We start from the raw sequence: 53,233 nt of genomic DNA on the forward strand, positions 1-53,233 counted from the left end.
ATAATATACAACATTTATATAGCGCCCTATATAATTTGTAAAATTACTCTAAAGCGCTTTACAACATATGGATAATAGTAATGGTTATCATTGTGAAAACAAAACACAAAGGCTTACAATCACTTTTATATATTTAAGCAAGCAATGTGCACATAATTGAACAAATAAAAGGGTGGTATTTACATGACGGCTTTGCAAGGATTCTAAAACGCAGACGTGAAAAAGTGAGTTTTGATGTTCCTCTTGAACGTGGCCATGGTATTTGACTTTCTAATAGCAGATGGTAAGCTATTCCACAACGTAGCCGAAACCCTCCCAAAGCTTCTGTTTCCGAAGGTCACAGTACGAGATTTTGGGACTCGCAACAAAGATTCTAACTCCGACCGCAGTGATCGTGACGGTTGATACAGGGTAACAAGCTCCTGTAGGTACTGAGGAAATGTTCCATTCAGTGCCTTGTATGTGTACACCAGAAATTTGTACTGCGACCTGTATCGTACAGGTAACCAGTGCAACGTGTGATGTGCTCTCTTTTTCGAGTACGAGTAACTAGCCGTGCTGCAGTGTTCTGGACCCTCTGCAGACGGCTAGTTAGTTTGTCAGATATACCACAGAGCAGGGCGTTACAATAATCTAACCGAGAGGTAACAAGTGAATGAACCAAAATCTTGCATGCATCTGCAGTTATAAACTGCCGAATACAGCCGATGTTCCTGATCTGGTAGTAACAGGATTTGGCAATAGCGTTCACTTGTTTCTCCATGTTCAGTGAACTATCTAAGTATACCCCCTATGTTTTTAACAGCTGGAACAGTCTCAATAGTTCTGGCACCGACCTTGAGCTGGAGAGCTATTGTTTGCTGACACTTTGGGGAAAAGACAATTAGTTCCGTCTTTTCCTGATTAAGCTTAAGCATGTTGGTGTTCATCCAGATACTGATATATGTCAGACAAGCTTCCAGACTTTCTGAGGCTGTATTCCAACTGCCCTGTGGTTTGATGACCATGTAAATCTGTGTGCCATCGGCATATCAATCGATGTCGAATAGGTACTGTGCTGTGTTAGTAAATATGTCAAACAACAGCCTCACTTTGAAAGGACAATGTCACACACAACAGTGTGAACTTCTGAACAAAACTTTCCATAAGGTTCATTAACCGTTTACATAGAACTGAACATTTCATTCTTGCTTAGAACCAATAAAAATGATGCGATTTCGGCTCGATTTTTCGATTTGGTCACCATTTCGTACATTAAAGTATAGCTGGCTCGATTTGTCTATTTGACTGTGATCATGCACTTATTTAACACATGATATGCTTTACTGGTTATCGTATTAGTCATCGAAACGTCACACAATCAATTTTACTGGTTGAGCTATATTGACCCGTATACAAACTATACTTACCAACCTGAAGAAAATGTTTCGAAATGTCTATGTTAATGTGGGGTTTTTTTCTTTTCAGAAATTTCAACAAATGTAAGGACGATCGGAAGCATCTGAATTGTCGCTCTTAAGAATAAAAGAAGACATAACTACTAAATGCATTGATTTATACTTAGTGTTGTAGGGTTCTTTGGTGTGACGTAACACTAGCAGTTGAGACTATCCACTGCGTCACCCAACTACCCTGAGGTTGTGTTAAGTTTAAACCTTATTTTATTCATGTCAATTAACATGTACAATTACAAAGACATTTCATTATGATGATTGGGAAACAAGTACTATTGTACTTATACATAGTCCTTCTCATCGTTCACAACAATCTTAGCTGATAATACATGTACAGTATATAACTTTGCAGTGATAGCCTAAATATGTACATAAGAAACTGTTTAGAAGGAAAGAAAGAACATGATACATATATTAGGGATAAAGAAAATAGTTAATTTTAAATGATATCTCAATGTAGTTAAATTCTAATTGCTTGTAAATCTTCTTGTTGATTTGATAAAATTTTGAGTAGCAGTACCTTTTTATACACAAAATAATACATAAGGGATTGTCAACAAGATTTCTGTCAAAAAGATGACGTTTTAAAGAACTGCATCCGAGACGTAGTCTAGTATGATATATTTGACATTGTCTCGATCCTACATAATAATATTCAGGGGGACGTTTCTTAGAGTTTTGGTCGAGATAGGAAAACGAATCTCATACGGAATATTATTCTCAGAAGAGAATCTGATACCTGCAAAATCGTTACCATGCCTAGTGCTGTAGTTATGCATTTTAGGCATGCTAGGAGGTACAAGCTTGGAAAGATAATCAGGAGTGAGACGATGAAGCATTTCAAAAATGTGTGTCAATTTATGTTTTTATTTTATTTATTTCACATAAATGTTCCCTTCTGGTTTCTATATACAACTTATATAGGTTTGTAAGTTTTTTAGCACCACATAATATTCTCGCTGCCTCCTGGTTAATTTTCTCAAGCTTATTTACATATCCAATAGTTATATTGTCCCAGACGACGTCAGCACATTCCAAAATAGATCTTATAAATGTAAAGTCTTATATTTGTAAACTTTTTCTATCAAGGGTAAAACATGTTTTCCGAGAAAGGTTTATTTTCATCGTCACCTTGTTGATAATGTCATCAACATGCATAGACCAACTACAATCTTCAAACAGTGTAACACCTAAATGTTTGTGGCAGCTCACATTTTCTATTGGGGCATTGTTAAGATATAGTAAAGGATGATTGGGAGAGTCATTAATTAGTCGTTCAGCTGCCAAGAAGGGCGTATCAACTATAATATAAATCGAGGTGTCGTTAGCGAAAAGCTTAATTACAGAGCCAATATCAATAACAATATCATTTATATAAATTAAAAACATAAGAGGCCCTAATATCGAACCTTGAGGAACACCAGCCTTGATATCTGCCAATTATGATTCCACTCCATTAATTATAACGTTTAGTTTTCTGTTTGTTAAATAGTTTTTGAACCATTGAATCTCTTTACCGCCTAATCCAATATTAATAAGTTTGTATATAAGGCTTTTGTGCCACACATGGTCAAATGCCTTGCTTATATCACAAAACAAAGTTCTTACTTCTTTTCCCGAGTCAACTGCCCTTCTCAAATAATTTGTAATATCCAATAATTGATTTACTGTGGAATCGCCGGGGCGAAATCCAGACTGGCATTTTGTAACTTAATTATACTCATGAAAAAAAAATTGTGAACATACACCCCTCCAATAATACTTAAAAGAGAAATAGGGCGATAAGTGTTCACGTCATTCTTTTCGTTCTTTTTATGTACATGAATAACATAAGCTATTTTCCAAGAGTCTGGAAATATGCCAGTTTGTATAGGTTGTGTGTACACACAGAAAACAGAAAACAAAATAGGTATAATTAACAGGGTGGAATCATACTTGGCAGATAGCAAGGCTGGTCTTCCTCAAGGTTTGATATTAGGGCCTCTTATGTTTTAAATTTATATAAATGATATTGTGTTGTACAAATATATATGTTGTTTAACAGACTAAGTATGAAATCAGCCTCACCAGACTAAATTTTCAACAAAGACAAACCGATAACAAAACTGAGAATAAGTAATCATACCCGAAAGATCCAAACGGGCAGAGCTAAAGAATACTCGACAACCCCGTCTTGTAAGAACTGTAACAACACACTAGAATACGAAGTACATTTCGTTTTTGTTGTATGTACTACTCCGACACTAGGAAATTATTTTTGAAATAAATATGACAATTACATCATTAACTGACATGCACAATTTACAAAGGATATCATCTAATGAGCCAATATCTTTGCAATGTTTGGGTCTCTTCATTAAAAAGTCTTTTGAACTGAGGACAATGGATTTACAAAGCATGTGCTTAGTATCAAAATTATGCTTATATATAGGTACAATATGTTTGTATTCGGCTTATTTGCAGTTATATCCATATCATGTAATCTTGTTTGGATGCGAATTGCAGTAAAAGTTTAACTGAAATAAATATAAATTTAAATATGTTCGTATTGTGAAGTAGCTAAAATATGTCATTATATTTATTTTTCATATATTATGTATTTTTTCAAAGTTGGAGGAAATAAGGAGAATAACAACCTGCAGTAGTTGGGCTTTAATTGATTCACCGAACAATACGATGTATAGCTTACCTGTATTGACTATATACCTGTACGCTTACCTGTGACCACTTATACATGTACGTTTACCTGTATCTGTATGTATACACGCGTCTGTAACAGGGGACGTAAATCCTATATACAAAACCTGATAGGAGTTTAGGGCTCAACGGCGCTGTTGCTATGCTGTTTGTTGTCAAAACGCTCCGACTCAATAACCTATAAATATACCTATATATTCTCTACTGAAGAGTGCTAGCCGTGTACTCGGATTTTTTTTCTTCGTAATTCTTCAGCGAGGAGGACCATGACAGAGGAAGGTGGGTCTGAATAACACCATTGTACTATTAACTCTTACAAACAATAATCCATTTTTACCTTTAATGTAAAATTCATGAGTAAACAATGACTTGATTGTACCGTGGCCGCTATCTGCCCGGAACATCTAACCCGTAATGGCCCGGGATCTCGTGAAATCGATATATGCTTACACTGTAGTGCTAACACTCCCAACAGAGTGTCTTGGAATGTGAACACTCCAAGATTTTCCCAGCTACAAATTTGATTTGAGAAGGGTTTGTTTAATCTGTTTCTTATATTAAATCTCCCCGATCAGGGTGACATGAGTGTTGGTGTTTATGTTGTATGGCTCAATACACATTTGACGTAATTTCCTGTACCACGAACACACGGCTGTCTGTCCGCCGGTGTTTACCGATCTCGGAATGGTTTATTTGTCCATCAATCACACATAAAGAGAAGTTTCGACAGCACAGTCGGGCGAAAGTAAAAGGATCAATGTAAACTCGTTTTTTTTTAATTGTGCAATATTTCGGCACACCGCTACGTATGTTTTTGCCTAGGGTACCAATCAACTCAGCCATAGGATTTAAAATATGAAATTATTCAATTGGCCTGCTTCAAATGTATTAATACACTGGGAGAACTAGAGCAGAATATCGGTATTCGATTGCTTTGTAGGAACATCACACTGTGGGATGCCAACACTCCATTGTCAACTTCTTGCATCACAAATCAATCTGACTTTAAGTTTGTACATACAGATTAGATAGTACTAAGAAACTGTTTCGAGACCTCTTAACAAATATATAGAAAGCAATATTTGAACAACGGTTCAAAGTATGAAGACTCAATGTGTTGGATGGTACATGTACTATCATTAGTGGCTACAAAGGCCTATCTCCGCCCTATCCTTTTTAAAATGCCGTGGAATCGTCAAACTTGAACAGTAAACCTACATTTTGCCATTTCCCCTTTCGTATTCCTTGCAATGCCGAGGATATATACGTACATTGACGAAACCAACCCATATATGCACAGGGACACATGTCAAATATAAACCGGAGTCACAGCATATATACTACTTTATTATTACTGTGACGCCCATTTATGTTATAGCATGTAGCGCGCCCCTGTGTATACAAGTCTCTACACGGGACATCGTATTTGGTGTCATCGACGAATCAGAAGACGCTTGTCCTTCTGGAACGCAAGGTCTTATTCTATTTGTACTTTTTCAGTGATCTCCATGTAAATATTTTGCCATGATTTAATCGATTTTGATTCCAAATACAACTGTGTTGACAATTTGGTATTCTCTTGGTTTTTTTCCTCAAAAGTTTGGTTTCATATTGAACTCCCTATCTTGTGTTGTCTTCCCTCCCGTTTTGGCGTTCTGTTGCTGACTTTGTTTTCCTTCAAGGAATATTTTCTTCGTGTTAAAATGATGAGCTCGTGTTATAGAACAATGAACCTTCTTCCCAAGGGTATTTGGTATTGTGGAAGAAAAGTTGCTCTTGATGAAGAACGATTAAGTCGAAATTATTAAATCAGCAAAACTGGGGTCTGAAACGTCCACTTATACCCACGGTATATGTCAATGGAATCATCAGGTACAGCCTGGCGAAACAGATGGTTTTGGCATACCCCGTGTACGACTCTATTTCTAATACCCCGTGTACGACTCTATTTCTAATACTTAAAACCAGATTACGTTTACTGAGTTATATGGAATGTGAACAAATTAATTAAATCTCTCATTTCAACTATAAATATTGATTTTATGTTAGTTATTGTTCATGCTTTTAAAGATCAATAAATCAACTTCGGGATATTGGTTTCGCTTCAACCTATAGAAGTTATGGATTATGAGCTTTCTAACTAAATAATGCAATTAGTCGATTTCAAAACTCATGTCTTTGAAGCTTTTCGTGAATTCACATGTAGTAATCTTTAAATCCACCAGGCCCGTTTGTCCACAACAGTTAATGGATTGTATGCCTCCTACAACATCGCTGGCCGCGATGATGGAGATTACATAGATTATTACAGTGTCACAGAATGTCCCGTACATTTACTGTTTCACTCAAAGCTCGCCGATACGATTGTATAAAATCAATAAATGTCTGATAAACTGGTTTCCTATGTTATTTACGTAAAAATATGTACATTTTAATTAATACTGAAGACGAGTATTGACACGAGACCAATCACCACGTCGATTACAAACACAGAGCGGCTGTACACCCCTTGACAGAGCAGGTCTGTCTCGCTGTCGCCAAGGCGCCTCTTGTTAGTATTGATAGGCGCTCCATCAACAGTTGTCTGCTCACTGAGGACCACGTATATGTCTTAAGCCACTTCCACGACGGATTTACGTAACTATTTTGAAGACAACGGATTCTTTTTGTAAAGTGAACGTGTTTTCTGGATCTAAATAAGTGATTTATTGTGTGAATTTTGATCTGAGTGGACAAAATCTCCATTCACGGTATTCTGACCAGAGAATCTTTGTGGAAGTCATTCTCTCCATAGTCGATAAGTGTATGACGAATAGGTTGGATTTTAATGAATTATTTTTGTGACGTGAATATATATTAGCCCATATCGTCTATTTCTCGTCCATTTCTCGTTGTTGGATTGTACACTCCAAAGGTACCCACGGACAATATTCTTTAAAATATAAAAAATATGCCGGGCCCCCGAGATCCAAAGAAAAAGAAAAGTAAGTCGTTGTCGTTGACTTTCAATCGTAAACACGTAACTTCGGCTTATAAAGTTAAAAGAGGCCCTATGGGCCTTAATCGTTCACCACGTATGTTATGCTGTGGGCAAATGAATCTGCATGAACGTTTAAAGTAGGTCAAGGTCAAAGCATTTCAATAAAGTTGATATAAAACAAACGAATACTAACGGATTCATTTGCTCTTTATAAAGTTAAAAGAGGCCCTATGGGCCTTTATCGTTCGCCACGTATGTTGAACGTTCAAAGTAGGTCAAGGTCAAAGCATTTCAATAAAGTTGATATAAAACAAACGAATACTAACGGATTCATTTGCTCTTTTGTAACCTTGACATTGGGTAAAGTACACTCATCCAAGCGTGCTCGTGGCCGAATGTCTTTACATTAGGCCTCATGGTTAATAGAAGAAGTTTTTAATGTATAATGTTGGAGAGGACGGAGGGACGGTCGGACGAAAGGCGCCGCACCATCCAATAAGCTCACATGTGTTTCGTGCCAGATGCTATCAAATTTATTTTTCGGAAGATGCTGGTTCAGAGTGAAGTTGAAATTTAACAATACTGAACTTGAACGGAAATATCTAATGAGAGGCTATAGATTTAACTATTGATGGCAACCCTTTGTTTTAACTTCTCCTCGGGTTCTGTTTGTTTGCTTTAGTGTCAAATGGATCTGCTATTCTGTCCTGGTGTGTTTAAACCGCAGTATTATTCATATTTATTTCATTACAAAAGCCCCGGCGGTGATTTGTACAGCCATGACAAGTTGTAAATTTATTCGGAGTAAGGTAATCCGATAGTTGATTTATTCACCTTAAAATAATAGTACATTTCTAGATTATTTGTAAACCTTTTAAAAACCCACCCCAACGTGAATGGGTGTCTGGTAGTTATAGAACAAACCCAACCCCGTCACAGTTGGTATTTAGTTCTAGAATACACCTATCAAACCGAACTCTCGCGTAATACATATTGCTATAGATTTAACAATAGGTACCATTTTACAACACTGGGTATTTACTAGTCCTACAACACTGGGTATCTACTAGTCGTACAACACTAGGTATTTACTAGTCCCACAACACTGGGTATTTACTAGACCTACAACCCTGGGCATCTACTAGTCCTACAACACTGGGTATTTACTAGTCCCACAACACTGGGTATCTACTAGTCCTACAACACTGGGTATTTACTAGTCCTACAACCCTGGGTATCTACTAGTCCTACAACACTGGGTATCTACTAGTCGTACAACACTAGGTATTTACTAGTCCCACAACACTGGGTATTTACTAGTCCTACAACCCTGGGCATCTACTAGTCCTACAACACTGGGTATTTACTAGTCCTACAACACTGGGTATTTACTAGTCCCACAACACTGGGTATTTACTAGTCCTACAACACTGGGAATTTACTAGTCCCACAAAACTGGGTATTTACTAGTCTAACAACACTGGGTATCTACTAGTCCTACAACACTGGGTATTTACTAGTCCTTAAACACTGGGTATTTACTAGTCCCACAACACTGGGTATCTACTAGCCCTACAACACTGGGTATTTACTAGTCCAACAACACTGGGTATCTACTAGTCATACAACACTGGGTATTTACTATTCCCACAACACTGGGTATCTACTAGTCATACAACACTGGGTATTTACTAGCCCTACAACACTGGGTATCTACTAGTCCGACAACACTAGGTATCTCCTAGTCCGAACAACACTGGGTATTTACAAGTCCTACAACACTGGGTATCTACTAGTCCTACAACACTGGGTATCTACTAGTCCTACAACACTGACTATCTACTAGTCCTACAACACTGGGTATCTATTAGTCCTGCAACACTGGGTATTTACTAGTCCTACAACACTGGGTATCTACTAGTCCTACAACACTGGGTATCTACTAGTCCTACAACACTGGGTATCTACTAGTCCCACAATACTGTGTATTTACTAGTCCCACAACACTGGGTATTTACCAGTCCTACAACACTGGGTATCTACTAGTCCTATAACACTGGGTATTTACTAGTCCTACAACACTGGGTATCTATTAGTCCTACAACACTGGGTATTTACTAGTCCCACAACACTGGGTATTTACCAGTCCTACAACACTGGGTATCTATTAGTCCTACAACACTGGGTATTTACTAGTCCTACAACACTGGGTATCTACTAGTCCGAAAAACACTTGGTATTTACTAGTCCGAAAAACACTGGGTATTTACTAGTTCTACAACACTGGGTATTTACTAGTCCCACAACACTGGGTATTTACTTGTCCCACAACACTGGGTATTTACTAGTCCCACAACACTGGGTATTTACTTGTCCCACAACACTGGGCATTTACTAGTTCTACAACACTGTGTATCTACTAGTTCTACAACACTGGGTATTTAGTTGTCCCACAACACTGGGCATTTACTAGTTCTACAACACTGGGTATCTATTAGTCCTACAACACTGGTTTTTTACTAGTCCCACAACGCTGGGTATTTACTAGTCGTACAACACTGGGTATTTCCTAGTCCTACAACACTAGGTATCTACTAGGCCGAACAACACTGGGTATTTACTTGTCCCACAACACTGGGCATTTACTAGTCCCACAACAGTGGGTATTTACTAGTCCCACAACACTGGGTATTTACTAGTCCTACAACACTGGGTATTTACTAGTCCGAAAAACACTGGGTATCTACTAGTCCGAAAAACACTGGGTATTTACTAGTCCGAAAAACACTGGGTATTTACTAGTTCTACAACACTGGGTATCTACTAGTTCTACAACACTGGGTATTTACTAGTCCTTCAACACTGGGTATCTACTAGTCCTACAACACTAGGTATCTACTAGTCCTACAACACTAGGTATTTACAAGTCCTACAACACTGGGTATTTACTAGTCCTACAACACTGGGTATCAACTAGTCCGAAAAACACTGGGTATTTACTAGTCCTACAACACTGGGTATTTACTAGTCCTACAACACTGGGTATCTACTAGTTCGAAAAACACTGGGTATTTACTAGTCCTACAACACTGGGTATCTACTAGTCCTACAACACTAGGTATCTACTAGTCCGAAAAACACTGGGTATTTACTAGTCCTACAACACTCGCGTGTTTCTTTTATATCAAAGAATGTCAGGATCTTTTGTGTCTGAACCCTGTTTTCTTGGTGGGATCCTCTTGAGTTTATCACGAGTTTACATACTAAATCTAATTCATGTGTTATATTTGCCGTTTTCAGTGGCGACAGCAACGAAGACGAAGGAGTCTGCAGTGCTGAAGGACAGCAGCCTCGCCATTCTGGCCAAGGAGATCGGCCAGGAAGACCTAAATGGACTTGTGTTGACCATGTACCTTAACGTCCCAAACACAGACATTGTCAATATCGCCAACGGTGCGTCTGAATGTGGACTCGTAGACGCTAACGAATCACTGCGATCAGAAACAACGCGCAAATGTCTGATACACTGGAAGAACATGCGCGCTGGAGTAAAGGAGCGGGAAAAGGTGAAAGAATTGGACAGAGCACTGAAGGAACTTGGGAAAGCAGAAATCGCCGACGTTGTGTCAGAGCGACACTCAAATAACGCCGATTTGACGCCTGATGCTTTCTCTAACCTTGGTTAAAGGAGGCTTTAAAACAGACTTTAACACATTACATCGACCGCCACATTTCGTTTCTACTTTTATATCGACACTATTTTAATCCAGTGAATGGTAAGGTTATGTGCTTCTAGCGTAATTAAGGATGTATGTTATCTAAATGAATCTCCTTTCCTAAAGCGTTAGATTTTTTGAAGTGTAATTTGGACTATTTTAATTAACTGACACACATTAGCAGGTATCCAACAAATGAACTGCTTTAAAAACAGCTGAGGATAGTTTAAGACAACTAGGGGAGATAACCCCGCCACAAATAATATCACATGTATACATGTTTCGACACCAATGATCTAGGTATTACTGTTTGTGATGTAGATCTGTTATTAATAATTTGTGTGTAAGGTAGCCTGTGATTTGAATATGTACATGTGTATAACAACAAACACTTCATTTATAAACGTTGAACTAGCTGATCCGTGCTAGCTGGAAAGCAACTAACTTTGATCACAAATTACCAGAAGAATGTATGCAACTTTAACTGCCAAAATATCTTGTTCTTGGAAAATGTTTAAACAAAAAACTACTGGATCAATATACCGATACTCAAAACATACGAGTTAATTTGTATTGTATTCATAATTGTAATATTTTCATAATTAAATATTGAAAAGATATTGTATTTAGTTACGTTTTAAATATATTGACTTACGGGATGAATCTATACCAATTAATCGCTCACCGGGCTTAGTGGAACAATAATTTAATTATTTCCAATTTGTACATGTCTTCATGTCCGATAAATTACCTCTGACCTACTGGGAATGAATCCTTAGGATTCGATACACAATGAAGCAGTCCTATCCGATTAACACTTTCTGGATGACTCCTATATTGTATAACACCAATCCTAGATTGAAACATCATGAGTACGCAAGACCGAGCCAACAGAGGAAATCATGCTAGCCAGTGAGTCAGAGGGGCGAAGGACGGGATCTCAATAGGGGAAATATTGGTAGTCCTTTAAGATCCGACTCCTTCAGTACCTGTAAAGGGATTTTAACCAAATTACCTCGAAGAGTATCTATTGGCCACGGGATCACAACATCATGAAGTTTGTTCAAATCCCCCGATGAGGTTGGCGACAAAACATGAATTTTGGTTTTTAAAACTGTATTTCTCAAAACCAATCGAGATCCTCACTATATCACCACATACTGTGCTTCCAGGATTGGCCCAGGAGTCCTACCTCGCCACAATGGACCTAGTCCTCAATCATATCTAGGGATGGCAGAGATCCCCACTTACGTATATATTTGTTTGGGATGAAGAGACGAATACATCCATGCTTCCACGAATTGACTCAAAAATCTGGCCTAGCCAATGGGGACTGAAAATCCTGTTCATGACATAGAAACAGTTTTGATCCACTTATGCTACAATAATTGCCTCAGAGTCCTGTCAACCCCTGGGGACTTCACTTATTCCGTGTTCATACTAATTAAAATTAAAGACCCTTGGAACACTAAAGATAAAAGGTATTTCCACACCGTCTTCGTCTCCCGGTCCATAACGGATACATGTATATAAAGATTCCTTCGACTTTTTCTATTTATTGTACTCTTTTGACATACCTGTATCTTATTTGTCTGCCTGTTATGATAGTAGTGCCACCTTCACCTGGGCCCGTATTCAGGAAACCGTTCTCATGCTCAAGCATGACGTTTTAGTCACGTGACACGGTCAAAAAGTCAATTGTAATAATTTAAAATGTATGTTGCAGTTAATCTTTGCAAAATTCATCCAAATCATTGACAAAATGTGATTTTTCATTAATTTATCACTGTAACAGAAAATGTGACTTGAGCACAGATTCCAAGTTTGAGCACGAGAATGGTTTCATGAATACAGGGCAAGGACTAAATAATTTCCATACCACAAATGCCTAAGGTCATGTGTTTCCAATATTTATATTGACATTAACTTTCCACAGGGAAATGTAATTATAAAACTTTATATATGGATGTATTGTGACTAGAGCCTGTGGCACGCCACTCTCTGCTTCCCTTCTCCAAGGTCACTGACAGGCGTTTTGAAAATATATTTTGTCGGAGCAATAAGCTTTGAAATGCTCAACTTTTACCAACCTTCACGACTTAATTATAATTTGCCTGTGTACTTGGGATCATCCATGTAAGTACTGCTAAGGTGTCCGCGAGTAAGTCATTCCATCTGGTGCTTGTTGCAGCAACCACAAAGCCAATAACTACATTTATAATTTGATAATAATTCGAGGTTCTTATATACCGCTTTATCACGACCTATGAATAGTTCATAGGTCGTCTCAAAGCGGTTCACAAATTATTATCCGTGGTTATAGGGCCTTTGCAACCAGCCAATACCTTTCTCAACTCCCTGGGGAGCATACAGCCGGTGCTACCATTTGGTGCTCACAGCTTACAATTCAACAGTTCTAGCACTGCCCAACCACATACTCATTTACAGCTGAGTAGACTAGACTGGATCAAGGGGAGTAAGGTATCTTGCTCAAAGATACAACACAGTGCAGTAGCGTGACTCTAACCCACAACCCTTTGGTCAAGAGCCCGGCATTCTACCACTAGACTTCCGTGCCTCCTACAAAGTGGAATATAGACGTCACCCATCAACAATATCAAGGTCAGACGTGGGGGTCAAAGGTTAGGTTAGTCCTGCTTGTCTAAGCATTTATTTTTCAATGGCTGGATATGTTAAAAAGTACAAGGATGAATTCTGACTACATGCATGTATGGTGTTTATTCTGTAGTCGACAGGTCAAGGTCACGGACAATCCAAAGGAAAATGTACACTATTTTTCTTTCTTTTAACAAAGTTTTGGAGACAATCTTATAAGAGTATATAATTGTAGGTAATTACTGAATTTGAACCAGTGTATGCTATAAAGTATTTAAATATTCTTCACACAAGACTGATGAAACAAGTCTTGTGGTTTTCATTTGAGTAAAATCAAAACTGATGGACAAGTTTAATTAATCTCATAAGAAACAGACACATATTCCAGAACACTTTCATCATATAGATCTATAAATTATAAATATGAGATTTAACATACATTCACAGTGATGCTATTTTATTTGCATGATTTTACATGAAAGTCAACATTTAGATACAATTTGTATAAACATGTCCCTTTATTGGGTAAAAGCACCAACTTTTTTAGGATGTTTGAATATTTTTTTCTCTTTTAAAATTAAGCAATATACATAACAGCAGGAAAAAAATGGTAATCGTCAGGAAAGAAAATCTAAGGTATTTCATCTTTTTAAACAACATATAAATGCAATCATTGATTAAATACTGCCCTCAAATGAAATAACTCAAGTGTTTGCACATGTTTGATCAAGACCTTGGGGAAAACAACCCACAATATTCTACTACACTGCAGGACTTTCTCAACTATGCTATTACACACCCATAGCTGTACTCATCATGTCACAAGGTGAAATTGAATTGTCAGCTAATTAATGAAATAATAATTATAAATGGGATAGTTCTAATCCAAATATAGATCTGTTTGGTCACAGCCGCATAAATCTATTGAAGATATAACAATATACAAGTTTTAAGCATTAACTCACCCTTGAAATTTCATAATGAACTATTCCAACCTTTGAAATGGAAGAGTTCAAAAGTGTCTTTAGGGGTGAATGAGTTAATGGGCAGCTTCATATAAATCTACCCTTCGATCTTTAAATGAGCCTGCCGTGTAGTATTTATATAATCTGGAGTTAAGTTACTATTAAGCGCATACATAATCATGTGCAAGCTTAATTTTTTAATAAACATGATATTCTATCCTCATGGAAAATGATGACACATTCTTTGTTTACCTATTGTACATATATAACAACAGTGTATCTATAGGTTATTACAATGTTATTATTAAAACACGAGATATGAAGATTATTTTTCCAATACTGTATGCGTGTACCAAGAAATACTAATGCTTCTGTTACCAGGCTTCATCCACACAGAATGAGGCTGGCAATAAATCACACAGTTGTGATATGGTACATATAGAAAATGATTTTCCCACCACATCATGACTGCCCATTACTTAATCAATAAATAAAGGAATGGCACATAATTAGCTAGCTAAAAGTATTTCTTATCATCATTATGGAGATGTCAGATCATTTCTGTCAGGAGTTGTACTATCTACATGTATATCAGATCAGAGCCGAAGAAAGTAGCAGACAGAATGCAGAAAGGAAAAATGATTGAATGGGATAAGGATGAAACTGGATTGATGAAAACATGAAAAAGATAAATGCACATGTCATTTTGATGTAACCAATATGGGATACCACAGTACAGGACAGTTATATCTGTGTATATCAACCATGAGACTGCAGACCAAGACTTTCATAATCTCCGAAATCAGAGACACTCCTATTTCCCCTACACTCTTGGAATTCCCCTACACTCTTGGAATATGCCATGACAAAATCAAAGACTCTGTACACAACATTTTATGGATGATACAAGACTAGTTCAATTCTTTGAAGTACATTTGTACATATGATATAACAGTTAAAATTAATCTTTGAAGGTACATGTAATATGTATCAACCAAGTGACTGGAAAAGTTTGTTTTATACCTGAAACCAATCAAACAGCTAATATATACTGTGTGAGGGTGTGGAGAAGATATGTGTATCAAGAGAATCAAAGAAGCCTTGGATTTTGAAGATGGATATTCCTTTATATTAGAACTAGACAAAGAGTTAACAGATATCCATATATAACTAGTTATATTACAGAACAAACAATAGATGGTACAATGTCATAGCTCCTTTGTCATAAATTATAACCAATCCATTTGAATACATTAATGGCAAGATAATATAAATTTGATCGAAATAATATCTGCTATACAAGTAACATTTGGTTGTACTTGTGTTAAAAAATAACAGCTTTCATCAGCGAATAAAATAATAACAACATTGATTCTGTTATGCATAAATAGACACTCGTGTGCCAGCGATATAAATCTACCCCGTTACTCATATCAGTGTTGTACGTATACAGATAACACAATTAACTGACAGCATGACGTTACGTTTTCTAGTATTATCTAATTGTGAGGATAAGCATTCATAATTCAACATAACACTTGATTCTAGTGCACAGTGTTACAAGAAAGAGAAAATGGCTGGTCTTTGAGCCAAACCGGGACTTTCACACACACCATACGGATGCACTACTAATAGGGCTACCGGGTTGCCAGGGATAGACCCAGTCCAGTTCCACTACACACACACCATACGGATGCACTACCAATAGGGCTACCGGGTTGCCAGGGATAGACCCAGTCCAGTTCCACTACACACACACCATACGGATGCACTACCAATAGGGCTACCGGGTTGCCAGGGATAGACCCAGTCCAGTTCCACTACACACACACCATACGGATGCACTACCAATAGGGCTACCGGGTTGCCAGGGATAGACCCAGTCCAGTTCCACTACACACACACCATACGGATGCACTACCAATAGGGCTACCGGGTTGCCAGGGATAGACCCAGTCCAGTTCCACTACACACACACCATACGGATGCACTACCAATAGGGCTACCGGGTTGCCAGGGATAGACCCAGTCCAGTTCCACTACACACACACCATACGGATGCACTACCAATAGGGCTACCGGGTGGCCAGGGATTGACCCAGTCCAGTTCCACTACACACACACCATACGGATGAACTACCAAAAGGGCTACCGGGTTGCCAGGGATAGACCCAGCCCAGTTCCACTACACACACACCATACAGATGCACTACCGGGTTGCCAGGGATAAACCCAGCCCAGTTCCACTACACACACACCATACGGATGCACTACCGGGTTGCCAGGGATAGACCCAGCCCAGTTCCACTAAACACAGAAATAGTCCTTCCACAAAGCATTTGTCATTTACAGAATAACATGATATCACAATTTTGATCCTGGTTTTGAAATGTGCACAAATATACTAGCAGCTAATCCACGGTCATCTGTTTCTTATAGCAGGTATATAGTGAAGCACATTGTACTGCCTGTTCCACTAAACCTGGGTGAATACAGGAATCACCACTGCAAGTTTATGTACAGCAGTCTTATTGAACACCCTAACTCAGCTGCCTTCGTTCCCATGAAATGACTGGATAAATGGAACAACTTTGAGCAGAAAAAACTAAAACTCTGTCTCCATATATACTTGTTGGATAGTGGAACAATCGGTGTAACTTTGGATTATGGGGCTCAACTCTGTATTGTTCGTCGCTGATCATACAAAAATAATAGTATGAAAGTGAAGAGTAAGTTCACCAATGTAACATACTCTGTAATTCAATATTGCAATAATCCCACCAGGATAAAACGAAATCACTTTCCCACAGTTTAAAGACAGGGACAGGACACTAAAAATCTCAACAACGTATCCTCTTCATCCGAAAGTTATCTGTTGTGATATCTGAAAGCAAAGTAGATGACATTTCATATGTTGAATAAAGTAACCAATATTGTATCACAATTTGACAGCTGTGGGAACCGTAGGTCAACAGTCAAATAGTGTTTTTTTGTTAATTTGAAACTTTTTACATGGTCCGATATAAAATTCTTGCTAGGCACTTTAAAAAATACTGATATTCAGAGAAGTAGTGTTTCGAGTCACCAGCACTTTTAACATCCTTTACATATCGTAATAATAAACACAATATTAATTCTCATGTTGATTCTCATGTTTGACATGAATCATGTGTCAAGACTTGTAAAATGCTGTATTTTCAAACTTTCATATCAATGTAGATATATATTTTATACACACACTTTGTAAATATCATCCTGATATGTACTATTCCTTGACTTGAAAGCTTACCTGGTTTGGAGGATATGTACGTACTATTCCTTGACTTGAAAGCTTACCTGGTTTGAAGGATATGTCGCTGTGTATATTACGTTCTGTTGATCTGTTGCCAAGATATTGCTTTGTAATGTGTGGGGATCTGTTAAGTAATAACATCATAATTAAGTTATTAACAATAAATGTAGCAACTCAAAGTAAACATTCCACTCTTTACAGTGCCATCATGTTAAATGCTACTTCAACACTGCAGAGTTTCAACCACTGCATTGTCTTTTGATATAAAATTAATCAAAAATAAACTATAAGTGTCTGTAGATAAGAATGCACCTGCTGCCATGCAATTAGAGCCAATTTTTTAATCTATAAAATAGAAATGGTGACCTTGACCATTTGGTTCCTGAAATTCAAACTCATTCAAAGTATTCTTATACCTGCCCTTAGATTACACTTATAAGTTTGATCAAAATGTGTAAGCATTCACTAAAGCTTGAGTGATGCAATCAAAATGGTTGACATATTTGTATAGCTAATACTGGTGAGCTTGGCTTTGGAACCCGACACACTTGGTGGCCACTTTGTTTTTACTATCAGTCTTTTAAAATGAAGCATGCATAACATGGCAAGAAAATATTTGTGGGGGAAAAAATCACTGAAAAAATCCCAATACAGATTACAGATGTAATAACACACTATTTAATAAGACATTACTTACTGAAACTGTCTTCTGAAAGATCTTCTAGTCTACCTTCCTCTGGTAGCTGTCCTGACTTGTCACCTTTAGCAGACTGGAGGATGAAAAAAACAAATAAAAAATGTAGTAAACACTGGTATATTTAGTACACACAAGATGAATATAACAAACTGAATACAAAAACGTTCTTAACACTGTATTCAATCTACCATGAAGTTAATCTGTTTTGATTGGAATCATTCTAAAATATCATTCTAGATTGATGTTACTCGAGACTCCAGGAAATAGCCAAAATCTTGGCAAGGACTTACCAAATATGATTGAATATCAAAAATGAATATCAAAAATGATTTTCAATATTGAAGATGAAATTCTTTTGACTACTGATTTATATTTCTTGTTTTCTCATAAAGTTCATGTTTAAATAGATATTATAATACAGTGACAATTAACATGGTATATTACTGTGTAAAGACCGACTTACTTCTCTGTATTTTTGAAGGTATAGTTTCAGTGGTTCAACATAACTGTCGAAACCTAAGGTTGACATTGCAAACAAAATGTCTTCTCCGTTAATTGTCTTCCTCTTTTCTTGGTGACATCTCTCACTAGCTCTTCACAATGTTAAGGTTTCCACTATAATATTTACAATACACGTTACTATGACACTTCCCTTACAAGAACCTACCAAAATCCTTTTTTATTCAGTGCACTGTATGAATGGCAATATACCCTGGTATATACAATAAGGTTGACTGTTACAATAAGGAATGATGACTTACAAGACAAATAAACATACAAGGAATTTGCAGGAACTTTATATATATCTATATTGTCTTGAATCTCCTCAATTCTATGTCTTTGTCCAAAAACTGAAGGAGTTTAAACTATTAAAGTTCATGGTTTTTCTAAACACACAGAAATTTAAACATTTAAACGTTTAGATAAGTCTGAGGCTCAACTTTACAAATTTAGTTGCTTAGAAATATATCATTTTAGTTTTTAATTTAGCTATGGTATCAAAAATGACACACCAGTAGTCTAAATAACAAGTCTGTTTTATCATTGATCAATAACGCAACTTAAATTATACAACTTAATTTTTATCAGTATCATAAATATAAACTGTATATGCTAATAAAGGGAGATAATAGATATTTTCGATTTAAACAAAGGATACTCGCTGGTAATGAAACTGATGAACTCTGACACACATTCCTGAACACATTCTTTGGCATCTTTTGCAATCTAAAATGAACAAGAATACTGCATACTATTAACACCACATGTGTCTACTTTAAACTTTCAAACGAACAAATATTATTTTTCAAAAGTTAACTGGGACAGCATCAATATCAGTATATTTTATTTTATTTCACGATTCTGAATAATAGTAAACAGTTAATGGATTGTTATTTGCAAAATATGAAAATTCATGTATGTTTTCATCCAATTTGACACCAAGCAGTTTCTTTAGTTATTTACTTGCATTTTGAGAAGCAAGAGTCTGGACTAATGAGTTTAAACATTCTCTACCCCTGACTGTGTTTGGTCAGATTTTGGGATACTTACTTTACCAGACTTTGGAATTGATTTCTTCATTATTCTTGCAACATTTGCGATGGGAAGAAATCTGTCCTGTAAAAAAATAAAAATAAAATACTGTGTGTCAATAAAACTGTCAAAATGATAGCAATTCTGTGGACTGTATGATACAAGACTTATTATCAGAATTTGTGAAGTGATGAAGACAAGACATACATTGTACAACATATTTTATCAAATGCCTGAAAACATTATTATTAAGTGTAATGATGCGAACAATGTCTCGGAAGATACTATTTAATGGTCCTATACAGCTTGTGATGCAGATTTGTTATCTGACCTGTTCTCTTAGGGGTTCATTATCTCGGGGTTCGTCGTCATTTTCAACTGACTGTAATGTCTCCTCTCCATCTGTGGATGAAAGAAAATTTAAAATCTCAATTAGTTTTGATATTAGCAATAACAATAACATAATCAAGCAGCGTATGACACAAACAGTGAACTTTGGGACACTTTAATATCAGTATCCAAAAATATCATAATCAAGTAGTGAACGTCGACACAAAGTGAACTTTGGGACAGTTTAATATCAGTGTCCAAAAAGTTTATAATCAAGTAGTGAAGGATACAAAGTGAATTTCTCAGTGTTTGAAAAAGCGCTGTGTATATTGAAATTTCAACTGTCCATGTCAACCCCAGATGTTAGTTCCCCTCCCCCACCCCCACCCCCTTCTCTTTAGCCTATCCATCATCTGGATCATTACAGAGACATGGACATTTTAACGCTCCTCCTCCATCTCCTCCTTTCGAGATTATATAATTAGTTTGATCATTCACTTCAATCTTATTGTGATACCATTAAATTACAAATCGATATAGACTTAGTGAAATATGTTTACTTACTCGGAGGATATTGGATTGCCCTTTTGTTCAATAATGTTGATGTTCATGTGATAATGATGTAATATTTCTTACAAGGATACAAGAGTAGAACTTCTTTATAGCGATAATATTAAAACATGTTCATTAGTAAATAACTATTTAACCTTACTGTATACCCATACAACTGTGCGCCAATATGTGAAATGAAAGCCAAGTGTTTTACTTTAATGCATATGTGCCATAAATCACCTCAATTGAAAACTTAAACAGTCATCCATGTCGATTATGAAATGTTATAACCTACCATCCTGTAGTGGAACTGATCCTGAAAACATGGAGTCCCCAAGGCTATCCACAGCACTGTCTCCTGAGTTACCATCCATTGTAGCTCACCTAGAAGGAAAAAGAAAATGGAGGTAGAAATTTAAGTGAGTGTTGAAAATTGCAGAACTGAACTGCATCATTCACCTACGACCAGGTAGCTTGATTTGTTTCAGAGCAACTGTCTAGAGTTTGGAGGGTCCCAGGTTCAAATTTCGGTCTTGGCATGCCTTTTCCTTTTCCTATGGCAGTGGTGCCTGTGACCAAACCCTGTTTCAAGTACTGGGCGAATGCTAGGGAGTTAAAGTCTTAGAAAACAGAGGGAGGAATGTAGCAGAACTGGGCTGAGTTGACACTCAGCACCCAGGTAGCTAATAATAAGCTCAATTGGTTAGAGCGCCTATCTCAAGTTCGGATGGTCCAGGGTTTTAATCCTGGTCTAGTCATGCATTTTCCCATTCCTGTTACACTAACAAACCTACAATAATGTTTGCTAAATAAATAAAACCAAACATAAATAAGTACAAGTATTATATGAAATACAGACACTGTATTTGTCCTTATTAATAAGCAATGTCAGTATTTAGCATTATGAGAAATTTAGAGCAATTTCAGAAGCTTTCAAATAGGCACTTTACAAATATTTAAAGTTAAATATGGAAAATTGTTGTTAAAGATGACAGTACAAGTTGAAAAGCTTTTAATTAAGATAAAAAAAAGTTTTGAATTTATTATTCTGGTTTTGAGATCTTTCCCATCTATTCCGACTATCGTTTTCTACAGTGCCGACATTTTAGTTTGCCCTTGCTTGGTAAAGAGTATGGGTTTCGCTGGGTATAAAAAGCGCATTACCTGTCACACGGGTTATCACTATACAACTGACCGTCTTGCGACTCAATGCACCGCTTTCACACTGTTTTCACACAGGATGTTATTACAAGTTGGATAACTAAAAGGTAGGCATTAGCGTTAGTCGTATGTTTGTTTCGTTCAGGGCTGTTTGAGGTTGTTGTTTTTTTTAGGGGGGGGGGGGATTGTGCATTAGATATTTAATTGGTCGTATTTTACCATTGTGTCCACTTTTTTTAGATAAATGATATCTTTGATGTGTTCTATTTCAAATCTATTAGACTGATCTTATCGTGAAAGTGTTGTATTTATATAGTATAGTAGTGTCACTTTGCGTACACATTAAACAAATGATAACCGGTCTGACGTGTAATGCGCTTTTTATACCCAGCGAGACCCATACTCGTTACCAATTCAATGCAAGCGAGTACATTCTATAACGTCGCCGCTTCCTTAGGTACGACAGCCGAAAAAGACTGAAAGCTTATTCACTTGCACTGTCAGCTTTTAAAGGGGAATCGGGATGAATCAGACAAGAAAACTATATCAGGGATATCGGTGCTCATCTAATAAGAACAAGTTACTTTTCATAGTTTTATTTAGTAGATAAAGATATTTTCATTAACATCATCAGTTATCAATGGCATTAATAATCATAGCCCCAAAAAGGTGAAATATTATCTTTTAAAAATTGAATGTTCAGAACGGCAGGCAAAATGCTAGAGCATTCTAATATTACAGTTGTTACGGCAGTAGCGGATCATTGTCTATAGCGGATCACTCGGAAAACTAAATCTGTTAACATTAAAATGAGCATAGCTAGACGGAAATTAAATGTACAAACTTGTTAATATAGTTTTATTCTTGAAAGTAAAAACTGAAGATTTAGTGTAATTAGTAAATTAACAGCAAAATCACGAAAACATTGTTTTGTCAATACGATGCACACCTAGTGGACGCCATGTTGGAAAACGGCCGGTTCAGGAAAAAAACAGTTTTTTATTTCAAACCACCATATTAGCCAAATGAAATATTGTTTTATGGATGAATTACGTTGTATTGTTTGTGGAAAACTCAGTGTTCTGTTAGGTAACAACTGTTTACAAATATGAGCGAGCTTTTTCCGAACTGTGTTTTTGTGTCTATAGCGGATCAGTGTTTCGTGGTACGCACGCGTATGAACATAACTGAACGTGCACACGCGATTTCGAAAATTGGAAGAGCAGAAGAAGAAAACATTGTGATCCAGATCAAGACAACAGGTAATTGTGTAGTTGCACAACAAAATCACCCTTTATTCGCCCCAATATATTAACATGTCACATGATTATTTTGATACCAAAAATAGCATGTTTACAATATCAAAAGCATGGCAAACTTGTTACTCTACCTTGAATCGGGCCATTAATTCTCAAATCCATATTATCATTGACCAAAACATGACTCCAAAGCACATCATTAAACTCCAAACGAGTACCGAATAATAAAACCATGATATTTGTAAATAAGCGTATCAAACTCTCACTGAATGAAAAGTTGACTGGGTGTGACGTAGCAATCGAGCATCACCATCAGAGGCCCACCAGGGGGCGCGATCCGTTAATAGACACAAAAACGGTAGGCTTTGTTTTGTTAATTTTGTTTTATATGGTCAATGTTCATACATTATTTTAATATGACATGAAAGGATATACTTTGTAGATTCTATAAATATACCATGTTTGTGGTAACCCTGTTCTCAGAAATTGTGTGGATCGTTTTTTCGCCGAGTGATCCGCTACTGACGTAACAATTGACTACATTGTATAGTTTTCCAGATCTTGACTAATCTTCCCTAATTTTGTTAATGAATAAAACTGTAGTGAAACTTGGGCAGGTGATTTACTGCATAACAGGTATAGCTCAGTTTGTTATGTATAGTTACGTAGTTTTTCTCACTATTTTTATTCTTATCCCATATTAATCGTTGCTAGCCCCGTGATCTAAGCTACAATGTTGTGGACTTCAAATTTCCCCCTATGTTTAATACAATCCATGAAAAGGTCTGCATGATTTGGTTTCTTTTAAAAAATAAATGACTTGTAAAGCTAGTCAAGCCAAAAACAAATCCAAAGCAGTGGCACGGGATCATTTTATGGAATTACTTGTTTTAAATTTTACAAATATTGACATAACTGGCCTAGGATAGTATGATGGTTTTACTTTTAAGTTACATTTGTAAGGATACATGTGCTTATTATTACTATTATAACCCATTATATACCCAGGAATGACTTACGGTTTCAAGGCACAGTAACGTACGTACACCATTCGATGAACATTATAAATTACTTTCAGTTTGATTGGCAATCATTATAAACCCAGCGATCTGATTAGGGATGACCGTAAAATTAAAGTAGTCTTTTATCGACATAATTAATTGATCAAATGAAATTACATCAGTAGGTGGGCTTTCCTCTTAAAACATAAGCAATCAGCCATAAAACGTAGACTTCATTCCACGGTGACGATCAGGACATGGTTATCGTAACGGAGGAAATTTATATTTCACACGGAAATAGCACTTTTTACAACAACACAAAAGAAACATGGCGACTCATATTGAAGTCTACCTTGAAACATGCGAATATTGGCTGTACATATTTAATTTTCCATTGAATTATTCGCTTGTATGTCAATTCAAAATAATCGCACGTGTAGACCATTGGCCATTAGGATACTATCAACAAACCTCTGTGATTGAGAAGAACTTGAGAAATTGGTTGGTCAATGCAGGAGCCAGTGAGATTTCAGAGACTGCCAGCCACTCAGCAGAGAATGTGACATTCGATGGCTGTTAAGTTGACTGTCTTGCCCTACAGAATCTTTTAGCAAATTTAATAAATTTGCGGATACATGAATTATTTCAGGTATCATACGAGAATCACATATGTTATTTTTTGCAGTCGTACAATTAATTGTATTACATACCGGCTATAATAAACATGTAAATGACATTAAAAATTACTTCATGACGTATTTGTTTAATTAATGTAACAGCCTAGCCTGCTTGCGTTTTTGTACACATTAGGAGCCTTGAAATATAGGTCTATTTAAAACAACTTTGTTATTGTAATCAAATCAGCAGGTTAATGATGTATCCAAAATCAACTTAAAATAATCACTATTTGAATGATTATGAAGCAAAAGGTAAACCGGTCGAGCAAAGGATGATAGAATAAATATTGTCCATATATCAATGCGCTGGTTCCGTCGAACATAAAACGGAAGTGACGTATTTTTGGGAAATCCCTTGTCAAAACCCATGAGTGACCTGCTAAAATGCATATTTACGTAAAAGTCTTGAAAGGAAACGAAATAGAAGTAGCAGTAAGTATGTTTTAAGGCTAAACATGAGCTGTTTTCACTTAAACGGTTTATTGTAAAGAAACCAAAACCATGATAATAAGATAAGCACGTTTCATACCGTAACACACGCAAAAAACATGACCATGAATAGCAGGATCAACTGTTACACCGTCAACAACATTGGATATCATTGTCACCAGATATTAGATACACACAGTACACTATGAGTGTTTTAAAGCACATGTAATTAAAACCATGATAAAGAAAAGAGACCGTCTTTATAAGAAATATCAAAAGACTGGCAGTCAAATACAAAACCAACTGAGGCATACTTATTGGAACTTCATAGAAGACATTGTCTCTCCCAAAGCTGATACCAATTAATTCAATCTTATGAAAAGGTTCTGGACTTAAATAATGCCCAAAGATAGCATTTTTTTACCAGTCATGTGGATAAAGCTAACATCCAACACTGACAATTTCAGTTATTTCTATTTCTGATAGTTCTGATTAGTTCAAAAACATTCGACCAAGACTATCCAATATATGGTATTATTACCCTGAAATTTCTCATTTCCACATAACAACTAAGGGTATTGAAAAGCTACTCCTCAAGCTAGACAACAAAGTTGCAGGACAAGATCTCATCAAGCCTTAAGTCCTCAAGAAGTTAGCTACTGAAATATCTCTCATCCTCTGCCTCATCTTCCAACGATCCCTGGTTACCAGTCACGCTCCATCTGACTGGAGGACGGCAGATATTGCCCCTGTATATAAGAAAGGCCCAAAATACAACCCAGTATATCTGTTGCAAGCTATTAGAGCACATCATTGTCAGTAACATCATGAACCATGCCGATACACATCAGATGCTTTACCACCTTCAGCATGGCTTCAGACAATCCAGATCATTTGAGAGTCAATTAATTGAGTTCATTGATGACATCACGAGTAACTTAAAACAGGAGAAGCAAACTGATGTTTTCAGATCATGGACTTCAGTAAGGCATTTGATAAGGTGAGCCACCCACTTTTTAATCTACAAACTTGGGAGCTATGGTAGATAGGGGGCAAAGTCAACACCTGGATTCAAGTGTTAATTCTGTTCCTTTCCTTTTCATGCAACAACCATTTATGACAAAATCTTCAACCAGTTGAAGTAGGGGTGTTGATAAACATATTCCAGTAAGTAAAGGAGCCCAACAATCTAGGATGAAAAGTGAAAGTTATTGTCCGCTGAAGGATGTTGTGAGATCCAAAATTATCAGAAAATAGGGCATGGCAAAGGTATATGGAAATACGAACAGAATTCAAGTACTGTACTTAGGTTCTGTATAAACCTAAGAAATTAAGCGAAGGGTATGATGCGAAAAGCTCGAAAGGAAAATGAAAAATAAATTGCTTTAAAGGCCAAGTTGTACCCAAAACAATTTTGAAAATATTTTAATTCATAACAAAAGGTTAAAACCGGAATTTCAGACTTGAAAGGTCTAGATGGAGAAACATCTAAAGTTTCATCAAAGGACAAGACTTTAGATGATGTTTTGGCCAGTATTTTAGCAGTGTTTTCACAGATGAACCTTCGGGAGACATACAAATAATTGAAAAAAAAAATCGACTGAAGAGTACCTTTTATGTAAGACGGTATAATAAATCTCAAGATCCAGACCAAATGAACCCAAAAGTTAACATATCCCTATAGGACAGCATACATTGTTTTACCATCTGCATGGAAAGAAGCTGACATCAAAGCCAAATTAAAAAAGGAGCAAAATCAGACCCAGGAAATTATCAACCAATTAGACAACGGAAAAGATAGTGCAAAATGCCATTGAAAGCATATGAGAAACTCTTCGGTATCAATCAAATTAGATTTATTGGGTAGAAAACTTTCTTAATCAAAGGAAACAAAGGCAGGTCCAGTACACTCTGCCAATTGAGCTATATAGCTATGAAGACCTATATAGCTATATCCAGCTATAAATTATAGCTGTATTGAGCTATATTTTCTCAGATTTCAAATTTCATTAAATTAAAGCAGTCGCATAAAACAATAAGGTTAATGGTAATGTTGACTACAAAAAGCATACAGTTAGATGTTTATTTTCATTTTTCATAAATGTAAAATTTCCGATTTCTTTACATCATTTTTTTTAAAAAAGAATACTTATATTTAATGTCTTTTGTTATCAACCTAATGATACAATCTTCATTTAAATGCGGCTTTGTTCCGTTTTCCTTAAAAAAGAAAATCACATGAAAATAGCTCAAAAGACCTATTTCAGATAGGTCAATAGAGCTATTATAGGTCTTTACAGCTATATAGCTCAATCGGCAGAGTGTACTGGACCTGAAAGGGTAGCAGTAAATGGAAATTCATTAAAAGACCATTTCATTTGAAGCGGAATCCCTCAAGGTTCAGTTCTAGGTCCAATACTATTTGTAATCTACATAAATGACCTGCCAAAATAAACCCTGTTGAATACCTTCTTGTTTGCCGACGACACAAAAAAAGCTATAGAGAAAATAGGTGGATTTAGGATAAAAAAGTGATTCAACATGACCTTGATAATTTACAGGTCTGGTTCAATATATAGACATGGCTTTTGAAAATCTACCTTCTTAAATGAAAACTACTTTCAGTAAAAGGAAAAGAAGTAAGAAGCTACCACATGGCTAAATTAGGAAGATATAAATTAAGCTAGGCTGGAAAAGACTCATCTTAAAAAATCATCGGAAGGCAAACAGCATTGTGGGGCTTAGTATGTTTGGACAAACATTTGTATGTTTGGATGAACCAGGTCACTTTTAAACAACTGTTTAAGGTGCTGGTCCACCTACACCTGGAATACTTGTGGCAAGTGTATGGATCCAATACAAAATGAAGAAAATTGAGAAGGTACAGTGAAAGGCAACAAAACCATGGCTGAATGATCTATATAATTATGAGATATTTTCATGTCATCAAAGTTACTGCTGGTATCAATATCTTTGATAAAGATTCAACATCCAGAAAGAGGGGACATGCACAAAAAATATAGAAAAAACATTGTAAATTAGATATTAGGAAGTTTTCCTTTGGCTACAGAACTGTTGATATATATGTAGCAGTCTTCCTCAAGTGGTCATACAGGCTACAACAATTAGAGACTTTGGAATCAGTAGGAACTATCATTGGAAACATCTTGAACTGAAATTGAATCACCTACATGTGCACTAGCCTACTACAAATCTACACCAACAGGAGTGACTTTTAAATGAAATTGTTATTTGATATGATATGATATGGACATAGAGGCAAGTAACTGCTTGCGTCCTTCAATGCATGTAGCCTAAATCCTATTTAGGAAATAGTAAACAAATTACCATCTGTCATGTTTGAAAAGATGATAATACTCCTGTTATATTAAAGCCAATATTTCCATTTCTAATCCATGATGCATGCAATGGTAAACCAGTTTCTTGTAACTATGAAGTATACACATAATTGACAATGGATGAATACCTGTCATCTGTACATCTCAATCATGAAATATTCACATTAATGTTCATTGTTGAAATTGGAATGGGAAATGACTGATGTAGGTTTTGCCTGTTGTCACATCCTTTTGTTTTGAAACAATGAAAAATCTTGTAAATCAAATAAATTATAATTTGAAAAAGTACTCGACAATGTGAGCTTGCAAACAGTGTTTTTGATTGGCAAACAGTCTTGCCAATCAAAAAAACCATAACTCAACAATTGCTGATTTTAACTGATTTTGTTGGATTCAGGAAAACCTCTGTATCCTAGTTGTTTCGCCCCAGATCCTGTTAACATACTGTACATGTTTTTCGCCCTGAATCCAGTTTGTCCAGGGTTTTTCCCTCCTAATTTATATTATGTTTTGCAAACAATTATGGGAAGAAATTCAGGAATGCTGTGTGGAAATCTGGTCTATTATGTATGAGTCCAGAGTCCTAAATATTACATCTCTCCGAGTATAATGACCGAGAAGACTAAGACGTTCGGTTTGGTTTGTTTGTGTTTAACGTCCTATTAACAGCTATGGTCATTCAAGGAGGTGCCAGGTTTTGGTGGTGGAGGAAAGCTGGAATTCCCAGAGAAAAACCACCGACCTACAGCCAGTACCTGGCGATTGCCCCACGTAGGCCTTAAACCAGCAACCCAGTGGTGGAGGGCTAGTGGTAGCAGAATGATGGAGGCCTTAATCACTTAGCCACCGTGAGACTAAGGGAAAGTTTAAATACGACTATAAGCTTTGAACTAATAAACATGCCAGAAAAAATTGTCCTACAAATTCTTTTTGTGGTTAAACAACCAAGGATGAACATACACGACTTGCGGTGAAACCACCAAAGACCAACCAGTCGGTATTTTGATATTTAAACAGCAATATAATCCAGTATGTGTTCACCTACATTGTATACAAAGCCGTACACACATGTTACACCCTGTAAAACTTGTACCTGTACATTGTGATAATTACATTTATCCTATAACTACCGGTATGTTGTTTTCCATACATCGAACCGAGACTTGTGTAAAGGTGTATGATAGCTATAGTCGTACAATCAACATATTGTCTGGCATGGCATACTTTAGTGTTTTTAAGGATATTACCTGACAATGCTTTGTTAACTGTGTAGATCAATACACACATGTGACACTCCGTCATCTATAAAAATTGAATTCATCCCATCTTGTTTAATGTTTCACATATCAAACTGAAATTTTGTCTGTTGGCATATTATAGTCATTCAAATAACATTCTGATGTTGCTTACTTTATTTAGTATTTTTAAACATTTTGTCTACTTACATTGCCCCGCAACTTTTTACAACACAGATGGTCTTATAAACATGTACAAATTACTAGGATTGCTTTTAACACTAGCCAGATTTGAAAACCAACATATCTCATGATCATCGATCAGTTGTTTAGTGTTTTCATGCTGCAATGATGTTAGTAACTATGATTTCAAATTGTTAAAGGTATCCCCAAGTCATACCATAGAAGATGTAAAAGCCATTTTGGAGATGCAATTTTGTATGCCTGCCGCTCAGCAGAAACTGGTATACAAGGGGAAGACACTCACAGGTAAACAAAATACATTATTTTATTATTTTTAAAACAGAGTTTTGAGTTCTTGACTCATCATTTTTAGGTTGGAACTCAACCTGTTTGGAAAAACCTCACAAATATATACAAAAAGTAGCACAATAAGTTTCAAAACCAGTTTTGTCTGCCATAATCGCCTAGATCTATATTTAGAAACTTAATCAAGTCTGTGAAACGTGCTAGCTTTTGATTACAGCCATTAATTCATCTGTATTTTGTTAACACTTACAACCCTATGTAACTTAAGTAGACTCAACATTGCACTGATTTGGATGAGTCCATTATTGTCGTAAGTGTTGGAGGGGTTAAACTATTCATTGAGGGTACAATTATAACATGTAAAATATCTAGGCTAAAAGAAAACATCAGTCAACTGTACTCTTGTTGTCTCCATTTCTATTTCTTCTGTCGACTCAATTATAATTACAGTGCCAGACAACTTATTCAGGTCAGGTAAAAACTAATAAAACAAAAAAAGAAAAATGATAAAATATCAGTAATGGAGTTACCGGTATTTACTCTTAAATCGTAGACAATGTGTTCAGATATCTCACCGATTAATATGCATACTATATTCTGTATACATAACACTCATTTCTAGATAATATACCAGATATTCCTACCAAAACAATTGAGTAATTTAGAGGCAAACATGCAACATTTCATCTGAAAATATTGATGTTTTAAAAACTTCCATTTCAAATTTCCTACTTGAATCACTATATTGTACTCTGTTGATGAAAAATCAAAATAAGATAGTGATTGCTGTTATTTCAGATGGAAAAAGACTCTCAGATTATCACATTTCTGATGGCGACAAACTGTTTCTTTTCCAAAAGAAGGGTGATATGTCTGGTGCGAGTACACCCATAACACCAGGCCAGACATCTGTAGGGACACCCATCCTACCAAGTGAAATGGGGTCCTGCACCACCACAGTTCTATGGGATAAACTTTATGAATTCCTTCAGAGACATTTTACTAAATCAGATGCACGGAAGGTCCTATTAGAATTTCAAAAGGTGAGAAAATCCTCTGGTATTTTGTGTAATGTGTCATATTTTGATTATATAAATTTAATATTTGTGAAGTATTTGGAAACAATTTTCTTGACATCTCATTCATAGAATTGTATCTAAACAATTTTTATAATGAGAAATATCTATTTCTTAAAACAAAGATAAGCTGCAAAGTTTGTGGTTATAAATAAATCTGAAAAAGCTGTGATTTTATGATATTGGTTATAACATATGCAGAATTGTTAAAGATTTTTTTTGTATAATAATATAGACACACAAATATTGCACATTAAATATATAAACACATGACACTAAAACATCCAGGAAACACTTTCAGTGCTGATTTTTCAATTGACATTTGTTTTACATAAGAATACATTGAACAAGTATAAATAATTTAATTTACATACTGACATCTGCTTTAATCTTTCAGGATTTCTATGGGCAGCTGAAAAATTTAAGCCTGGACGATATAGAGAGACTAGCAGCCAGCAAGCTACGTGTGAATGCTAACGGAAATGTAAACGGACATGAGCGAATGACTTGACATTTAATTACACTTTATTATATCTTTGCAATTTTATCTTTATTATGTGTCATCTGGAATGGTCTAAAACTAACATGATTAGGAGTTGATATACATATATATATAGGAAAGTTGTGAAAATTCCTTGTTTAGTGAATTATTGTAAACTTTAATTACCAGCTGTAGTTTTTTCTTTTCTTTTTTTTTTAAATTTTCAAATTCAGTAAGTTAAAGAGTGTGGAACTAACTGTTAACTGGTTTCATGTCCAAGTTCTATCAAGGTAGAGTCTTTGTCAGATATTGGGTGTTTTAAATTCAAACATTTTAAAATTGCTATGGGGTAGATTAAAGAAAGGATATGAGAACACAAGATGCACAGTATTTTTAACAATTTCCTGGTACATGTAATACACCTATGTAAAACAATGAATACACTTTGAAAGTAAATTACTATTACAGTTTACTTCATATTTTCCACCCAAAGTAAAGCCATTGAAGAAAATTTCCCAACACTCCACTTTTATATTGAATGTTTTTTTTTATGTCAACCTATATGATGTGTTTATGTGAAAAGAGTTTGAAATAATTTGTCATAAAATCTGGAAATAAACAATGTCCACCTCAAGAGCAATAGAATTTCATAGAGATACTGTTACATAGTCACATTTTGACTCAAATTAATTTTATTATAAAGGATGGATATATTCTGTTTTGTGTTAATTATTTATTCAGGTTTTCAGTGAATCAATTACAATATATAGATTGCATATATTTTATCGTTCATAACTTTGCAAATTTCATAGGATACTTGAATTTGTGATCAATGCTTATTACATGAATTTTATTAATATCATGACATATATAAGTAAATCTAAATGTATTATTAAACCTTTTTTAATGATTTGTTTCGTCTGTTTTATATGAACATGTACATTGTATGTTGAAATAATTGTGTACTGATAATTATGACAGCAAGTTGATTTTCTGTGGGAGTTCCAAATTTTGCTGACTGTGATAAAGGCACATTGTTTATACATGCGTTGTATGACCTGGTGACATAACTGGTAGAAATATCCGACCAAGTGAATGTGGACTAGAAGTGTAGGATTCCTAGGAGTCTGAAACTATATATGTTCATCGTCACTTTTTACTAATAATTGACTTATGTGTCTTTGATATCCATTAAAGTATTTGAAATCATTTTACGTTTTATGATTTTATTTTTGTACTGGTAAAGGTGGCTGAAAGTTTACATGTTTTCGTACCTCTGGCGTTGGTGAAGCATACATATATATGCTTGAAAGAAAAAGCATACACTAAAATCACAACAAGAGGCCAGAAGGGCATGTACAACTAACCAGGTTATATGCAAACAAAGCAAAATATTCTCATTAAAATTAATATTGAGTATAAGTTGCCAGGGGTGCTACTGGATCCAAAGATTCATTCTGAAAGCATTTATGTTTCAAAATCTTCTTTCTCAACAGTTATTAGCTTACCGGGTCTGAAGGATCAAGGTGAGCTTATGCCATACCGTGGCGTACGTTGCAAATTTCTTCAAACAACTTCTCCTTAACCACTGATTTGAATTTAACTAAATTCAACTGGAAGCATCCATAGGTGGTGGGGATTCAAAATTGTACAAATGGTGGGGCCGAAAGGGGGTTATTTGGCTTTATTGCTATAAACGACTACTTACGTAGAACTATGCACTGGATATCAATCATATTTGGTAGGAAGAATTCATGGGAGGTGGGGATTCAAAATTGTACGAATGGTGGGGCTGAGGGGTGGGACCAAAAAGGTTTTTTTGGCTATATTCTTTAGGCGATTTCTCTGGAACTATGATCTGGATATCTACCATCTTCTACTGAAAGAACCCCTAGGTAGTGGGGATTCAATATTGTACAAATGGTGGGGCTGAGGGGCAGAGCCAAAAGGGGGCAATTTGGCAATATTGCTATAAACGACTTCTGTAGAACTAAGCACTGGTTATCAATCATATTGGTTGGATCCATGGCCACACCCCTAGGGACCTAGTTTTTGAGTCACAACTTGGAAACAGTTGAGATACCCACCCTATAAGGATACAAACAATTGCTGAGTACAAAGAGACGAATGCACATATGCTTCCAGGATTGGCGCGGGGGTCTTGCCCCACCCTTGGAGATTTAACCCCTGGGTCATAACTTTGAAATGGTTGTGATCCCTACCCAAAAACTATATATATACAATTGCTGGGCATAAAGAGAAGAATGCAGTCATGATATTAGAATTGACCCTTGGGTCTGGCCACAAACCTAGTTTCTGGAACACAACTTGGAAACAATTGAGATCTCCGACACAATAACCATACATACAATTGCAGGGGATGCAAAAATTTAATTTTAGATATTCTACAAGGATTGGCCTTGGAGTTTGGCCCTATCCCTGGGATCTTATTTGGAAAATATTTTGCGATGATTTCTTAGATATCACGATGAGTGATACAGGCCCTCAGGGCCACTTTTTTCCATATATATGTTACACAATGTGTGAATATAAAGGGAATTGTATTACTTGCGATGCCTTGTTAATACATTTTGAATGCTCCCACCTGAGAATGCCTTCAACCATATAAGATCAATATCATCTCGTAGCTTTAGAGAAGGAGTCCCTAGAAGCAATAAGGTAAAATTCTCCCTTAACCCTGTGGGGTCAGCCCCTCCTTTTCTAAGGTAAAACTCTCCCTTTTTCCGTGTGGGGTCCGCCCTTCCTTTTCTAAGATAAAACTCTCCCTTTTTCCGTTTTGGGTCAGACCCTCCTTTTCTAAGGTAAAACTCTCCCTTTTTTCGTTTGGGGTCAGCCCTTCCTTTTCTAAGGTTAAACTCTCCCTTTTTCCATGTGGGGTCAGTCCCTCCTTTTCTAAAGTAAAACTCTCCCTTTCTCCCTGTGGGGTCAGCCCTTCAAACCAAATTTGGTTGATATACATCACATAAATTTCAGATAAATTGCTAAATGCAACATGGCCATGTTATCCATTTTGGCCTTTTCTGTCTTTCCATTTGGAGGTCATTCCCCTTTACATTTCTGTTTTGGAATCCTAACCCGAGGATTTATCCAGAGTGATATTCCAATCAGCTGTTCAGAAGAACTATTTTGTTGATGATGGATGTCACAGTATTGCTTGAGGATTTTAAGTGAATAAAAAAAGACAAAAAACAACAACCAAGAATTCCTTTTCTTTATTGGATATCGGTGTAGGCAAATGGTAAATGGTTACAAAGTCCTGCACCAATATTTGTTTACATGATATTGGAAAGTGCATTACAAGAAGCATGATTAGTAATCTTTTTCAACATAACAATACATCAGTTGTATTATACCGCTGAAGACTTAAAACATTTAAGTGAAGCTGAAGTAACGTGCCTATACTGGTACTCTTGGCAGGATAATGCCCACATCATGAAAATGGTCGTTCACATTTTTTCTCCAAAATTAATCATTTAAAATCCTTTCAAATATTTGAACATTACTATAATTGCTATTGTTTATCACAAATATTATTTGCCCTCAAACAATGGATGGTGTACATTTATATAGACATTCATTGTATATTAACATATACAACATAACAATTATTGCAATACAGTACAATAACATCTTTTTCTCACAATCTGATTCTCTAGGTCAAACTTATGCAGTGTAATGTTCTAAAACATCGTTGCATTTAAAAAAGGATACATACATTCTTTAAGATTACTGATTCTCTCCCAATCATGCAGTGTAATGTTCTAATACATTCACTTTTAAAACGAAACATTCAATACCATTTGTGGTTCAGTCACACTCGTGCAGTGTAATGTTTTAGTTAAAACATTGTTGCATTTAAACAGATACACTACGTACCATCAATGATTCCCTCGCAATCATGCAGTGTACCGTAATGGTCTGATCATTTTTAAAGGATACTTTCCAGACCATTCCTGATTCTCTCTCACAATCGCACAGTGTAATGCTCTAATCACGTTTAAAGGATACGTTCCATACGATTTCTGATTCACCCAGTCAGACTCATGTCATGTAATGTTTTAAAACAACAGCATTTTAAAGGAATATATTCATACCATTTCTTACTCTCCCAATCCCAGTCCTGTAGACTATTGTTCTAAAACAATCATTTTTAAAAGGACACATTCCCGTAACATTTCTCATTTTCTCAGTCACAGCCATGCTGGGTCATGTTCTAAAACATCTGTGCTTTTAAAATGATACATTCCATACCATTTCTGATTTTCTCAGTCACACTCATGCATACTTGAATGTGTAATGTTCTAAAACAAAATCTTTTTTCCATTCTTGTTGTCACCTGGTTCATATAACATTTCATGTATACAACTCATCTATCAATGACAATTGTGGAATATTTATCTACTTTCTTACTTTTACAGTCAATTAAATGATGGTTTTCCAAGCAATGATTTCCAATACTTAAAGTGTTATCATATTTTACCATACAGTATAGAATTAAATATTAGAGAATATATTATGACGAGAGTGTGATACTTAGGACGATCTTAAATAATAATAAGCCAGCTGTACCATAGCTAAGATATTTCTATGAATGGATACAGAATGAAGCTACTTCAACTTTGACAAATGCGGTTTGATAGGTTCCGTAAATACAAACATAGGTTAATATAACTTAATATTTGAACTTAATTTGTGACTGGATCAAACTGAGCGAAAAATTCTAAAACTCATCTTTTAAATCATGTTTCACAAGTGACATTATTGGCAAGTTTAATTCCTTGATTACCCATCCTTAAAATTATCTCACTTTGTATGTTTGAGAATTCGAAATTACAAAAAAACCCTAAACAGCTTAACAAGAGGCCCATGGGCCTTAACGGTCACCTGAGTCCTACAATATTTATTTTTGTTGTTGAAATATGTACCAATTTGAGTAAAAAATAGTATAATGTTAACTTAACTTTGTCAGGACCATGAGCTGATCATTCCTAGACCAATTTTAAGTGAGATCGGCCTATTAGAACTTAGTAGCAAAATAGCGGCCATGGCAGCCAAATTGTATTTCTGATTGACCCGAAAAATAACAACACTTTGTCAGGACCATGAGGCGATCATTCCTACCAACTTTCAGTTCAATCGGTCCAGCAGAACTTGACTTTAAGTTTGAAATAGGTTTTCAAAATGGCGGCCGTGGCGGCCATATTGGATTTCTGATCGACCCGAAAAATAACAACACTTTGTCAGGACCATGAGGCGATCATTCCTACCAACTTTCAGTTCAATCGGTCCAGCAGAACTTGACTTTAAGTTTGAAATAGGTTTTCAAAATGGCGGCCGTGGCGGCCATATTGGATTTCTGATCGACCCGAAAAATAACAACACTTTGTCAGGACCATGAGGCGATCATTCCTACCAACTTTCAGTTCAATCGGTCCAGCAGAACTTGACTTTAAGTTTGAAATAGGTTTTCAAAATGGCGGCCGTGGCGGCCATATTGGATTTCTGATCGACCCGAAAAATAACAACACTTTGTCAGGACCATGAGGCGATCATTCCTACCAACTTTCAGTTCAATCGGCCCAGCAGAACTTGACTTTAAGTTTGAAATGTAAAATGTTAACGGACGACGGACGACGACGGACGACGACGGACGAAAACAGATAGCAATAGGTCACTTGAGCTAAAGCTCAGGTGACCTAAAAATACAGTTGTGGGTTACAAAGTATACTTAATAACTGAATGAATAGAATATACATGTGGTTTAGAAATACAATGGTTTGTGGGTCTGTAGTAAGCTGCCATGATAAAGATAGGATTCCCAGTGACTTTAATTCTTATAATGAAACACTGATATAATTTGCACCTGTTACACATTTTTCTACAATAAACTGAAGTCAACAAACTGAATTTATCAATTCTCAACCTAATACTTCAAATAATCTTTAAACACAAACATACCAATTTGATGACCATGAAGCCAATATGTAAGCTATTTCCCCATTCATGCTCCAGGAATACTTCAATCGAAACAATCTTATCAAATGCAAATGTTTTTGTGGGGAAAAGTAGTAAAACAAGCCATTTACTGCAACCTAGCAAATCTGCACAGGACACACAGCATTTACCATGAATAGATTAAAACTAAGACTAGTTTTGTTCTGAGTTGATGTCATTTCCAGCAATATCATTGAATTCTAAACAACCTCTAATCTCAGTAACAATACATAAATTCAATTTTGCATGAAATGTTATCCTTTTAAGAAAGTGAATACAACTTGATAATTTGTGATTATTTTTATTTATATGTTAATAGATTTACAAGGTAACGACCATGTGATACCAATCATTCATTTTGTATGTTACTCTGGGTATTGCTCTCTCTCTATCTTGCCCCCCTCCCTTCTCTCTCTCTCTTTCTCTTCTCTCTCTCTTTCTTGCTCTTACATAACATCAGACACATACACATAGAAGAATCACTATATTACGTGAGCATGGTTAATACATATCTACAAAACATTATGTAATAACAAATATATAATACCACCTTCCACATTAAAGGTAAAACACTCCATCCCTGTCTGTTGACATTTCATATACAATGTACATACAGTGTTTGCCCTTGTATACAATGTACATACAGTGTTTGCCCATGTATACAATGTACATACAGTGTTTGCCCGTGTATACAATGTAAATACAGTGTTTGCCCATATATACAATTTACTTACATCGTAGTTGATCAAATACATCATAACACATTGCATGCTTATACAATGCTTTTACATAATAGTTTTTCAAAAACAATGTAATGTAGTTTACATCTATTTATGTAATGTATTTCCATTGTAGTTGTTTAGATACAATATATTGAGCGCGAATATTCATACATTGATGTTTTCTATCTACTTTAATGAACATACAATGTAATCTTTAATAAACTATTTACTATGTACCAAATTGGTGATATTTTTTTTCATTAACAAACATTGTATTTTCAAGCACAGGACTGTACATACATTGTATATTTTTATTAATGGAGAGGTTATTTTCCTTTTACATAAATTGTGATTTTACATAACATCATACATACATTATAATTGTTTATGTATACATATATATTGTAATCAGTTTGGCTTGTAAACAATACAAAATATAAATATATAAATTTTCACAACATTGAAGGCAGTTGTTTTCTGACAGTGTATTTCTCATTATGTTATAATATCCTTTTATCTTTGAACAAAATTATATCAATATTTAATTTGAAATGATTTATAGTGCATTCTCATTTTTTTCATCTGTTTTCATTTGTTTCATTAATGCAACATAATTTGATCAGTTATATTAACCTGATATTAAAAAGAAAACTTCTTCTAAACTCTCAATATATCATGAATATTTTTAATACAATTAGACAAACAATCTCATGCCTTGATTCAACTAAAATATAACAGTTCTAATTTCAAAATAATCTTAGGATGCAAATACTTTTTGAAAAATAAATAAAAAATATCTTGTTAGTGATGTACTTTTTTTGTCGTATAACTCATGTGAACGCCCCTCTAGCCAAGTTCTGGCTTGGACCAGGAAGGGAGATAACCCATGTGAACGCCCCTCTAGCCAAGCTCTGGCTTGGACCAGGAAGGGAGATTACTCATGTGAACGCCCCTCTAGCCAAGTTCTGGCATGGACCAGGAAGGGAGATAACTCATGTGACCACCCCTCTAGCCAAGTTCTGGCTTGGACCAGGAAGGGAGCTAACTCATGTGAACGCCCCTCTAGCCAAGTTCTGGCTTAGACCAGGAAGGGAGATAACTCATGTGAACACCCCTCTAGCCAAGTTCTGGCTTGGACCAGGAAGGGAGCTAACTCATGTGAACGCCCCTCTAGCCAAGTTCTGGCATGGACCAGGAAGGGAGATAACTCATGTGCACGCCCCTCTAGCCAAGTTCTGGCTTGGACCAGGGAGGGAGATAACTCATGTGAACACCCCTATAGCCAAGTTCTGGCTTGGACCAGGAAGTGAGATAACTCATGTGAACGCCCCTCTAGCAAAGTTCTGGCTTGGACCAGGAAGGGAGCTAACTCATGTGAACGCCCCTCTAGCCAAGTTCTGGCATGGACCAGGAAGGGAGATAACTCATGTGCACGCCCCTCTAGCCAAGTTCTGGCTTGGACCAGGGAGGGAGATAACTCATGTGAACACCCCTATAGCCAAGTTCTGGCTTGGACCAGGGAGGGAGATAACTCATGTGAACACCCCTATAGCCAAGTTCTGGCTTGGACCAGGAAGGGAGATAACCAAGTAGTCCTATAATATGATCTGGTCTAGTTTATATGTTAGTCTGTAACATTATATTACCTGTGTCTATATCATATTACCTCTTATATACTAGTAACCTCAAAAGGCTTTACAGCAGAGCAATACTCCATTTCCAGATTGAACCATTAGAATACACGTCTAACTTCTATGTAACAAGTCAAAGAACGTTGATGTCCACCTATCGTATTGTGTGTGGTATTTGACATGTGCTATAAACACACTGAAGAACACTGACTGTAAAATACAGTAAAGACAGAAGCAGGAGCTGTATCACATTTTACAGAAGAACAATTGCATAAAAGCTGTAAACACACGTTGGACAAATATATCATGAATGATGACATAATTTTTCAAAATGGAAAAAAACATGAGAATGTCAAAGTAAAAATGAACTATCTACAAGTAAACTTAATCAAACTTCAGAATCAAAACGTTATTTTGAAAATCTTCAAAGTTCAGTAGAGTATAATTTTGTGACCAGAGTGATTTTTGAAGATGCTACATATAAAATATAAAACTGACCTTCATTTACTTTTTTATGACACTCAATACAGATGTCTCAATAAATACTACACACTCCAACTGACTAAATATTCTTACATTATCAATATTGGTAAATTTTCAAGGTTTCATTCATGCAGACATTTTTGTAAACCAATTCTTCTAAAGCAAAAAAACATGCGGAACAATGATAAGAAATCTTCAAAAAAACACGACCTAAATTTATTTGGAGGCTTGGCTGCATATCTGACCAGCATGGAATGGAATAAAGACTAAACTTGCCTTAGTTCAAGGTCATGTGCTTAAGCACTTATAAGTACAATACATACACATGTACATTACGGTAAACTACACATGTACATTACGGTAAACTACACATGTACATTACAGTAAACTACACATGTATATTACGGTAAACTACACATACATACTAGGATTAACTCAGCATATTCAAATTTTCATGTGAAATTTTCCTTTTATTCTGACTGTTCATGATTTCTATTTTTTTTTTAATTTTCTAGGAAAGACAGCATTTAGGTAGGTAAAATCTGAAAGACTACATTTTAGTGTCTTTAAAAAATCTTCAATAAAAAATATTTTGACTACAAAATCTCTTATTTATGATAATAAAATGTTTTTTAAAAATTATATATTTTTATAAGCACTTTCAAGTGAATTGTTTTGGTTAAACATTAAAATTGTAGGCCTAATAACCTGTTAACAAGAAGAAAAAAACTTTGAAACATCAATGTCATTTTAAAATATGTATGATAAACATGGCACATGGCATGAGGTCAAGGATTGCATGGAAACTGGGCATGCATAGATAAATTGTACAGTACATGTACATATATTTAATTGAACACCTGGAAATCAATGGTTCAGACAACCCATCTAAGGTATGAGGAATACCCTTTAACCCTCTTGGGCAGCAGAGTAATACAAATTGTAAGCTAGTGTCACCATATGTATGAGAAACAAAATAAACAAGCGAAATCAACACAGCACAAACAAAACTACAACAAAGTTGACAATGTTTTTCCCGATATTATGCTTGGTCATCCCAATGACTTCCTTCCCTTGCGATATATTCTACAGTTACCATAGTAATAGTGTTATGACTATCCCAATGACTTCCTTCCCTTGTGATATTCTACAGTTACCATAGTAGTTGTGTTATGACTATCCCAATGAATTCCTTCCCTTGTGATATTCTACAGTTACCATAGTAGTTGTGTTATGACTTTCCCAATGACTTCCTTCCCTTGCAATATATTCTACAGTTACCATAGTAGTTGTGTTATGACAATTCAAGAATGTTAATTAGATAATACTATACACATTATGGCAGCAATGTGAGAAACGAGATGTTCTGTTTCACAATGCAATTATTGATAATTTATGTAGAGAGACACAATATTATATACCTGGTACATTCCATCTTCAGGATGTTACAACTAGATATGATACTAAATTGCAAAATTCTGTATTTATTACAATTATATGTAGTCTGCATTTCCTTTAACTGTGTTATTTCTTGTGGCATGTTATTTTATGTGACAGTAGTGCTGTCAGCTTTAAGCAGTTTGACTAAGTATTACCGAAGGTTATTGTTTGTCATAGCTTTCTTTATTGATAACTAGAAATTCTTTACAAATGTTATCTCACTTTATACAGCTATCTCAGATTTAATAATTCTGACATAGCAAAGTGAAATGATTTTTTTTACCAGAGAAAATCTGAGAAAAAAGTCCCCCCCCCCCCCCCCCCAACTACTATTTATTAATTGCAGAGTTAACTACCTTATGTATGTATTGATTATCATCTTATCATGTCTTAGGGCCTGTTCGTTCAAGCGGAACAACCGATTTGTCTGTTTATAAATGTAACAATTTCGGGTAAAAATCCTGGTGGACCTGCAAATGTTTATGCAGGTGGCCTTGCAAGGTTTTGTCGAGGTTCGCCTGAAACCAGCATCAGATTACTAGTTCCAACCTTATTTAATAAACCAACAACTGTGGTCCGATCGGTTTAACCGTTTAAACGAAAACGGCCTTGGTGTCTTGGGACATCAGTCTGTAAAGGTTTGAGAGTACCTTAGTTTTATTTCACTGAGCATGTGTGGCGACTACTATACTCCCGTCATATCATATCTACGCTTCCTCAGTTACCAGTAGGTGGTGTATAAACAATGGCATGCAGTTGTTCTTAAGCAAAATGAAATCACTCCTCTCCCATAACTCTCAAGAAATAAATTGGAACGTGTAGTTTCCTAGATAACAATAAACTAGATTCAAATATGATCATGTAAAATGAGGTATGGTTTCTACTGGTTTCTAGATAATTTTATGTCGCAAGTCAAAAAGCTAAATCGCTAAATGACAGATCTATAGTATACAAGATCGGACTGATGACCTCATACAAATGTAACCAATAACATGTTCAGGGCAGACTAGAACACTAAAACGTATAAAATAAACAAATGAATGAGCAAACGTATGTAATATAACATGTTATAAGTATATGCACAGCATAAAACGTAATAGTTATCGCCCTACATTCGGCTGAGTATATCATCGTGCTACACACGCAAAACAAAATCAGAAACACCAAACCAACAGTCAAATGATAAAGTCATATAAAATCATAGTTAAACAAAAAACTTCAATTAGAATGTTAAACTTGGTTAAATAAGGATTTCTCTAAATCAACATTATGGGTAAAAGTGGAATAGTCTTAACAATAATAGTTTTAATTATCAAACAGCTACATCATAGCTGTCAACCCTCCCTCATTAGGAGGGAGACTCCCCAATTTTGACCAATATCCAATATTTACCAATCTCCCTCAAATCTCCATCATTCAAGTCCAAACTCACACAAACTCAAAATCTACATCCTGTGGTCAAATGATTCCCTAGTAACTGCAGGGTGTGTAATGATCATTACAGGTGTGTCTGAAGCAAATAAATGCTTTTTGGAGTTACTTTTATACATAAAATGGGAAAGATAAATTGAGCAAAGTAGTTTCAGTCACGTTTCACGTACTTACTCCCTCATTGGAAATGTAGAATGAGGGAGATCTCCCTAATTGGAGGTTTCAGAGGCTGACATCTACGCTACATGTGGCATGTAGAGTAAGTATTCAAGTTACATGATGATTCTAACAAGTCCATTGTTTTGATCCAAATTTTTACCAATAATTCGGCCAATTCCGAAACAACAATTAAAATGTCTTCATTGTGAAACTGAAGAAGATAAGAAAATGTTATAAATTGACATTAGAATAAGCCCTATAAACGTATGGAGATATCTGATGGAAAATAATATTCATGAAAGGATAACATGCTACATTTTATGATAAAAAAAAGAAAAATGCAATGAAAAAAGTAAATATCTGGTCAAAAATCAAGTCAAAAGCTTTCAAACGAAGAATTCATACTATCTACAGCTACTTACACTTCACAACGGGGCATAAAACATGAAATGTAACATTTTAGATTAACAATCGAGTAAAAGTTAACAATATGTAAACAAACTTTATCAACATGCAAGTTTGCCAGGAAGCTCAAGGACTGGATTATCTCAGGCTCCACAATAAAGCCAGGTTATATTATAGTAGATTTGAAAAGGAGATACTCTTAATATTGGTTGATACAAAATTGTAGGAAACGAAACAAATTAATCAATTCTCATGTTACTGTTATGTGGAAATATTTCTGAAAATGATCATTTTTGTGGTACAACACTTGATTTGTCTTCCCGCAAAAAACTATTATTGAATCTGTCAGTTTTGTAAAAGAAAAAGCTAAGGAATATGTAAGTTGGGAACTACAGTACAAGTACTCGTTATTTCAATGTAGGAACAGAACTGTTAAATAAGAAGTCAAGCTAACCAGTTCTACTGGATAAGTTAATGAAGTCCAAAAGAGATTTTTTTGTCCTATTACTTTCAAATTCATTTTCAAGTGATTTTCCCGTGTAACGAGTGAAGTGAAAACTTCTGTGAGATCTAGTGATGACTAGAATTTTACAACACAATATCATGGTGTAGAATTTCACAACACGATATCATGGTGTAGAATTTCACAACACGATATCATGGTGCTACGTTTATGATGATGTCATCTAAAGTGTCTAATGTCTATGTAACTACTGGTATGAAAATATATCAGAAATGTGTATCGTAAAAATTCAGAAATGTTTCGTAAAAATTCTTCTGACACCACAACACTTACTCTCCAAGTTTAACCTCCATATATTCATCATATTTTCCTAACTATGGCCGAGATAAAGTTCTTTTGCACCAAACTGAACCAATGAATAATGAGATTGATTTTATATTGCTTCAAAAGTTTAGCTACGTATTTCTACGAATGAAGGACTTATGTCTGATTATATTGCATGTTCCTCGTTAACATGTACTGTTGTCATTAATTTCTTCTTGACATGGAAATGATTTCTTATCAATGAGAAACAAATGACATTCATATGAAGATAATCTACCATGAAAACTTTTCCAGTTATGGAGCTGAAAATGTTGATGAAAATTTCCTCAACTATTACCGGGATATTTTGCACATTAATATTCTCCCTCGTAAACAGATGATCAGATCATCCCAGAAATTGACAACAAAAAAAATGTCAATGGATTTCCCCTACATATATGTGATACAAATGTGAGAATGTTACGAAATACTTTACTGCACTGGACATGAGTTACTGGTAGTTCAGACCCTTGTTATTGTGAACAAGTTTCCGTCAATCAGATTAAAAACTGCAGATGACATTGCCTGAAAATTATGAGGTAGGCCAGTAGCGGTCAACAACAAAATATGACATCACATGTATGTAAAATGTGTTATGAAAGACTTATATGTGTGGTGGCAGTAATACAGAGCCTGTTGTTATGACAACCGATCAACAAAGTGCATAGGTACACCGAGACCTAAAAGATTCTTCTTGTCCTGCTTGAATTTCACAACATCCATCTTCCTACACATGTAATCCCAACACAGTTCATCGAGTGCAGGTACTCGAAGCCAGATTCTCTGGACGGCATTGGTCCTGATGGTGTCAATCCGTGAGACACCCCCGAACACATACATACAGCCCTCCTGTAAGTGTAAATACAAATGATATAAACAAATGTATTTGTTAATTTCATTAAATTTGAAAATCTGAAGGTATGTAATTTAAAGATACAGTACTGATATACCGAAACTACCGGTACACGCATATATGTTTGTACATTAAGTGCGTTCCTTATACATTCAGTTGGTTCCACTTATGATTTTTTTTTTAAATTGTAGTAATTACACTTGCCCAAGCCTTGAAACAATGAATTAGATTTTTATATTTTCTAATAGTTTTATATACATACAAAAAAACATAACCATCAGTCGCACATCATGGAATTATGATTATATCACACACATTAATCATGAAACAATCCCAGACTTCAGTATTAAAATTTCAGTTGTTGCTTAACAATATTTTTTTAAAAATCAATTCAAATCTGGTGACAAAGTATTTATTAACAATATATATACAGTGTATATATGTACACGTATAAAAATATTATCTGATACATAAGGAACAAAACAAATTAAGGATAATTCTAATTTGGACTTGAATCTTAATTAATTTTTTCATGATCTCGAGGGACCGATCATGAACTTATACATATCAAAAAATATTTCTAGAAAAATACATAAAGGAAAAATAATAAAAGTTAAATACCTTGGTGACATCAGCTGCATGGAAGTAAACAGGTATGTGGAGACTAGCAGACAGCTTTGTCCAGGTATACGTCACCAGACACAACTTCCATATGTCACTGAAAATCTCATGGGAATCAAATCCACCACATATGTAAGCGCCTGAAAATGAGGATACAGGGTTTCATGAGAAGACTGATTCGGAATCATTTTTATTATTTTATTTCTCAACTTTCTGTATAAAAGTTTTATTTCACAAGCAAAACTTTAGTTGTTTGTTACAGCCCATATATATATAAACAGTAAACTAAAATACTGTGAAATATTATCACAATACAGTGTATGTAAGCTCTTGAATTCAGGATACAGGGTTTCACCAGAAGATTACAATTTACAACTGAATCGTTGTAATTTTTTTCATTTCTAAACTTTCTGTATAAAAGCTTAATTTCACTAGTAAGACTTTGGTAGTATGATCCTTGAATTTTTTTTCAGGCGTTGTAATAATAAACAATATACAGTAGAAATTTGAAATGGTAAAAATGTCATGTCTCAACCTACCTTTTTCATAATACACACAGCTATGACACTTCCTTGGAGTAGGGTAACCTGCAAAAACAAACCGAAATTTCTACCCAGAACGACAACAAATTCCTTCAACCTTCATGTATGATGTTGCATTACAGACCAGGTAATGTACTCGATGTGAGCATGGAAGCTCAAGAGTATATTCTACATGTTTATATCTTGATCTAAAATTGTTACTTTACATAAAATCTTAATACAAGTTTTTTTTAGTTTACATACATATGAATAAATCACTCAAAAACATGTATTATCAGATTACTAGATCTATTACTATTTCTGACTTGTAGTACAGCAATTTTGCCAATTACAATATCATATAAAAGTAATTATTTTTTTAGTTGAAATGAAATGTACTGTCAGACCAAAATTACCTCCAATTATATATATACGTAATTACCACACTGAGAGTTAAAGGTAAACAGTCAAGATGACCAAATCAAACTTTTTGGAATGTTGGGAAGTTGTGGGGGCGGATTGGGAGGGGGATGTCAGTCCCTTTTTTTAATAAACAGTTGATTATCATTTATCTAAGGATTATTTCATGGAATTTTGGTGAAAATCTACCATTTCCATTCAGATGAGATGTCATTTCAAGGTTTTGTACTCTGTGACCCCTTATGGCTATGACCTATAGCTTACTAGCGGGTCAGCCTTTTCTTGATTATATATTATGATCCCCACAACCAATGATTAACATTTTCTTTCATCAAAATTTGGCAAATGGTTTCTTAGAATTAAAAAAATATATTGTGACATAATTAAGAACAAAAGGCAACCATCATAGATCACCTGAATAATCCAGGTTGCCCAATACATATATATATATTTCATCGACAGGTCATTTCTGTCCAGCTAATACATCCAATGTTATGTCATAACGTATTACTAATGGTTATAAGTTATAACAGAACTTTCATGGAAGACAACCAATGGGAGTTATCTACCCCTCTACCATATTTTGGCCCCATATGATCTATGATAACGTACCATTTTTGGGATCTGGCTTTGTCTTTATTTCGTCCCACATACATCTTTCAAAATGGAATGCTGGCATCTGCAACACACATTATTAAAACATTTAATAAAATATAACTGTTGAAATTAATCAGTAGAAATTTTCTCTCAAGAAATTTCATATGAAAGTGCTTAAAATGTTATCATTATAATTTTATTAACAACATAAATAATTGTATTTCAAATTCAGAAAAAGGAATAATACAAATATCTGGATGTTTTTGTCAAGGACCTTAATTAGAATACCTGTAGTTTAACTGTAAATATTCACACTGATCTCTAATTATAATCAAATAAAGAAACAATTCAATTCCAGCATTTTGAGATAATGTCAAGAAGTCAGATTGAAAGTTTCTATATCCTTCAATGTACCTTGTCAAATCCAAACGAGGTGGAGGCAGTGCCACCTCCGAACAGGTAGAGCCTTGTCCCGTCACTGGCTACCTCATGTCTGTACCTACAAAATCCACAGATTAACACAAATGTTAAAATATTTGATGGAGTAACTTAGAAATTACTAACAAATTAAAGACAGTGTAATATTGATGTCAAAAATACTGACGAACTGATTGAAATGATTTTTTACTGAAGGTGATCATTGGAAGCACACCTGGATATTGATGTCGGAGTTAGGTTCACAACTTTATTATTCTTAATAACACGCACTTTTAACACACAATATATCCTTTTGGGTTTGTTCGCTCTATGTATTGAATTGATCATTAAATCCAGGGTTCTACTGTACACAAAGGATCTGTGAGCTGTATAAGGAAGTATACTACGAACCTGCTCTCTGGGATGTACTTTTGGTTGTCGGCTTCAAGGTGTGTCCATGTGGCCGTCCGTAGGTCCAGCTGGTGGATGTCCATGTTGTAAACAAACCCTGACGTCCCCCCAACAATGTACAAGTAGTGACCTACTACATTCATGGACTGAAAGTAATCATAACACAAGTTAGCAACCGGACATAAATACATGTACACACAATAAGTACTAATTTGTTAATTAAACATACTGAACAGGGGCAAAGATAATGGAAATAGCAAACATGGGACAAAATATCACAACTTTTAAATACTATACTTATTAACTTAGAGGTCACATAAATAAATAAACTGGTAAAATTTCAACCGATCTGACCCAAACCACTCTATTTATATAGATCATGACATGTTATCCAGTCAGAAGATATGTATTTTAGGTGGTCACCTTTGGTTATTATATTAGTTAGAAGTATTGAATATTCATGAAGTCACAACAGAATTGGAGTTTACAGCTTATAATATGCATCAGATAATCAGAATCTGTGGTGGCCATCTTGAATTTGAGGAGAAGATTAAAAATGTTCGTTTTTAACAAATAACTTTTGCTGTATTTTACACTGATCTGTAAGCTGATATGACTGTTAATACATATTTGCTGTAAATTATCAATTTTTAATAGTATGCATGTGTACAGTCAATTATATGACCATTGAACTGATGTTATTTAAGAAAGTTTCAAACATAATAGGAATCACCATATTTTAGACTTCGGTGCTATAACTATACTTTGTAACCTCAAATTCAAATAAAATAATAGACATTTTTGAGTACAGGTACAATTACAATAGGATATCTATTTAGACCATGGTATCAATATTACTCACAAAAGTTAGTATATAGTGCAATTAATAATAGTTCTCAAGAACAACCTATATCTGATTAAAAGAGAAAAAAAATGGTAATATTTTTTATAAAACGACTGAACATTTCATGCATACCTCTTTGTTAGACAATTTAAAAATTGAAGGGCACTTTGGATTATTTCCATTTTAAATTATCTTAGGTTGTTGAACCCTGCAGGGCACAACCAACATTTTTTTTTTCTTTTTTCTTTAAACGTGATATAAATTTTGGTCAACAGGCCCGGACAAGGTAACAACCTTTTCAAGTCCATTTATATGGTGCTATTTTTATGACATTGATAGGTTGACACAGGGCAGTGTGATCCTAGCCTGAGGGTAAATCACAGGTGTAATCACATGTATCATTACAGGTGTACTAATCTCAGGTGCAAGACGATAACACCAGGTAACACACATGACCCCTCTGGGCACTTTCACACGACTTGTCCTGGGCCATACTAGGTTACTACGGCCATCATGCTTCACTAACTTTGATATAGTTCAATACAGTTTCTACCAAACCCAAATATATATATGTAAATAAACTTGAAAAATAGATCTTGTTCTTTCTTTGTTCACAATACTAAATATTTTATTTCAAGAATTAAATTTACAGTCAAACAATGGATTAATACTCTATCATTTGCTCAAAATCTATGGTGTTTGATTGAAATTGGCCAATATGTCAATTTCAATCATTTCAGCAGCCATTTTATGGCAGCTACAGTACGCTTCAGGTTCTTGTCCAAATGGAAAATGATGTTGCGGTAGTTTGCAGTGTCAAAATACACCTATGGATACATAATAAATTTATTAAAATCAGAAACACTGACTGGACAGAAAGGAAAATTTTCAATAGAATATCTTGTCCGTCCTTTTAATAGTGACCTTGACCTTAGGAAATTGTTAAATTTCTTATGTACAAGTACATAGTCTAAAAGAGGGTATCAACAGGTGAAATTTAAGAATATTTAGACTGCTGGATTATGAGATAATCTCAGGAAATAAAAGTGTGGACAGAGAGACATACAGAGAAGGAATATGAGTTACCAAAAACTTACAGATCGAGAGCCGTTTTAATACATGTTGTATTATTCAGGTTAACTAACTTGCTTTAAGGTTTAAAGACACAAGAACCACTCCAGCAATACTGGAGTACCAACTGTTTTACTTGGTACCTACACAGATGCGGAATATTGTGCTTTCGTTACTTTTTTATCACTTTTATCTGACAATAAGGCCATGCCTGGTAATATTCCAGTGGATATCTATTTCTAATGAGGTTTGGTAAAAATGCCATCAAATATTGATGTTTCATTGTCATATATTAAGCCCTCCACCCTACTTGAGTCAGATTATCTGTTATAAAAAATATAAACTTCATTTATTTTACAACAGTTATGAAACAAGTTATTTCAACTTAAATATTAATCATTGGTGTTGGTCTGGATTTGTAGTGTGTTGGGTGTCTTAATGTTGGAGGAAACCGGAATAACCAAAGAAAACCCACTGCACCACCCAACCACCCAGAATATCTGTTAGCCCATTGGGTTTGTTGCAGGAAGAGTATTTAATTAAGTCTTTTTCTGGTTTCCATATGAAAATATAATTCACTACTGACTACCAACCTCACATTAGATGTTAACTCTGTGATCTCAATTACAAGTTTATACTGATATTTGTACTATAGTGTTTGGTTTAACAAAGTCACAAACTCACATGGCCATATTTTTTCTGTGGGTGTTCCCCAGTACAGTTGAGCTGACGCCATTTGAGTGTGTCCAGGTTACAAATATGTAGTTGGTTACTGCTACACTCCCCAAAGGGTACACCTGTTCCACCAAAACACAGCAGGTTCCGACCACACCTCACAGCTAAAATCATACACAATACAAATATTGTACAGAAAATACGAAATTTTGCTGAAACCAAAGTATCAATTTCATTGTCCTACCTATTAAGCTATATATATAGCTACTGAACAGAAAAGTACATATTCTAATGATTTTGTTTTCTGATATGCAACATTATTTTTGTCAGTCTATTTTTTTTCTATATTTATTATTTTTGACATCTATAAGACAATGGAATCTAACATATGTTCTACTTTATTCGATGACACACATTTTGCCTACATCCTCATTGGTTGGACCATAATCAGGTGGAGGTTGGTAGTTTGTGATATTGATTCGGTGTTACTTTGTTTACAAACAGCAGGTCAATATTCTATTTACGAGGTCGTTTCAATTGTAACATAACAATGCTTTCTGTCAAATGCAGAACTTTCCCCTGAACAATTTCTATATGCTCCATATTGTTTGCGACTTAAACTTTACTTAGCATCTAACATAATTAAGAATTTTGAGGTTAATAAAACCACATATTCACCTCAATAGAATTCCATAACTGTTAAAAATAAGCAGGTTTCCATGTTAGATTTGATTATAAGCAGAACATAATACATCTGATATTATAATAAGTAAGATCCTCTTTATAAGAACATGTGTATAAGATTGTAAAATTGGTACCAAAGTCTGCATATTAAAATATTCATATTCACATCAAGTAATATTGAAATTTAAAATTAATTTTCAATATTGATCAACTTCTTTGGTTTAAGATTTTTTTTAAAAGAATCCAATTTCCCCCCAATAGATTCAATTTCTTTGGTTTAAGAAATTTTTAGATGCATAAAAGAATACAATTTCCCCCCAATATATTCAATACAATAACTTATTACAGGCCAACGTTACTCACCAGTGTGAGAAGCCAATTCAATAGGCATGTTTCCCTCTGTTTGTAGTAATGTCCATTTCTTCAGAGAAAAGTTGAATTGCCATAGCTAAACACAATAAAAAAGACTTGTTAATGAAAAACAATACAAACACAATTGATTTTCTCCAACAATATCAAATCAGTATCTACAAACATGTATAGAGAATTAGTATGTTAATATCTATTGATCAATATATGTGTAAACTTTTACTATTTTGTTGATAACTATATCCTCAAATAACAATGACAAATTACATTTCTTTGTAATAAATCAAAGTCACTGACCATTAATTGTTTTATCGTTTCCACCTTGTAACCTCGTTTTTCAGATCACATGTTTGAGGAAGATGACCCATATACTTTTCAATCATTGTGAATTTGTCCTTATGTTAATTCATTAAACTACCTGAGGTTAACCACTAACCTATAAAATGCTCTTGAAATAGCATATCATCATGTACATGCATGATGTAAATTACAATGCGACTACTGGTATAGCAAAGAATATAGACAGCAAGTTCCCTCTCGTCTAGATATGAAGCTAGGTGACATTCATGTACTAGGCACATTTGTGATTATACCTGGACTATTATTTCAGGTTCATAATAACCCCTGCGTGCGGAAAAG

General features: G+C 35.2%; 6 protein-coding genes across 7 annotated transcripts in view; 4 read left to right on the top strand and 2 right to left on the bottom strand.

Moving 5' to 3' along the window:
• The window catches only part of LOC110459560, a 4,042-nt gene extending 2,557 nt beyond the window's left edge, over positions 1 to 1,485 (top strand). The window contains exon 4 of the mRNA XM_021511891.1: positions 1,468 to 1,485. Within this exon, the coding sequence (XP_021367566.1) occupies positions 1,468 to 1,485 (18 nt within the window). The remainder of the gene's footprint in view (positions 1 to 1,467) is intronic.
• Positions 1,486 to 4,262: 2,777 nt separating this feature from the next.
• Positions 4,263 to 11,467, top strand: LOC110459553. 2 transcript variants are annotated; one of them, XM_021511880.1, is made up of 2 exons: positions 4,263 to 4,430; positions 10,432 to 11,467. In XM_021511880.1, the coding sequence occupies exons 1-2, from the start codon at positions 4,418 to 4,420 to the stop codon at positions 10,815 to 10,817; spliced, it is 399 nt and encodes a 132-aa protein (XP_021367555.1). In that variant the 5' UTR covers positions 4,263 to 4,417; the 3' UTR covers positions 10,818 to 11,467. The 2 variants fall into 2 exon arrangements, with proteins under 2 accessions (XP_021367555.1, XP_021367554.1); XM_021511879.1 differs by lacking the exon at positions 4,263 to 4,430 and adding an exon at positions 6,692 to 7,135.
• A 2,436-nt stretch (positions 11,468 to 13,903) lies between these two features.
• LOC110459536 (nuclear transcription factor Y subunit beta-like) lies at positions 13,904 to 24,970 on the bottom strand. Its single transcript, XM_021511850.1, has 9 exons — positions 24,725 to 24,970; positions 21,128 to 21,216; positions 20,282 to 20,352; positions 19,969 to 20,034; positions 19,577 to 19,644; positions 18,881 to 19,010; positions 18,418 to 18,490; positions 17,765 to 17,844; positions 13,904 to 17,312 (listed from the first exon to the last, which is right to left on the bottom strand). Exons 2-9 carry the CDS (start codon positions 21,204 to 21,206, stop codon positions 17,286 to 17,288), a joined length of 594 nt encoding a protein of 197 aa, XP_021367525.1. The 5' UTR covers positions 21,207 to 21,216; positions 24,725 to 24,970; the 3' UTR covers positions 13,904 to 17,285.
• Positions 24,971 to 25,254: 284 nt separating this feature from the next.
• Positions 25,255 to 33,209, top strand: LOC110459537 (ubiquitin-like protein 4A-A). The gene is made up of 4 exons (XM_021511852.1): positions 25,255 to 25,362; positions 30,337 to 30,442; positions 31,241 to 31,485; positions 31,916 to 33,209. The coding sequence occupies exons 1-4, from the start codon at positions 25,315 to 25,317 to the stop codon at positions 32,027 to 32,029; spliced, it is 513 nt and encodes a 170-aa protein (XP_021367527.1). The 5' UTR covers positions 25,255 to 25,314; the 3' UTR covers positions 32,030 to 33,209.
• A 4,441-nt stretch (positions 33,210 to 37,650) lies between these two features.
• LOC110459548 lies at positions 37,651 to 42,590 on the top strand. The gene is made up of 2 exons (XM_021511870.1): positions 37,651 to 40,198; positions 40,307 to 42,590. The coding sequence occupies exons 1-2, from the start codon at positions 39,544 to 39,546 to the stop codon at positions 40,327 to 40,329; spliced, it is 678 nt and encodes a 225-aa protein (XP_021367545.1). The 5' UTR covers positions 37,651 to 39,543; the 3' UTR covers positions 40,330 to 42,590.
• Positions 42,591 to 42,625: 35 nt separating this feature from the next.
• Positions 42,626 to 53,233, bottom strand: part of LOC110459532 (kelch domain-containing protein 10-like) — a 12,913-nt gene continuing 2,305 nt past the window's right edge. Inside the window, exons 3-10 of the mRNA XM_021511845.1 lie at positions 52,589 to 52,673; positions 51,551 to 51,705; positions 48,952 to 49,097; positions 48,538 to 48,622; positions 48,139 to 48,205; positions 47,125 to 47,172; positions 46,586 to 46,725; positions 42,626 to 45,960 (exon numbers count right to left, since the gene is read on the bottom strand). Coding sequence (XP_021367520.1) covers positions 45,751 to 45,960; positions 46,586 to 46,725; positions 47,125 to 47,172; positions 48,139 to 48,205; positions 48,538 to 48,622; positions 48,952 to 49,097; positions 51,551 to 51,705; positions 52,589 to 52,673 — 936 coding nt within the window. The 3' untranslated portion in view covers positions 42,626 to 45,750. The remainder of the gene's footprint in view (positions 45,961 to 46,585; positions 46,726 to 47,124; positions 47,173 to 48,138; positions 48,206 to 48,537; positions 48,623 to 48,951; positions 49,098 to 51,550; positions 51,706 to 52,588; positions 52,674 to 53,233) is intronic.

Source organism: Mizuhopecten yessoensis, unplaced genomic scaffold, assembly GCF_002113885.1.
Source record: "Mizuhopecten yessoensis strain PY_sf001 unplaced genomic scaffold, ASM211388v2 scaffold10107, whole genome shotgun sequence".
Classification (NCBI taxonomy): Eukaryota; Metazoa; Mollusca; class Bivalvia; order Pectinida; family Pectinidae; genus Mizuhopecten; species Mizuhopecten yessoensis.

Excerpts from the sequence above, each read along its gene's own strand:
- LOC110459537 (XM_021511852.1), top strand. The coding sequence starts at position 25,315 with ATGCATATTTACGTAAAAGTCTTGAAAGGAAACGAAATAGAAGTAGCA. Across the intron at positions 25,363-30,336 it reads GAAACGAAATAGAAGTAGCA|GTATCCCCAAGTCATACCAT; the intron begins GTAAGTATGTTT and ends AAATTGTTAAAG. Across the intron at positions 31,486-31,915 it reads TCCTATTAGAATTTCAAAAG|GATTTCTATGGGCAGCTGAA; the intron begins GTGAGAAAATCC and ends TTAATCTTTCAG.
- LOC110459536 (XM_021511850.1), bottom strand. The coding sequence starts at position 21,206 with ATGGATGGTAACTCAGGAGACAGTGCTGTGGATAGCCTTGGGGACTCC. Across the intron at positions 19,011-19,576 it reads ATCAGTTTCATTACCAGCGA|AGCTAGTGAGAGATGTCACC; the intron begins GTATCCTTTGTT and ends AACATTGTGAAG. Across the intron at positions 17,845-18,417 it reads TCTTTCAGAAGACAGTTTCA|ATCCCCACACATTACAAAGC; the intron begins GTAAGTAATGTC and ends ATTACTTAACAG.
- LOC110459548 (XM_021511870.1), top strand. The coding sequence starts at position 39,544 with ATGTACTTTTTTTGTCGTATAACTCATGTGAACGCCCCTCTAGCCAAG. Across the intron at positions 40,199-40,306 it reads AGCCAAGTTCTGGCTTGGAC|CAGGAAGGGAGATAACCAAG; the intron begins CAGGGAGGGAGA and ends TCTGGCTTGGAC.
- LOC110459553 (XM_021511879.1), top strand. The coding sequence starts at position 7,102 with ATGCCGGGCCCCCGAGATCCAAAGAAAAAGAAAA. Across the intron at positions 7,136-10,431 it reads AGATCCAAAGAAAAAGAAAA|TGGCGACAGCAACGAAGACG; the intron begins GTAAGTCGTTGT and ends TGCCGTTTTCAG.